The sequence below is a fragment of the Oratosquilla oratoria genome, chromosome 27 (assembly GCF_046742065.1).
Source record: "Oratosquilla oratoria isolate Oo_2021 chromosome 27, ASM4674206v1, whole genome shotgun sequence".
In the NCBI taxonomy this organism is placed as follows: domain Eukaryota; kingdom Metazoa; phylum Arthropoda; class Malacostraca; order Stomatopoda; family Squillidae; genus Oratosquilla; species Oratosquilla oratoria.
The window spans coordinates 51,271,960-51,344,048 of NC_134803.1; the positions used below are offsets into that span (position 1 = coordinate 51,271,960).

At 38.9% G+C, this 72,089-nt stretch overlaps 2 protein-coding genes across 6 annotated transcripts in view; one reads left to right on the forward strand and one right to left on the reverse strand.

The window, feature by feature from the left end:
• Positions 1-6,233, reverse strand: part of Uba5 (Ubiquitin-like activating enzyme 5) — a 7,348-nt gene extending 1,115 nt beyond the window's left edge. Inside the window, exons 1-6 of the mRNA XM_076210680.1 lie at positions 6,045-6,233; positions 4,071-4,206; positions 3,319-3,515; positions 1,038-1,224; positions 719-846; positions 225-439 (exon numbers count right to left, since the gene is read on the reverse strand). Of these exons, the coding sequence (XP_076066795.1) occupies positions 225-439; positions 719-846; positions 1,038-1,224; positions 3,319-3,515; positions 4,071-4,206; positions 6,045-6,184 (1,003 nt within the window). The 5' untranslated portion in view covers positions 6,185-6,233. The remainder of the gene's footprint in view (positions 1-224; positions 440-718; positions 847-1,037; positions 1,225-3,318; positions 3,516-4,070; positions 4,207-6,044) is intronic.
• Positions 6,234-10,742: 4,509 nt separating this feature from the next.
• Positions 10,743-37,893, forward strand: LOC143040057 (protein HID1). Of its 5 annotated transcripts, none has more exons than XM_076210681.1 (18): positions 10,745-11,077; positions 13,538-13,751; positions 14,109-14,266; positions 14,487-14,540; positions 16,042-16,210; positions 18,112-18,359; positions 18,908-19,105; positions 19,262-19,352; positions 20,341-20,556; positions 21,228-21,353; positions 21,749-21,853; positions 25,336-25,500; positions 26,894-27,127; positions 27,441-27,694; positions 28,284-28,388; positions 31,071-31,318; positions 31,886-32,044; positions 33,318-37,893. In XM_076210681.1, exons 1-18 carry the CDS (start codon positions 11,012-11,014, stop codon positions 33,379-33,381), a joined length of 2,874 nt encoding a protein of 957 aa, XP_076066796.1. In that variant the 5' UTR covers positions 10,745-11,011; the 3' UTR covers positions 33,382-37,893. The 5 variants fall into 5 exon arrangements, with proteins under 5 accessions (XP_076066798.1, XP_076066799.1, XP_076066796.1 ...); XM_076210682.1 differs by having other exon boundaries at positions 20,362-20,556; XM_076210683.1 differs by lacking the exon at positions 28,284-28,388 and having other exon boundaries at positions 10,743-11,077.
• Positions 37,894-72,089: the final 34,196 nt, after the last annotated feature.

Consider the following 72,089-nt stretch of genomic DNA (forward strand, 5'->3'; position numbering starts at 1 on the left):
ACTGCAAATAACAACACCCTAACCCGCTTGGCCAACAAGCACCCTGTTGATACATACATATCATACATATACCAAGGCTTTTTCCCCCTTACAAGGGAGGTAGCCAAAAAGAAAAAGGCATAAAACCATTCCCACCCATTCCATCCCTAAATACACTCCACCCTCCCTCTTATCTTTAGCACCTCCTGTCACATACATATCACAAAGAAAAAAGGCTAACTCACCCCATTCGTTGTTCTTGTGAACCACTTCCTCTTCTTGTACTTCTACTACTATTTCCTTAGGTTCCTTTGCCTTCCTTTCTTGGTACAGAGTCTGTTGCTTTCTGCACCAGAAGTCCTCACACTGAGGGTTGGGTTTTACTACCATCGTGGGGAAGTAGTCTACTAAGGCATTATACCCTAAATAATAGGACACCTTACCAAACTTTAGTAAGTACCTGTAAACAAAAATAATATTACACCATACCCAAGTTACAGGATAATATTGAGCCACTGTTGTACATTATTTTGTATTACACATGTTGATCTAGTTAGTCACAGATGGGTTCATGTGTGGATGTTTTTCCTTGATTGTGGGTGTGTTGGTGTTTTTTGTCAGTTTTTAATAATGGGTGTGGATAGGCCAGAGCATACACACACTACATTCAAAGAACAAAAAAAAGATAAAAAAAAATTTATCTAAATGTATAGAAGATATAATATCAGAAGAGCCTTACTTGAGTACATTTTGAACAAGCATGCCAGCTACCATGCCCATGGTAGTGGGTAAGGAAGCTGCACATACACCCTCTTTCTTCAAGGTCTTCTCATCAATCTGACTGGCAACAACAAGTGGTGGTGCACACTGTGTAAAAGAAAAAAATAATAAAACCTTTAACAAATCAACATACAACAAAGATTATCTGTATACATTTTCAAGTGATATAAACCAATCTATAACAGCATGATGATTAAATAAAAGTGAAATCTAGAATCAAGATTTATGATTTGGAATTCCACGTCTATATCTAGAAAATATTACCAACTGATACCTACGTCAAAACATGCAGTTTCTCCTGGGATCAAGAACTGGATGTGACCAGAAACTGCATTTTCTGCTACACCCGATTCAAACCAAGTTTGACCCAGTTCATTACATGCATGATTGACAGCCATCCGTGCTTCGTAGTTGTCGACACAACTTAATACGAGGTCTATCTTCCCATTTGTCAAGCTGCCATGCCTGTTTTAAATAAAAGTTAGTTACCTATCTATATACGAAGAGGGTCATTGCCAACCAAGGCATGCACCCAACCTCCACCCATCCCACATTCTTAAAAATCTTAGTTTAGGTTAGTTAAAATATATATCATACATCAGTTATACATGATGTATGGAAGACAGACACAGGGGTGAAGTAAACACAGAAAACAGTTGGAGTTTTATTCACAAATATTTCGTTCTTACCAGGACTTCTTCAGTCTTATGAAGAAGTCCTGGTAAGAATGAAATGTCAGTGAATAAAACTGATTTCTATATTTACCTCACCACCATGCCAGGCAGCCACTATATGATATATGAATGTACACAAGTCTATGCAAGATCCCTTAAACCTGCCAACCTCTCGCATCACACAAACACAGCCCACCAAATTCAATACATAAACAACTCCAGCCCTATTCACTCAAACATCTACAACAGTCTACCCCTGTGCTTTCTAATTAATCCATATAAAAGCACATACATACTCAAATAACAAAAACACTCCTTAATGAACTGCCAAATTCTATACTTCATAAAGCTCCCCCAAAGCTCAACCCAGCAGAGAAATAATTCCAAAGACTAGCAAGAATTACAATGACATGCTTACATTCAGGCCACCACTCCACACTAAAATAGCACCAATGCTTAAGCAGCACAGGCATAGACATCTATTGCCCCACATGCAACCACAACACTTAGGAAACCTAATTCACTTAATATTAGTGTCTCACACTTTCTCTCTCTAGACAACAACACAAAATATCTCCGAGTGACTTGGGTTAAACAGTGGCCATGACTCTCTTGCCAGAGAGAACTGAGGCAATCAATTAAGTAATCAATTGATCCTGGTCTCTCTTGCAGAAGACCCTTAACCTTCATGTATCTGCCAATGGCCTCTGATTGAATGGGATCAGATGATACTTGTTCCTTTACTCTGCAACCAGACTATTTTATTTATCTGTATCACATCCTTTTCATAAAAAGTTAACAGTCACATAAATGACTATGAACATGATTAAAATGTTGTCATATAATATAAAGTCCCAAATGACAGGTACCAGCAAGTAGTAATCTTCTGAGTTGAAAGTCAGAGAAAATTGGTTTCCTCCCACCTATCTTTGAAACCCATCAAAACCTTTCCGCCTACAGGTGCAGTCTTGAAGGGCTGGTACTCAATCCCCAGACTGGGTCCAGGATATCTCATTATCAGCTTCCATTGTATTCCCTCCACTTTTTCACACAAGGATTAATGACAACCCATGAACATAAGAATAGGGGAGACTGCTATAGGCCATATGGCCTACATTAGGCAGATCCATGTCCATTACCACCATAATCTTCACATAAAGCAAATAATAGTTTCAGTACTCACTACATAGACTAATAAGTCTATTCCATTCGTTAACCACTCTATAGGTAAACCATTTCTTGCCTATTTCCTTCTGTTCCCCACCTACTATGATCCAACGAAACAGAGACAGTCCCACACTAATACAACACAAACAAGACTCCAATGTCTCTTCTTAGAGATATCTATGGGAGGCCTCAGGGTCCACTGAGTTGCTCTGGGGGAGCAGTTTCCCAGTCACAACTGGAGGCGACAATTATTAATGTAAGACTATAAATTCCAAGGGTAATGGGCAGGGGACTGGAGATTGTTAGGGGACGACAGAGGATGAGATGGATGGATGGGGTGTAGGGGGCATTGAGCACAAGGGGAATGTCTGTTGAGCAAGGAAGAGAGGAGGCAGGAGATAGAGATGAGTGGAAAATGACTGTGTATGGATGATACTGTTATGCAAGGAAGGGAGGGATGGGAGATGGAGGATGCTTATGTGTGAATGATATTTTGATGCAGCCTGAAGGGATTTCTCCCAGTCTTCTCTTTTTCTGCAGTTGGTGGATGCAAGGATGACCCATCATCCATGAGGAGCTGAGACGGAAGGGGTGGAAAGGGTGGTGAAGGGGAGTGTAATAGGTGGGAATAGGTACATGCCTCTGATTCAGCTATTTCCCTTATAAGGGGGAAAAAAGCTCTTGGTATAAAGATAGATAAATAAATTCCAAGCCTTACTTTATTCTTCCCATGAAGTGTTCGAAATTCTCCAAGGTAGTGATGTTGTAGTTGTGGGTCTCGAAAGTGACATCAGGATTAATAAACTGCAGTGTGTTTGCGGCAGCCTCAACTTTACTCAATCCTGCTTGGTGAGGTTGGAAGAACAACCGATTCATGTTGGCCAATTCTACCTTGTCGTAATCGAAGAGTATGAGCTGAAAGCAACGTATTAATGACTAAAACTTATTCATTCTGTGAATGAAGAAAAATAAAATGCAAAGAAAATTATCAGGAACAACAGCTCTCATAACCTTAATCAAGCTCTTTTGCATCTGTGCTGTTGAAATTACTCATTAACAAACTTATGTCAAGATATGTTTCCTTCATTAAGCTGATAGAACAAAATAAAATGAATTAAAAATACAAATAGATAAATGAATTAATAAATTGTTGTATGGAGTATTGAGTATTCCTTCCACTTTCAGAATCTTTCATTACCAGTTAAAAACTGTATTAACAAACACATTACTCACAACAATAATAATCATACATCAAAGTACACATTAACAGTGTATGCACAAAACATGTAAACATCAATGATTTGGAAGAACAAAATATGAATTACTATACCAGTGATAGCCTATGCCTACAATTATTATTGCTATTGTTATTGCTATAATAATTAATAATAATAATAATAATAATAATAATATTATTATTATTATTACTATGATGATGATTATGCCTACAACTCTTTAGTCAAAACCCACCTTGCCAATTCCACACCTTGTAAGCATCTCTGCCGTGACACTACCAACTCCTCCTACTCCAACAACAGCTACCGTGTATGTTCTAATCTTCTCATAATCCTCCACAATTCCCATTCGTTTTAAGGCCATTAACCGACTGAAACAAAAACAAAAAAATTAGCACTGATGAATTTCAAAGTTATGACACCTTATCTTGACAATAAGTTACTATTTTGATCATTCACCCATACTTCATCTTAATAGTGTTATATAAAATATATATAATATAAAAATATATATAATAGTGCTATATAAAGAAGACCTGTCAGAAAATCAAACTCTAAGTTCGCATCAAGTGATAAAAATGCACACAGCACAAAAATAAAATTACTTTATGCAGGCACAAGAAATTACAACAATTAACATAATTCATCCCCTCATTTCATTTTCCTCAAACTGCGGTAAAATGAAGTCGGGAGACCGTACATGTGTGTGACCCAAGTTGACACACAGCATTCCAAGGAGCTATGGCCATTGTATGTCTCAGAGAACAATACTCTTGGTGAATTTTGTTGATATCAACACCAAGTCACACACGACTGTAGTCACCCACTTCATCTCACCATGAGCCATCGCTAGAAGTTCAGGTTACCACTGACAAAATACTAATGATTTAAAACAATAACTTGCGAATATAAAAATTACTGTCGTGGCATAAATATGACTCACATAAATAAAAAGAAAAATACATGAGGTGTACAGACATTTCTGATTTTATCCTATAATAATATGAAATTATGAAGCGGCCTTGCTGTGGATGTACTGTGTCTTGCGACACTGCTTCTGACCCAGGGCGGTGGGCAGGGTTCAGGGATGACCCGTCATCCAGGAGGTGCTCAGATGAGAGGAAGGGTGGGAGGGGTGTGGAGTGTATTTAGGGATGAAATGGGTGGGAGTGTTTTTATGCCTTTCCCTTTGTGGCTACCTCCCTTGGAAGGGGGAAAAAGCCTTGGTATATGTATGTATGTATACAGAGTGACTTTTAAAGATATTTGCCCAGATGCAGGAGTACTTTAGGGTTCTGTTCCAGTATTACACAGACACACTGTTTACTTTTTTTTTTCATTTGAACAAATCTATTTTTCTATGGAATGGATACATCTGGTTCAGTTAAGCTAGGTTATATTAGGTTAAGAGCTACTAGATAACAAAAGTTCCATATTAAATCTCTGTGTTTGCATGATTCAGGAATTTAGATCCTACAGATAATACTGTGATGGAGGTTTCCTGTCGGCATGCTCCGCCTTTGTGGTTATGTATGAATGATTATGATATTTTGACACACCCTGAAGGGATTTTTCCCTATCTTCTCTTTTTTCTGCATGAGGGGAAGAGAGAGGATCTATATTAAAAGAATCAGCCATGCTGTGGATGTACTGTGCCTTACTGCATTGTTTCTGACCCAGTGCAGTGAACAGGATGTAGGAATGACTCGTCATTCATAAGAAGCCAAAATGAGATAGAGGACAGGGAGTGGTATGTGTGGTATACAGATAGATAGATCCTGCCCTCACATAATTTCTTCCCCCCCGCCCTCCAGTGATAAAAATGGCCAAATTTGTTGCGACAAAAACATTACAATGTCAACGAAGAAAACCCCATTATCTCACCCAAATAAGTTCAGAAATTCAAACTTGTTTTGAAATATATTCTCAGTTTTCCTGATCATTTCCCCATTCAAATTTATGTAACTCACTACTTAATGAGGAACCATGGAGCTTTAGGGCTCTATTTTTCATAAAAAAAAATAAAAAGTTATACATGTCAATGATAATTAGAAAATAGATAATCCGAGTGTGAAATGTTACATAAACTGTAGCACGTTACTGTTTTGCTTCTTATAACCACCTAGAAAACAATAAATACTTAAAAAAAAAAACACTATAGCAGCAAAATATATTATCAAATATTTTTTTTACTTAACATATGTCTTACCTGTATGGGTTACTGTCCACTACTTCGGCTGACATTTGCTCAATTTTCTGTCTACCTTTCCCACAGGCATTTTTCTGTTTCTCATCTTCCAACTCCTTTTCAAGTTCACTAATTCTCTTTTTCAATTCATTGACAGACATCTCGTATCCCTTTCCCTTGACAGTTCCTTTCGAATGGTGTAGGTGTTGTGTTTAGCTGACGAAACTAACAACGTCATTTAATCGACATTAATTTTTTTTCCTATACATATACATGATATTAAGACAAATACCCATACAACAAAATATTAATATATAATGTTTAAGGATAGTAAATAGGCGGTAACGTGACAAACTGATCATACAATAATACACTTTTTATTGTCCACTTAGGTATGAACGATATAAAGGCCAGTCGATCGAAAGAACTTAGCATAGAAATACGGTCAAATGATCCAGAAATACAAAACTAAAACCAACAATGTTATTATTTCAGGGATCTCTCTAGCGCTCAGTACGGTATTTTTTCATTTAATGCCTAGTTATTCCTAGATTTTAGTGTGTTTCAATCACGTTTTTAGCCAGTTTTATTGTTATTGATTTCCGACAAGAAAAATAGATATTACGTTGCTGTATTATACAACCAAGGATTTGGCTCAGGACCTCTGCAGACCTGCAGACAGGACAAGCCTCTGGACGCCACTACTCGCACATCTGCACTACCACAAAAATCTGATCCACGCGTACTCTACCTTTCCTAATCCCACGCTACTCCTCAACCAATTACTCCTTCTGCTCCTCTTCTTAATCTCTCAGTTAAAACCCTCACATAAACATTCCCAACTACACTTTAAAAGCACTACAATTACATTTGCCCCCTTTTCCTTTGTAAAGTGGAACCATACAGGCACTCCTCCAGTCCTACGGCACTCTTCCCTCCCTTAGACACATATTAAACAACCTCACTAGCCATTCCACTATTACATTACCTCATGACACCCATCCAATCCAGGTGCTTCACCAACTCTCATAATTTTCAAAATTCCTTGTATCTCATCTTTTCGTTTTCCTCTTCCATTACTGTCATTTACTTAGCGCCTTCCACTGCCACAATCAACCAATCCCTATCCTCCTTCACATTCAATAGTTCTCTAAAATATTCTGCCCATCTTTCCCTTGCCACATCCACTCCCATTAACAAGCGTCAATTTGCGCCTTTTACGTTTCCTCTAAGAAGGCAGATTTGTGAAAAGGCTTTGGCAAATGATAAATATGTATTTTGGGCCTTTATGGATTTGGAGAAGGCTTGTGACAGGGTAGACAGGAAGGCACTGTGGGAGCTATTGTAGATGTGTGAGATTAGAGTAAAGATGATAAGGGTAATAAAGAATATCTTACGAAAGTAATAGAGCTTGTGTTAGAAATGGAAATGGAGAGAGTGGTTTGATGTAAAGCTGGGACTGTGTCATGTTGCTATGATTGTTCAATAGTTACATGTATGGGGAGGTAATGCGAGGGTAATGGGCAGGGGACTGGATAAGGTTAAAGATAATGGAGAGAACTGGGAAGTGAGCTAGTTGTTGTTTGCAGACGATACTGCGCTTGTGGCGGGGTCAGAGGGGGGATTGAAGTAGTTACTGACAGAGTTTGGCAATGTATGTGATAGAAGAAAGTTGAAGGCAAGTGTGGGTAAAAGTAAGGTGAAGAAGTGTACAAGGGGAAAGGGTGGCAGCAAGTTAGAAGTAAGTCTTAAAGAAGAGAGGCTGGAGGAAGTGGATAATTTTAAATATTTGGGTGTAGCATGTGGCAGGTAATGGAGAATTGCGTGTGGAGGTAAATTGTAGATTGAGAGAAGCAAGTAAATGTCTTGGGGAATTGAAAAGTGTCATGAGAAATGGGCACCTGGGAATGGATGCAAAGAGAAGATTATATGAAGGGGTGATTGTGCCGTTGACACTTTGGGGCAGAGACTCGGAATTTAAGAGAGACAGATAAGAGAAGTTTAAATGTGTTTGAAGTGAAATGTATAAGAGGTATGATAGGGATTACAAGGTTGGATGGATTGAGAAATGAGGGAGTGAAGAGGAGAACTGATGTGGAAAGGGAGCTGACAGATAAAAATGATCAAAGATTATTAGGATGGTTTGGACACATGGAAAAAAATAACAAAAGGGGTGTTGAAGGCAGAGGTGGAGACAGTGAGCTTGAGGACACGACCTAGGATGAGATGGATGCATGGATGGATGGATGGGGTGAAAGGAGTTTTGAGCGAGAGGAAGATGACTGACGAGCAGGGAAGGGAGAAGGCAGAGGATAGGTGTGAGTAGAGAATGGCTGTGTATGGAGGACATTTTGACGCAAAGGAAAATATTTCTCTTCGTCCTCTCTCTTTTCCTCATGGGAAGATCACCGTGGGGAGCATATTTGCTGTAGATATAAAAATACCCTTTATTTCTCCTTTTGTTTACTCTAGTGTGCATCACTAGAGTCAACAAAATGCGAAAGAAATGCCACTCGTTCAAATCGAACGACTTCCCTCACCGAATCGGGTGAATCGGGTCATCGTTTCCATTTACTCGTTCATTAGGCGTTTGTTTACATCCTTGCATTGTGCATTTGACGGTGTTTCGGAGTAGTGTGTAAATTATGTACACTGATCATATCAAGTGATACTTGGAACTCGTATGAATAGTGATATATGTATACACCACCCGCCACTCATACCAAAGGACAATTGGCTGTTCATTGACCAGCAGTTCATGACAGGCAACCGGTTCCAGCCTTGAGACTCGAGTTACGGAGTCTGGTAAAGAGCAAGGTCTAAATAAACAGGTCAGACCGTTTGAATTATTGTGCGCAGCTTCTGACGTCATTAGGCTGGGTCCGTTTTCTCTTTGTGAAACACTGAAGAAAACTGTGAAACGCCAAGGAAGACAGGAACTATAATATCTTATATATATATATATATATATATACATATTTATATATATATATATATATATATATATATATATTCATATATATATATAGACAGGAACTATAATATTTTATATATATTTATATATATATATTTTATATAATATTTGTCAGAATATAACTAATTGCGTGGAGCGGTGCGAGCGAAGGCAACAACATACCCGAACGACGCACCAGCTTCAACTGACAGCTATAGGACCCGCGAACCCCACTTTGACGTTCACGGGCCCGCTGCGCCAACTCCCTCGAAATTCGGTCGGAAGTGGTTAGACCTGTTATTCCTTAGATCTTGATAAAGAGCGTCACGAGTCGGAATGACTTGCAGTCGAACTCATGTAGTGTTCTGGTATGGGCGACCAAGGAAGAAATCAAACTCTTGATTTCACAGTAATCTTTATCTCTTAATCACCGAATCAGGTGTGAATATGGCGAGCCTGAAATCTGGGACTGGAGGTCCTCGATCGATGCTAGGAGGAAGAAGGTCTTGCAGCTGGAGGCGAGTTGTTGCTCTCCTGATCTCCGTTGGCAATAATCAGTCCTTATAAACCCCGTGGCGGGATCACGGACGGATCCCGTTGGAACGTCTAGACTTCTGATTGGCCGCCTTCCCTTTTGCTGTGGTCCGCGTGAGCTAGCTGTGAGCTTCGACGAGTGGATACGCTTCCACTCGCGTTGATGACGTCATCAATATGGGTTGGACCGGCCAGGGAAGCAGACATCTCCGGTGTGGCCGGCGTCCACGGTTGAGACAACGTCACCACAGAATAAACTTTCTGCAAGGGCAGGGCAAATTAGTACATTTCGAAATTTTAAGATTCATTTAGATAAGCACCTATACAATATGCTGTAATGCCTGTCATTTATCCTATTTTATTTATCTATTATCATTTATATCTATCTATTATTCTTTATCTGTTTGTTTCTTATTTATTATTATTTATCATGGGTTATTGTGATTTTTCTGTTTGTTTATTATTTGTATTATCTATCTACTTCTTTTACTTAATTCATCTTTTTTCGAATTCGACCTAGTTATGGACCAAAAGGTCTTCTGTCGACATACTTTTCCTTTATAATACAAAGATCAACAACCAAATTGATCTACAGTTAACAAAGTAAAAGGGGAAAGATTATACATATTGTTCTTGACATCATTAGAGAGAAGGAAAGATTATGTGATCGTGATGTTTAGATCAATGAAAGGAGTGAATAAGACGGTAATAATGATAATATAATAATAATCGTGATGATAGTAATACTAATGGGATTAATGGTAATATTGAATTGATATAGTTATAGTATCACTATTATTAGTAATGATGGTGATAGTAATTGTTTATAAAATGTGCTCGAACGTTAAATCCATTCTGTATTATAATAATGTGCATCCTTCTAAATATAAGATCAAATAAAATTATAATTTTATTTAAAAAAAATTATGTGCTGATTGAAGATTATTCCACTCATTGCTGGTAATAGGTTCTTTCTAGTTATTGACCAGGCGCATATGGGTGGTTGGCTTCACATATTTTTTTTAATTTTATTAATTTTGATCGTTCACTTTTGCATCTATTTTGTAATGGGGCATGCAATAGCTTCCGTTAAAAATGAAAACCAAGAGATGCGGTTTAATAGAAATAGATTTAAGGCACGATTAACGTACAAGAAAAGACAGAGGAAATAAAAAAAAGTATGATAGGGGAAAACCCTGATTCGGAGAGCGAAGGAAAGGAAGAGAGAGAATGGGAAAGGGAGAAGGAAAGAGAGATAATTTTGCTGCAGTTATTGGACTTGTCATTTTCAAGAAAATTGAGTAGTACCTTTCAATAGCTATCTTTTGTCATCTATTGAATTTTATGAACTAGAGAAAAGCGTTTTGAATTTTCCCTTATGTGGCAATTAAAGACGCATCTGATTGAGAGGCAGTGATCACCTTCACCACTAGATGACAGGAGCATAGTGTAAACACTTGCTGAAATCGTACAGCAGCTGATAGAGAACTGTCACGTCAAAATGGGTAACGCAGACACAAAACTACAGTTCCGTAAAGCTGTTGTACAACTTACAACTAAAACCAAGGCAAGTAAGGAAGGAAAAATAACGACAGTGTATATGACGTAGATATATGGTAGCATATGGTGATACAAGATAGGTTGCCTTGTCATATATTTTGTATTCGTGGAAAATGACGAAAGAATTGTAAACTTGCTGTGGGTATTTATCACTCAAAATAGTAATATATACGTGTTTGTGTGTATTATTATTAGTTCGAATAATTTGAGAAATATATTTAGGAAGAAATTGTCTAACCTTGAATGAAACTGCCCAACTTTTACCCAGTATTTGTAGTTTACCATGTCACTATCTCCACATATATAGAGAATGTATAAAAATTATATTCTAAAATATATCTTGCATATGTATGTATATGTATATATGAATATGTGTGTATATATATATGTGTGTATATATATATATATATATGTATATATATATATATATATATATATATATATATATATATATATATATATATATATATATATATATATATATTCATAGTTAATAGTAACTCACCTTTAGTAATGCTTATTAGATACCCTATGAAAGTAATTAGACTATACCAGTTTGAGTTTTGAGGTTGATCCTCTTCTCAATCAATTTTCACTTTTTAATATGCTGAGTAGGAAAATAAATTTAGGTTATAGAATGGTACAATTCCAGTATCATAAAAAAAAAATCACTTCTTTCTTATTCTTATTTGAAAGATATATTTTTTGTATGACATGGTTAGGATAATTTAAGGTAGGCTAGGTTAGGATAGGAGCTGTTAGCCATCATAAGATTCATGTTAAATATTCATACTTGTGTGATTCTGAAATCCAAAACCAATTTTAGGTTAAAGTATTTGTGGTAAATGATCTGCTTATAGTGATAAATTATTTATATCTGAAAGTGGTGGTCCTGAAAGACGAGCAGAAGAAAGATTTCTTTACTTGTTGTTTGGCATCAAAAGCCTTCAGCATCTTCACCTTCACTTGGAGGTAAAGCCCCAAAGGGTAGATAATGTCTCAGGGCTAGGGCCCAAGATCTTTATCATCTACCACTGTTTTTCATCCATCTTTTTATATTAAGAGAGTTGACAATTGGTGACTGTTTCCTTGCTCTTCCAACAGTGAGCTAGTGACTTAAATTTTATCATTGATTTGTTATTTGTAGTGTATCAGTGGATTTATCATAGCGTATTAGTCAAGTACTAGGTTTTAATATAAAGATTTTGTCATTTCAAATAAATCCAGCAGTTAGGTTATTATTTGGTAAAAGTTGGAGATTACACTTTAGTAGTAGACTTTATTAATAGGTGAGAATTTGCCTTCCTATCTATTGAGGAAAATAATGAAAAGATTAATTTTCCATTTATTAAACTGAAAATGAAACATACAATAACATATGAAAGGAGTTATGACTCAGATTTAAAAGTTCCTGAAGATGTTATATAATGCAAATAAGGATTTCTTTGTCACATATACATCTTGATATTATGAATATTTTATATTGATAGTATTACCATATTTAGAATGCAGAATGTTAAGGTTAGGGATGGTTAAGGTACAAAATATTGGGGTTAAGATAGGTTAGATTAAAGAATAGAACAAATCATGCCCAACAAATGTAGTAACAGTAGTGCTGTTATTTTGGACTTTATATATTAGCCTAGTGATTATTATTGTCTGTCTTAGACCTTTTTTAATCCTAATATTTGATAAGTAATTTCTTGTGAGAAAGATGTTGCTGGAATGACCATCCATGTATCCATGTTGGTTAGGGAGGTTGGCAGCTTTGTTTTGGTTCTGCATTGTCTCTCAGTGGCATTCTTAACAAAAAGATTCTTTCCTTATATAAATCCATGGAAAGAAAAGATTTATATAAGGAAAGAATTTGTCTAAAGAATACCACTGTAAGGGTCTTACGGTGGTATTCTTGAAACAAATTCTTTCCTTGTACATTATAAGTCTTTCCCTTCCAAGGATTTAGATAAGATTTATATAAGGAAATAATTTTTTTTTAAGAATGCCACTGTATATCTCAAGTACAGGGATGATCCTTCATCCCTGAGGTGCAGAGATGGAAGGAAGAGTTGAATGAGTTTTCTTTGTGTATAATCTGGGAAGCTCGCTGACCAAATGGGTTAGGGTGTCGTTACTTGCGGTGAAGGTCTAGGAGATAGGGGTTCAAACCCTGCCACCGGCAGAGTTGGACCAAGGATATGGTTCATTAAATTCTATGCGACATAGGCTTCTGTAAGGGGCACCATCCTAGCCTCCCAATATGGGAAAGTTTGTGACATTAAACTGAATCGCCATCATAATATGAGTAATATGTGCTTTGACTTGGGCCACCCTTTTACAAGAAGAAGGTCTTTGCTATAAATAGATAACATATCTTAAGAACAAATGTGGGAGTCTGTTTTTAGCAATACACATTTTACTGGACAATATCCGAGTATTCAGTTGATAAAATATTTTATTTTATCCACAGACTATCGATGCCACAGATGACATCTTTTGGGAACAGTTTTGGTGTGAACACGTAACAAGCATCCAGGATGTCTTCACACTCATTCCTGCCGCAGAAATACGAGCATTAAGGGAGGAGTCGCCCACAAATTTAGCAACACTGTGCTATAAGGCTGTAGAGAAGCTGGTGCATGCAGCAGATACAGGATGCTCAACTCAACAGGAACAACAGAGTGGTGTGTAAAGAAGAAAAGAATAGATGTTTTGGATGATGGAAGTATAGGAAGATGAATTGGGAAGAAAGAGATCCTCTTAACAAAACTTTGTTTATATGGGTTTACTTGATCCTTAGTAATGTATTACTATAGACTTGAAATAATCATTTTAAGGTGAAATGATCACATATATCAGAAATATTCAGGGAAGGATTATGAAAGCAAAAAGATTGATTTATTTGTCCTCTCAAAGACTAAGTAGAATGCCAAGTTTGAGAGTCACTGCTCCCAAAGATTTTTTTTATTAAAGTGCAGAACATACATTAATGACCATTGTTTTTATATTTACTTGAATATATGTATATTATTATGTTGCAGTTTTGAACTGTGTGCGTATACTCATGCGCATCATTCCGTACATATTTGAGGACCCTGATTGGAGAGGATTCTTCTGGTCAAGTTTACCTGCAGGTGGTGAAGATGGGGAGTGTGGAGAGTCTGTACCGTTAGCACATAGCCTTCTTCATGCCCTCTGTGTGCGTTAAGTATCCTTAATTCAGTTAAACTATTGTCTATCTATAAACCAAAAGCTTCTTCTCCCTTATTAGGGAAGTAGCTTAAATTACAACAATTGCTGAATATTTCTTTAATTTTTGTTTGTCTTTGCACAGTACATTGAGATAGTGTAATTAAAAAATGCTTTTTCATTACTCCTTGACAGTTGACTAATTTATGATCTTTTTGTTTTTCTTACAGGATTTACTCTTCTGTCCAGATTTTACAGTACCGCCTAGTAAGAAATCAGGGCCAGTAAGTGTAGAATCACATACCTTTATGTAAATCAAAGAGCCTTGCTTTCTCTCCCTGATAATGGGGTGGCTAATCCAACACCCACCCACTGTACATCCAACAAAACACATTCATTGCCCTTACCATTTTAGTACCTCATGGATGAAGGGTAATTTTTATCCACCACACTGCTCAGGGTAAAAGCAATGCAGTGAGACACAGTACCTCCACAGTAGGGCCTGACAACCAGAATTGGATTACCCAAACTGCTTCTACACACTGTACAGGGCAGAAACATGAAACATGAGAGAGGAAGAGAGATGGAGTTTGAATGTGTTTGAGATGAAATGTCTGAGAAGTATGATAGGGGTTACTAGGCTGGATAGAGTGAGAAATGAGGAGGTAAGGAGGAGAACAGGGGTGGAAAGGGAACTGGGAGATAGGGTTGATGAAAGAATATTAGGATGGTTTGGACACATGGAAAAAATAAGTGAAGAAAGATTAGTAAAAGAAGTGTAGATGGCAGAGGTGGAAGGAGTGAATATGAGGGGGCGTCCTAGGATGAGATGGATGGATGGGGTGAAAGGGGCATTACAAAAGAGAGGAATATCTGTGGAGGAAGGACAGTAGAGGACAGAAGATAGGGGTGAATGGAGAGGGGTTGTGTATAGATGATGCTGTGATACATGGAGGGGAGTGGGTGGGGGGACATAGATGTAGTCTTACACAAATGCAGTACAGTAGTTTGTCTTTCTAGAGAGATCTATGGGAGAGTCTGAAGACTTCAGGCAGCCAGTGTGAGGCTGTGGGTTTCCAGACTTTGAATGTAGAGGCAACAATTATTATTCTATGCGGGTTAGGGCATCGATACTTGTGGCGGAGATCGAGATGATGATGATTCGAGTCCTGCTTGGGGCGAGTTGAACCAAGGGCATGGTTCATTAAATTCCACACAACAAAGTCCACTGTAAGGGGCACCGTCCTAGCCTTCCAATAGGGGGGAGTTTGTGACGAACCAAATCACTACACTCACCTCATTCTACCATTCACTCTCCTTGCTTCTTCTCTCATACATTCTCCTCATACAGTTTTCCATATATATGGACACTTGGAATGGCTTAGAAGGTGATATAGCCCAAGCCTGAACAATACATGAATTCAAATGTACATACATATACCAAAGGCTTTTTTTCCCCCTTACACGGGGGGCAATTCAAATGTAGAGATGATAATTGGAAATCAAGTATATAGTTTAAGTTGGAACTGTACATGAAATTGAAACTAGGTATGATAAATTGGAGAATAGGAGACAGGACCTAATGCTCCTTGCCTGTATACTACATACATACATGCTACATACCAAAGGCTTTTTCCCCCTACATGGGGGGTAGCCAAAAAGAAAAATGCATAGAAACCACTCCCACCCATTCCATTTCCTATATATTCCACTTCCTTCCACCCTCCTCCCTCCCGCTCATCTTGGCACCTCCTGCTTTAAATATTTGTTTTTATTATATTTCAGGATAAACATGAAGACCTACAAAGTATTGACAGTTGTGAATACATCTGGGAAGCAGGTGTCGGCTTTGCACATGCCCCTCCGCACGTTCCATACCACGATCAATGCCGTACAGAGATCTTGAAGCTCATACTCACATGCTTCAGTCATACCATTTATATGCCCCCATCAGGTAGGTACTCTGTATCTAATAGGATAAGCAGAAACATTGTTCTTGGGTAGATGCATGCACAGTTGCCAGCTCTTGTAATTGGTACAGTACGGAACTAATAATCTTAACCCATACGAAGTGGTACTTTTTTTGTTATACTGGTTGCCGCCAGGCAGTTTTATTCATCTTCACGGCATCCCTTCAGTAGACAAGAGGTTGTGGCCCATTTTGATTAACTTTGTCCATGTTGGACGGTACTTTTTTCTCATGTTCTGGCCACTGCCCAACTATTTCATTCATCTCCATGGGTGTACTGGTGGCGTAATCGAAAGCATACTGGTCTTGCATTCACTTAGTTGTGGGTTCAAATCCCGCACTCCTCTCTGACTCCCAGCAGTGACTGTTACCTGCCCCAGCAGTCCATGTACTTAGGACTAAGGTGACAGCTTCAGCCACAGCTACATGCCCCTCGACATAGGCTATTTACCACCTTACCATGGAACCTGACAGTAGCAAAGGGGTGATGGTAGCAAGGCCTCATATGTAATCAGTATATATGTTTGTGCCATGTCTGGCTCACCTAATGCCTTATTCAGGCAATGTGCATTTAAAGCTGCTCAGATTTTTTTTTTTTTTTTTTTTTTTTTAATGCACACTCTAATAGTGCATTTGTCCTTCCACACAAGGGAAATTGGCACCCAGAACTCCCTTTCCTGCCCCCTTCTCTTTCTCCCTCCCTAATTCCCTCCCCCCTTCCCTCCTTCCTTCCTTCTTGTTACATACATACATATACCAAGACTTTTTCCCCCTTACAAGGGAGGTAGCCAAAAAGGAAAAGGCATAAAATCATTCCCACCCATTCCATCCCTGAATACACTCCACACCCCTCCACCCTTCCTCTCATCTTAGCACCTCTTGGATGACAAGTCATCCCTGCACCTTGTCCACTGCCTTGGGTCAGAAGCAGTGTCGCAAGACACAGCACATCCACAGCAAGGCCGCTTCATTAAATCGGCAACCCCCACTCTCCGTCCCCCCATGCATAAATTAGAAGATGGGGAGAAATCCCTTCGGGCTGCGTCAAAATTTGCTCACACATACTACCTCACCCCCCATCCCCCCACCCATTCCACCTCATGCATCACAACATCATCCATATACAACCATTCTCCATTCACCCCTGTCTTCTGTCCTCTCCTCAACAGACATTGCCCTCTTCCCCAAAGCCCCCTTGTTGTTACTCCTTCTTAATGTTTTGATAATTCTGAGGGTGTGGAAGATTTCTCATGATGAATAAAATCCCCTGGTAGCATCCAGAATGATAAAACATGGGCATCAGATTTTGAAATAAGAGGGTTAAACTATTGTTGTGCTTTTACTTTTAACTGTGTTTGCATGTAATGTAACTATAAGCTGTATATATTATAGGGCTTTGATAACTAGATAATAACTATATATATTGCTGTGATTAGCATCACTATATTCATCTTGGTAGCATACACAGGCATTGTTTTTGCCAAATGCATTAATTCAAATGAAGGATATAGACCAAGATTGTACTGATGAAACAGGCTCTTTATAGTCCAGTTTCAAATGCTTAGCCAAACATGTATAATCATCTGGAGGTTGAGAAAATAGAATTTATAAATGGGTTACCTCAGGCCATAATCTTTTAGGTTCATTTTCACGGTGTTGGGTCGAAAAGTTTGAAGGTTAAGAAAATAGAATTTATAAATAGGTTACCTCGGGTCATAATCTTTTGGGCTCATTTTCACGGTGTTGGGTCAAAAAGTCTCACATTGGCATGCTTTGTCATCATAACAAATTTTAATTTGAGGAGAGACGAGCATACAAGTTTATCATTATTTTCACGTCAGTGCCGTTACCATTTCCATGATTACCGAAACCATAACCACAACCAGGTGAGGGATCTGGGGCCCCCAACCGGTGGATCAGTGCATTCACGTCAGCGGGGAACCGCCACGCTCTTCCTCTTTTCACGTCTCTCCTGAATCTGGTGTGTGGCTATGATCCGGTGGGGCTCGGGGTGCCCTACAATCACCTCCTCTTCTCGGACTCCCGGGAGCCACTCGTGGATGTGGCACTACAGATTCTCATCACAACCCTTGATCATGATGTGTCCAATGCTGCCTGGCCTGAAGCTGAGGAGGTGGGGGAGTCCTGGGTTTAGTAGTTTCATTTAAATAATTCCGTAAATCCTTAATATATTAATATGACTAATTGAATATCATGATCCTGGTGCTCTGATGTGACTCACTGAATATGTCTTGTCTCATTTTTCTAGTGATCATAAGTTTATGGTACTATTTTGTACCTTTATTTTTTCCTGTTTTTTTAAGTAATGTTTATACTTTCTTGCTTAGAAAAGCTTTTAATGGAAGGTTGATTATTGACAACCCATATATAAGTCAAAGGCATTTTCACGATGTCCATATTTGCAGAGCATTTGGCTTTAATATATCAGACTAATATCTTCCATTTTTGTATCTTAACCTAAGTATCTGTAAAAGTTGTCCCTTCCTATCCTTCAATTTACATTTTATCATTTGACCATACACTACAACACAAGTTCAAATAATAGTTATGTAAATGAATTTGTAAGTTAATATTTTTAGTACAAATGATCTCAAATTCTTCAGTAATAAGTGTTTGTATATTTGTCCTTTCACCTGATTCTTTGATTTTATCTTTTTGCAGGCATCTGTTCCAGACAATCTCTTTATTAATTACCTGAGTCGCATTCATCGGGAGGAAGATTTCTCTTTTGTGCTGCAAGGCTTCACGAGACTTTTGAACAACCCTTTGCAACAGACGTACCTGCCACACTCCACCAAAAAAGTCGGCTTCCATCAAGAGCTTTTGGTCTTCTTCTGGAAGTTCTGTGACTTCAACAAGGTTAGTTTTCAAACCAGAATATAGTCATGTTCCTTTAGTTAGTTTAGTTTTACGAATCTGAAAGACTTGTCTTCAAATAGATTTTTTTATTTATTTTTTATTCTATTCAAGATGAAGTTGTATAGAAATATGATGCTGTCACTTCTTTTGTTTCAGAAATTTCTCTTTTATGTATTGAAGAGCAGTGATGTGCTAGACATCCTTGTGCCAATCTTGTACCACCTCAATGATGCCCGTGCAGACCAGTGTAAGTAGTGAGATAATTCTGTTACAACTCATATTCATTCATCACAATTTATATTAATCTCTTGGACTGTCTAGACCAGCGTTTCTCAACCAGGGTTCCGCAAAAGGTCATTGTAATAATGTAATATAGACATAATCCTATCTAACCTATTATTACGATGAAAATAGAATGAGAAAGGTATGGTATATGTTTTTTTGTTTTTTTTTGCGGGAGTTCCTTGAGACATGGAATTTATTTTAAAGGTTATGCAAGGGTAAAAGGTTGAGAAATAATGGTCTAGAGACAGAGCATTAGCCCGACAGGACTCTGGTTAGGGTGTTGATAGGTTCTGAGGAGAGGCAGCAAGGAGGTGATTATCTCTGATGCCCATCTCAAGACTATTATTTGTAAGTGTCATTGGTCCATATATGTGTATTACCTGTATTTGCTCTATGGTGATATTCCCTTGACAAACTCCTTATACAAAGCCAGTCATAAATGATTTATTTATTTATTAGTATTTATTAAATAAGTGTAATGAGAAATAGACATTTGGGAATGGATGTTAAGAGGAGATTGTGTGAAGGGGTGATTGTTCCGACAGCACTGCATGGGGCAGAAACATTGAACATAAGAAAGGAAGAGAGGAAGAGTTTAAATGTGTTTGAGATGAAATGCCTGAGAATTATGGTAGAGGTTACTAGTGAAAAATGAGGAGAGTGAGTGAGGAAAGTTAGTTGGGAGGTAGGGTTGATGAAAGACTAATGGGATGGTTTGGACACATGGGAAGAGTGAGTGAAGAAAGATTATACCCGTTGCACTGAGAACTGGCCGTTAGGGCGGAGCACTGGGAGTACCCCTGTGGTGCCACATCTAATTATTTCATAATTTTATTTTATTTTATAATTCTATTTTATGATTTTATAATGTTGCCACATATGATTATATTATAATTTTTGTCACACACCACCACTGAGGTAAAAATCAAAGCAATGTTTTCTATACAAAGGTTTCGTTTCTTCGAGTCTAGACATGGCATATGGAAAAGAGAGAGCGACGTTGCCGCTACATCTAATCTCTGGCCCCGCCCCCCTCACACTGCATTCAGAAAACATTGCATCCACACGCACGTTCTCGCCATGGATGCCCATGTGTGGCGACACCGGGAAATCTCCTAGCCCTGCCTTATCGGTCATTTCTTCTTGCGCTGACTATAGTGAAAGAGGTGTGGAAGGCAGAGGCGGAAGGAGGGAACATGAGGGGGCAACCAAGGATGAGATGGATGGATGGGGTAAAAGGGGCATTGGGAAAGAGGGGAATGTCTGTTGAGGAAGGAAGGGAGAAGACAGAAGATAGGGGTGAGTGGAGAAGGGTTGTGTATGATGATGCTGTGATGCTTGGGAGTGGGTAGAGGATGGGGAGGGGGGAGTATGTGTGAATGATATTTTGACACAGCCCAAAGGAATTTCTCCCTGTCTTCTTGTTTTCTGCTTGAGGGGATGGAGAGGGGGTTTACCAATTAAATGAAGCAGTCTTACCATGGATGTGCTGTGTCTTGCTGCATTGCCTCTGACCCAGGGCACTGGGTGAGAGATGCAGGGATAGGCCTGTCATTCATGAGGAGCCAAAAAAAGAGGGAGGGAGGGATGGTGAATGGGAGTCAAGTATGTGGGGATGAAATGGATGGGAGTGGATTTATGCTTTCAACTTTGTCTACCTCCCTTGTAAGAGGGAAAAATCCCTTGGTATATGTATGTATGTGTATTTGTTTGTATTCATTCATTTATTTTATGAATAGAATTAATAAAACTTGGATAAAAACTGTGTCTGCCTTTATACACCTTCAACTTTTCATTATATCATGGCTACTTAAACTCATTTCAATTTATCCCCCAGCTCGAGTTGGCCTCATGCACATTGGAGTCTTCATTCTGCTTCTGCTGAGCGGCGAGCGCAACTTTGGAGTGCGACTTAATAAGCCATATACTGCAGCAGTTCCAATCGATATTCCAGTCTTCACAGGTAAACAACTGAAATACCACAAAGTTTTAACTTTTTTCGGACAAGAGTACATTTCTTACCCTGAATAAAATTGTGTGGTGATAAAAATGAAACACAAATCAGGGATAATCGAGATCATCTTAACCTTTCCCTTGGGGTAAAGATGTCTTTTTGTGGGCCAGAAAAGCATTACTGTCATTCTGGTTTTATTCGATTAGGTTACTTTTTGGTTTGTGAGCATAGTAATGGGCAATAAAACTCAAAAGAAAAAATAAAGAAACTGGTATTGCTCAGGCCAAATCAGGGAAGCAAATATGCCCATTCAAAAACAAATTAAAAAAGCATTAATTTTCTTGAGATTTGCTAATTTGTGTTGATAAATCTGTTGGATAACCGAGGCTCTTCTTTTGACACAGGTACACATGCTGATTTGCTTATCATAATATTCCATAAAATTATCACCACTGGACATCAGCGATTGCAACCTTTGTTCGACTGTTTGCTCACCATCCTTGTCAATGGTGAGTATAATATATATATATATATTTTTTTTCTCATAATGAAGGTGAATGAGTGAAGAAAGACTAGTAAAGGAGGTATGGAAGGCAGATGTGGAGGGAGTGAACATAAGGGGACGTCCTAGGATGAGATGGATGGATGGGGTGAAGGGGGCTTTGGGGAAGAGGGGAATGTCGGTTGAGGAAGGACGGGAGAGGACAGAAGACAGAGGTGAATGGAGAATGGTTGTATATGGAAAATGTTGTGATGCATGAGGTGGATTGGACGGGGGAATAGGGGTGAGGTAGTGTGTGTGAGCAGAAATTTTGACACAGCCCGAAGGGATTTCTCCCCGTCCTCTCCTTTATATGGGGGGACGGAGAGGGGGGGTCGCCGATTAAATGAAGCGGCCTTGCTGTGGATGTGCTGTGTCCTGCGACACTGCTTCTGACCCAGGGCAGTGGACAGGGTGCAGGGATGACCCATCATCTAGGAGGTGCTAAGATGGGAGGGAGGGTGGAGGGGTGTGGAGTGTTTTCAGGGATGAAATGGGTGGGAATGTTTTTGTGCCTTGTCCTTTTTGGCTACCCCCCTGGTAAGGGGGAAAAAAGTCTTGGTATATGTATGTATGTATAATGAAGGTGGCGAAGTCAAAACACACACACACTTGATACTCGCTAAAACCCATTTAACCACTTCAGTATGATGACGCCTATGTACACAAGGATATCAGCATCTTGATTATATTTTCTTTTTGTAGTTGTACATGAATTACCCCTGGATTCTGTGAACTGGTTTGGTCACATTTTCTGTGTTTATTATTACTCAGAGTAAAAGAGCAGAAGTAATACAGCAGTGACTTTATATTTTATAATGTGAGTAGTGTGATGCATTGTTCATATTGCAGCCGATGCTGCACATACGAATTTGACTTGTACTGAAGTGGTTAACTTCCCATCTCAGTACCTCATAGAGGTGATATTACAGTGATAGATTTATTAACACACACTTCAACTCCTTACCACAGACCTTTTGTTGGAGACCCTCAGCCCATTGGTCAATCAGTGATAAGATTTTGCAGAGTTCATTCAATCAGTCCAGTGCTCCTGGTCTCTTTTGCAGAAGACTCACAGCCTCTGTGAAACCAACAACAGCCCCATGTACAGGACCATAAGTCACATATATACATACTTATCCCAAAGAGCTTTTTCCCCCTTACAAGGGAGGTAGCCAAAGTCAAAAGGCATAATTTCACTCCCACCCATTTCATCCCCACATACTCCACTCCCATTCACCACCCCTCCCTCCCTCTTTTCTTGGCTCCTCCTGGATGATGGGTCATCCCTGCATCTTACCTATCGCCATGGGTCACTAAGGGAAGAGATATGTTGTTGTCGGGGGATTCAGTGTAGGGCATTGTAGTACGAGGTGTTCTGTATAAGGGAGATAGCCAAAAAACAAAAGCATAAAAACCACTCCCACCCATGCCATCCCCATCACACTCCACTCCATTCTCTTCCCTCCCTCTTATCTTGGCACCTCCTGGATGACAGGTCATCCCTGCGTCTTGTCCACTGCCCTGGGTCAGAAGCAGTGTATCTATTGTGTGGTAATTGTATCTGGGGCATTTTGAATCTGTGTCCAGGCCTATCCTGTGTTGCCACTGTCTTAATGATGGATTGTGTTCTTAGAGTAGGCATGCCAGTATGGTTCTTGTTCAGCCTGTCTGTGGTTCAGCCTGGAAATAGACACTATATGCCCTAGATGCAAGCACCGTGCAGAAAGACAAACATGTTATCAAATATTGCCCTGGGATGCTCGCTGGTCTAGTGGGTTAGGATGTCGCTACTTGCAATGGAGATCAAGGTGTTGGCAGTTCAAACCCTGCCACTAGCGAGGAGAACTAAGGGCGTGATTTGTTAAGTTTCATGCTACAAAGTCCTCTGTAAGGGACACCATCCTAACCTCCTGACAGGGGAGTTTTGTGATATTAAACCAAATCATCACCAGTCAATACTGCCCAACACTTGCATAGTTCAGACAACAATATAAAGCATCTTCTTGTACTGATTTATGGACCAAACCAGGGGTCTTAGCTGGATATGCTGGGTCACAAGTCTCTTGCAAGAAAGTTGTTGCACTTTGAGCAGAAGATATTTTCTGCTGAGATTGACCACCCCATCCTTACCCAACCCCCATTACAGAGGACTTTGTATCGTGGAATTTAATGAATGATGCCAATAGTCCAACTTGCTCATGGCAGGGTCTGAAACTCCATCACCACAATCTCCATCACACATCATGACACTCCATAATGCTCCTAACCAGCTTGACCAGCGAGCATTTATATATATATATATATGAGAGAGAATGTGGGTGGGGAAGGGCAAACGAAGATGTGTTAGGAATAGAGTTTATTGCCCTAACGTTGCGACCAACTTGGTCTTCTTCAGAGGACTACAGCATTACAGACGGATCACAATTCTTATATTCGTAGTGAGAGGGAACCCGCCAAGGTATGAGCGTCATGTTTTCCCTTTGGCTAACGATTTAATTATAAGGACACCATAGCTATTGATGATTATTTGTTAAAAGGTGGAATAAATATAGCAAAAATATCTTCCAATAAAATAGGAAAAATATTTAAGAAACATAATAATATGCGTAATAAACTCAGTGTCATTTACCGTATTCCATGCAACGGTTGTCCATCATCTTACTTCGGTGAGTCAGGTCGAGGGTTCAATAAACGCTTGAATGAGCACAAAAACGATCTCAGGGCTCATAGAACATCTAACTCCCTGGTTCGTCACCTGGACAAATGTGGACATCTTCCTGATTGGAACAACGCAGAAATTCTACACGAGGGATTTGAGAAGAAAATGAGAAAAACTGTGGAAGCTGCACATATCGCCGCCAACAAGAACAACAACGACAGAGACGGATTTAAATGCCTCTCGAAAGCAGCAAGTGTCCTTATAATTAAATCGTTAGCCAAAGGGAAAACATGACGCTCATACCTTGGCGGGTTCCCTCTCACTACGAATATAAGAATTGTGATCCGTCTGTAATGCTGTAGTCCTCTGAAGAAGACCAAGTTGGTCGCAACGTTAGGGCAATAAACTCTATTCCTAACACATCTTCGTTTGCCCTTCCCCACCCACATTCTCTCTCATTTGTCTGAAATAATCTTAAATATATATATATATATATATATATATATTTTTTTTTTTTTTTGCGTATGTGTGTATATATGTACATATGTGTGTGCAGTGATTATTTTCACTAGCAAAATTTGTATAGTAGTATTTATGTGGTGTAAGATCCAAAAAGAAACATGCATTTTCTCGTTTGACAAATTGATTTGATTTGAATTTTTATGCAACATCTTTGTGGCCAAACTTTAATTTGAATTGTAAAGGAAAATTTTCTCATTTATTTGTAGTTATGTTGTTAAATGTCTTTTTTAAGAAACTAAAGTGTTATGTCTTCTTTTATCCCGCAGTGTCTCCCTATGTGAAAACCTTGTCCATGGTTGCGTCCACTAAGCTTCTTCACTTACTGGAAGCTTTTTCCACACCGTGGTTCCTCTTTTCTGCACCCCACCATCATCATTTGGTCTTTTTCCTTCTTGAAACCTTTAACAACATCATCCAGTACCAGTTTGATGGTTGGTATTAACTTGTATTTCTTATTATACAATGTGGCCATTCTGTGGTACTAGTTTTAGTTATATATGTGTGTGTATACTTGATTAATTCCGTTCTGTCTATACCTTGCTGTGAGTGTGCTATGTCTTGCTACATTGTTTCTGACCCAGGGTGATGGGTGAGATACAGGGATTACCCATCATCCAGGAGGAGCCAAGATGAGAGGGAGGGGTGGTGAATGGGGGTGAAATGGGTGGGAGTGGAATTATGCTTTTGTTTAATTTTATTTAATATAATTTAAACTATATTTAATTGATTAATTACATTGTTGCATAAAATTTACATAGTGGAAAACCCACCCCACAGCAGCTAGTAATAGTCCTTGGGCCCTCCCACAGATCTCTCTGGGAAGAAACATTGATCCGTTGTCTGTGTTCTGTTGGTGTGGGACTGTTTCTATTCATTAGCTGAAAGTAGCCGGCCAAAGGGAGAAGTCGCAGGTTGTAAGCTCTTCTCAGCTTGATGTGTAAAAAAGGTGCAAGAAATACAGTTAAAATTGGTAGAGAGAGATCTCATGGTGATATTCTATGAAAAAAAAAGAATCATTCCTTATATAAATCTTATATAAATCCTTGGAAGGGAAAGATTTATATAATGAAAGAATTTTTTTTCAGCATACCACCGTAAGATTCATACAGTGGTATTCTAAAAAATAAAAAAAATAAAAAATCTTTCCTTATATAAGTCTTTCCTTTCCAAGGATTTATATAAGGAAAGATTTTTTTAAGAATACCACTGTCAGTTCCCAGTCCAGGGACTGAAAGTCAGCCTCTCAGAGCTGCACCTCCTAAAAGAGGTGGGGGGTTGATGGGCTTCGAAAATTGGAGCCATTGTCCATCTTGCAGGACTACCACATGTAGATACCTGTCCTCTTCCTCTTCTTTTTTCTTCTCCCTTCCTCACCCCACTTCTTTATTTTTCTTCTTCTTCTCGTTTATTTTCTTTAAGCTCTTTATCCAGGAGGTGCCAAGATAAGAGGGTGGAGGGGAGTGGAGTATGATAGGGATGGAATGGGTGGGAGTGGTTTTTATGCCTTTGTTTTTTGGCTACCTCCCTTATAAGGGGGGGAAAAGCCTTTGGTATATGTGTGTATGTATTTTTCAAAATTCTGATCAAAATTTTGTTTCATAAAATCCATCCTTCTCTGCATTGTTCCATCCAGAATCAGCAGTGGTTTTGTGTATCTTGGTGATCATGATTTTGATTTATTAATGACTTGCTTTGAAAATATATTTATTTTCATGTTTTACATTTACTTTTTGTTTTCGCAGGCAACAGCAACCTTGATTCATTAACGACTTACTTTGAAAATATATTTATTTTCGTGTTTTACATTTACTTTTGTTTTCGCAGGCAACAGCAACCTCGTGTACACAATTATCCGGAAGCGAGCTGTGTTCCATGCTTTAGCAAACCTTCCAACAGACTACGGCACTATTAACAAGTCTCTGCACCGTCGTGGCAAGCGAGCACTCATTCGGCAGCCATCCTCTGAATCGTCTCGGGACTCGCGCATGATGGAAGGCTCCCACCCAGCTCAGCCAGCCATGCCCGGCACAAAGACAGCGACCCTTGCAGCGCTGCCAGGTATTGAGACAGAAGCTGGCAAAAGTTTTATGTAGAGGGATATGACAGAATTAAGGAACAAACCTGAGTATGTACTAGTTTTGTTTCAATATCAGCCATTGGAAAAGACTGCTGAAACTATAGATCCTCAGTAAAGCTGTGTAACTATTGTGTACTATTATTATTATTTATTTTTTCTTTTATTTATTTATTGTCTTTTCTTATATATTGCATGTACATGTATTTGTTTATCATCATTATTTATTTAAATTTTTTTTATATGTATTGCATGTATTTGTGTATCATTATAATACTATGAACACGTTTCTTGAAGGTTTGGAGAAGATGACCGAGAAGGAGTCAGCTCACCCAACAGTGCAGCAATTATCAGAACTCACGTCAGTTTCGGCCAACGGTGACTTGGTCTCGGCAACTACGCCTACGTCCCCAAATGCTCCTAGCCAGCTGCCCGTAGTGGCCCCAGGAAACCTCGAAGACAGCCCAACCCATTCCATTCTGCCAGCCACAAGTGTCCAGCCTCCAGCTCAGGACCAACAAGTCCCGATCGACAGTCCACAGACACCAGAAGTAAGGTGTCATCAGGTTGTGTTTTTTTTAGATTCCTGCATCAGTTCTTTACAACACTTATTAATATGACTTGGGGCTTCTACTAATGGACTTTTTTTGTAATCCATACTCAATAACCCTTAATTTTTCTCCTTATCTCTGCCTGCCTGTATTCTCTCATTCTCTCTTTCTTGTTCTCTCTCTCTCTCTCTTTGTTTTCTCTTTCTCTTTTGTTCTCTCTCTATCTTGTTCTCTCTCCCTCCCTCTGTGTTCTCTCTCTCTCTTTTTCTCACTCCCTTTCTTGTTGTCTCTCCCTCTCTTGTTCTTTCTCTCTCTCTCTCTCTCTCTCTCTTACTCTCAATCTTTGTTTCCTGTTGATTTCCTCATTTTGGCATCGCTTGTTTTTCTTCAAGCTATATAATGTTGTATAGTCATTGATCATAACTCATAACCCCCGTAGAGTATTTTGAGGTTTTTGTGTATTGTTACTACTAAAAACTTTCAATTTTTTTTTTCTTGACTAATGGATAACAAGTTGTAGTTCACCACTTTATGTTTAGAGAAATTAAAAGTTGTTATAGAATATCTCACTGTCCCACTTCTCTTCAAGAAAAATGTAGAAGAAGAAAGGAGAGGTGACGGGTGGGAGGAACCCGAAGGAGCAGAAGGAGAACCTGAAGAGACCAATGGAGGGACATCAAAATCAGTCAGCAGTGTAAGAACCCAATACTCAAGCTTTTAGACAGGTTTGGTGGCGATGTGATGGGGAATGGGGCTAATTGGGGGGTGTAAAGCCTCATTGACACTAGGCTGGTTTAGTAGCTGCTGGTGCTAGAAACTTGTAAACTACCCCTCTTCTTACCCAATGTCAGTGAAAAGGTGGCACATACATACATACATATACCAAAGGCTTTTTTCCCCCCTTACAAGGGAGGTAGCCAAAAAACAAATGCATAAAATACACTCCCACCCATTCCATCCCCATATACTACACTCCTATCCCCCCTCCCCCCACCCCACCCAGACAATGTGCCACCTCCACATCCCGCCCACTGCTCTGGGCCAGAAGCAGCACCATAAGACAAAGCACATTCACAGCAAGGCCAAGTGGATAGTTAATAAACTTGCCCAAAAACTATCCTAGTGTCACCACTTACTTGCTAGGTAATTTAACTTGCAGGTAGCACTAGCAAATACTAAACTAGCTACTATCAACGAGGCTTGAGGACAGGGGCATAATAACTAATTTGAAACTACAGTTAATTTACAATTAGTAATTGTATATCAGTGGGTGCTTGGTAATCATGTATTTGCATGTGAAGTTTTGTTGGTGATCGGGAATTTAATCACAAAATTTTTAAACTACTCATGTATATTGAAAAATTAGGATTTTTATTTTTGCTGTGTTTTGTAGCTTTCATGAAATACTCTTTTGTGTTATATAAGATTATGATTGAATCAGGAAGGAGAGAAACCAGACTTTGGTTACCTTCCTTGCAAGAAAGAAAAAGCCCTCGGTATATGTATGTACATACATATACCAAAGGCTTTTTCCCCCTTACAAGGGATGTAGCCAAAAAACAAAGGTATAAAATCCACTCCCACTCATTCCATCCCCACATACTCCACTCCCATCCAACCCCCCTCCCTCCCTCTTATCTTGGCTCTTCCTGGATGATGGGTTATCCCTGCATCTCATTCACTGCCCTGGGTCAGAAGCAGTGTCACTAGACACAGCACATCTGCTGCAAGGCTGCTTTATTAAATTGGAAATTGGCACCCCCCCCCCCTCTCCATCCCCTCATGGAGAAAAAGAGAAGATTGGGAGAAGTCCCTTTGGGCTGCAACAATTTATTTTTCACACATACTTCCTCACCCCCCATCCCCCACCCACTCCCTTTCATGCATCACAGTATCATCCATACACACCATTCTCCCATATCTTCTGTCTTCTCCCACCCTTCCTCAACAGACATTCCCCTCTTTCACAATGCTCCTTTTACCCCATCCATCCATCTCATATTTGGTCACCCCTTCATGTTCACTTCTTCCACCTCTGCCTTCCACACCTCTTTTACTAATCTTTCTTCACTTGTTCTTTCCATGTGTCCAAACCATCCCAATACTTTTTCATCAACCCTATCTCCCAACTCCTTTTCCATCCCCATTCTCCTCCTCACCTCCTCATTTCTCACTCTATCCAGCCTAGTAACCCCTATCATACTTCTCAGGCACCTCATCTCAAACACATTCAAACTCCTCTCTTCCTTTCTTGTGTTCCATGTTTTTGGCCCATACAGTGCTGTTTGCACAATCACTCCTTCATATAATCTCCTCTTAGCATCCATTCCCAAATGTCTAGTTCTCATTACACTTTTTTAATCCCACAAGGCATTTACTTGCTTCTCTCAATCTACATTCTACCCCCACCTCCACTCCTCCCTTTCCCGCCACATTCACACCCAAGTATCTAAAACTATCCACTTCCACCAGTCTCTCCCTTAATACTCAGTCCCAGTCTGCTGCCACTCGCTCCCCTTGTACATCTCATCACCTCACTTATACCCATATTTATCTTCAACTTTCTTCTTTCACACACCATCCCAAACTCTGTCACTAACTTCCTCATTTCCTCCTCTGTTCCTGCCACAAGCGCAGTGTCGTCAGCAAACAACAACTGGCTTATCTGCCACTTTTCTCCATTTTCTTTAAGTATCACCAATCCCTGACCATTACCCTTACATTTACCTCTCATACCACCCCATCTATGTATAAATTGAACAGCCAAAGAAATATAACACATCCCTGGCAAAATCCCACCTTTACCTCAAACCACGCACTCTCTCCATTTCTGATTCTAACACAAGCTCTGCTACTCTATTAAAATCTCTTGATTGCTCTTAACAGTTTTTCTCCTATCCCATATATCTGCAATACCTCCCACAGTGCCTTCCTGTCTACCCTGTCATAAGCCTTTTCCAAATCCATAAAGGCCCAAAATACATCCTTTCCTTTTCCTAAAGCTTTCTCACATATGTGTCTTACCACAAAAATCTGATCTACACATCCCTTACCTGTCCTAAACCCACACTGTTCCTCACCAATTACTCCCTCTGTTCCTCTCGTCATCCTCTCAATCAAGACCCGCCCATAAGCCTTCCCAGCTACACTTGTTAAGTGTAGTTGTATGTATGTAATAATGTTAAAACTCAAAAAAAGTTTTTCATTTGGAGATGTACATCACAGGATTTATTCTGCCTGACAACAGCCCCTAAGAACCCATTGAATAGAATAGTATGTATAGAAAATAAGGGTTTGTGTATTATAAGCAGTAGCCAAGCACATTAGTTGTAACATGTGGTATCCCAGTTTATTTATTAAGTGGTGTAATTTGCAGCCAACTGGGCGATCAAGTCCCTCACCATCTGTCAAGTCTGTCCAGTCCGACTCTTCAGGCCCCAGCATGATGTCATCTGTTGGACGGTGTGATTCCGTGGCCTCGAATGCAACTCTCCCAAATCTCAGTCAACACTGGACTCCCTCCTCTTCGTGGGTTCTCTCCTGGAAAACCAAACTCCCGTTGCAAACTATCATGAGGCTTCTTCAGGTTCTTGTGCCGCAAGTGGAGAAAATCTGTATTGACAAGTTAGTGAAAAGATATGATTTTATGTTGTGATGTGTATTACAGATGTATGGACTTTAGGTAATTCTGTTGAAGGCAGTCTATTTTTACATAAGAAGTAGAGCATGCATGAGGGATGGGAATATTAGAGAGAATGCAATGGTTTGATTGGAGCCACTGAATAATCCTGAATGGGTGGGAGTGGTTTCTATGCCTTTTTCTTTTTGGCTACCCCCCATGTAGGGGGAAAAAACCTTTGGTATATGTATGTATGTATGTGATGGTTAGGCTGACATTTTACTTCATGGAGAGAGATGCTGTAGATAAGAGAAAAAATGTATATAGTTGTATTTCAAGTATATAAAAAAGTTTACATCTCAGTACAATAAACTGAGTTTGTATTTTCAGTGAGACATACATACATATACCAAAGGCTTTTCCCCCCTTTACAAGGGATGTAGCAAAAAAACAAAGGCATAAAATCCACTCCAACCCATTCCATCCCCACATACTGGATGGGAGTGGATTTTATTCAGACATACACTGGAAAAATATCTGACAAGGACCTTTTTCTGATCTATTTTTTTCAGAGGTTTGACTGATGAGAGTGAGATCCTCAGATTCCTCCAACATGGAACCCTAGTGGGTCTTCTCCCTGTTCCTCACCCCATCCTCATCCGCAAGTACCAAGCGAATGCAGGAACCACCATGTGGTTCCGCACCTACATGTGGGGAATCATTTACCTCAGGTATGTATTGGGAAATACGTATAAACACTGTATTTGCTCTCATCAACTCTCTAGACACATCTCCACCATCAACTCTGCCATACAATTTTTTCCTGGAACTCTGCACTTCCCAGCCACTCCATCTATTGGTTAATTTTCTATCCTAGCATTAAGGTCTCCCAATACCACTACATTGACATTTCTCCCTAAACCCTCTATGCACTCGTTTAAATCTATCCAAAAAGCCTCACTTTCCTCTACACTCTTCTCACTACCAGGCCCATATGCACTTACAAAAACCCACATCTCCCTTCCAAGTTTCACCTTTATCCACATTAACCTTGAAGAAACCTACTTCCATTCCACCACACGCTTACCTATTTCTTCACTTACTAGTATAGCCACCCCATCTCTCCCTCATCCTCTCTTCATTCCTGAGATCCTTCCAACTACACTCCGAAACTCAAACTTGCCCCTCCCTTTCAACTTGGTTTCACTCAATGCCAACACATCTATCTTTCTCCTCACAAGTATACTGTTTATCTTCCCTTTTACTCTCATCTGTACCACATCCATGCACATTAGAATACTGATTGGAAAACTCCCAGAGGCCCTCTTATGCCTCTTTGTTTTTAGGAATGTCCTCTTTGGGGTTCTGCAAATTGCAAAAATGAATATTCAGAGAAGTTGTACAGAACAGTAACAAGAGGGGGGGACAGCATAACAGAGGGACAGTTCCAGTATAATAAAATATATTATATATATATAGACATACACATACACTCAGGTTATCTGTTACACAGGCACTTGGTTCTCAACAGCAATTGTGCTACAGAAACCTACACAGTACAACTAAACCTATGGGAAAAATTAAATTTGTCCTTGAATTTTGCCTAAGGATATCCAGCATTACTCCAGTCTACATAAGCTGTTATTAAATGAATGATGTAGGGAAAGCTAGATTAAGAGCAGCTAGAGAAATAGATATACAAGTTCAAAATTGTCTTTAAGTTTTTAAGCCTTTCTCCTTGAATTCTCTAGTGCAGCGTTTCTCAGCCTTTTACCTTTGCGTAACCTTTAAGATAAATTGCATGTCTCAAGGAACACCTGCACAAAAAAAAAAAAATACATATACCATATCTTTCTCATTTTATTTTCATCGTAATAACAGGTTAGATAGGATGATGTCTATATTACATTATTACAATAACCTTTTGCACAACCTTAGGGTTCTGCAGAACCCTGGTTGAGAAACACTGCTCTGGTGTAAGTAATGTGTTCCTTCTTATTTCAGAAATGTCGATCCTCCAATATGGTACGATACTGACGTGAAACTCTTCGAGATTCAACGTGTCTAATCTCCACATCTGAACCTCGCCTCCACAGCTGTCCACTTTTGGGCAATCTCGCTACTCCACTCCTCTATTCTTCTCTCTCATTCCACTCTATCTATCATCTTCTCATTTAACTTTCTATTATAAACACTCCAAACATCTTCATGGATCCATTTGTTTTTGTAATTCATTATTTATTACATTTATTTAAATTTATTCAAGCTCCATTGTGTTCTTCAGTTATTACACTAGCATAAGTCTTTTGCTATCCATAGTCATCAAAAAAGTTTCAAGATTTAGGTTTGTAAACAAACATAAAACATCAGGCAGAGTTCCTATAGAATACACTTGTTTTTATGAATGAATACAACTGTTTCAGTGGATCATGTAGTTCTACTTTTTCTATTAATCATACTTAGGCTAGTTCTTGGTACCATTTAGCTAATTTGGTCTGCCCTCATCACCATAGTCATTCTCTGAAATATATCTTTCTCATTATTTATCTTATCCTTATTTATGTTTTATTGATCATAATGAATCAAGGCTAGGTTCCTTTTTATAAGAAGTTCATTATGGTACGATAATGTGCAATTTTGTATCACAGATACTTCGCATCTCATTCACCTTACAGGTAAATGTAATGGAACTTCATGTGTATAGATAGGTGCAGTTTTTTATATTTACCTATCACTATAGGTAGTGATGTTTTTTAGACATAGTAGCGTGTTTGGTTGTCCTGTATTAGCGAGAGAATTTATGTTTGCTACTGCTTTTATAATCGAGTTTATCTTTGTAGATATATTAGAGAAGAAATCTGTATGACTGTTAGATCACTCAGAGCTTTATTATTAAGATTAATTGATGCACACATCTTCATTAGTACCAATGATGCCAAGCTATCCAACTTTATTCTTTAGTTCCCTTTCAACATCCCATGTAAATTTTATATTGGGTTGTCTTTTCCATTGACAGTGCTTTAGACTTCTCTAGTGTTTTTTAAATTATTTGCATATCTCAGCTTTAAGTTTTTTGTGTTTTGCCCATGTCAGTGCAATATATTATAATTATTTTGATATATATATATATATATATATGTGTGTGTGTATATATCTGTCTATCTCTATCTATCTCTGGGACAAATAGCGACCTGCACATTGTGGTTGTGTTCTTAAATGGAACTGAAGTTGTCACCTTTCCCCTTGGACTATTGACGCAGGTAACCAACACTGCTGGAAATTGGAGAAAAATACAACACTCAAAGTTCTGACTGGGAAGATGCAAGGCACAATCAAAAGTGTGCTGGTATTGAATCTTCCTAGTTGTGGGTTCAAGTTGCAGATTTCTCCGATTCCTGGCAGTGACTATTACCTGCCCCAACAGTGATGGCTCTTGCTGCAGTGATGCAACTCCTGGCATGTGCCCCTCGCCTTCAGCTCCACCTTATAAAGAGACCAATGATCGATACCTGCAAGTGCTAGTCCAAAAATATAGAATTAGGAAGAAGTCATCTTTGCTGCTCATCTTCAAAATCGATCAAAAAATGTCGCCTCCAACTCGAGGTGTTAACCCGAGAGACTGACACTCAGACTTCAGACTCAGCCCAAGATCTTGATCAACTTTGACTATTTTCTATCACTTCACGTGAGGAGAGCAGACAACCAGCTATTGCTCCCCTCTTCTCATTAGTTGACACCGTACAATTATTCTTTTTCATCTTACCTTTATGCATTGGCACTACACATACCTTTCTCCAGTCCTCTCTCACCATCGATTATTTCCAAATATTGATGCTGCCACTTTTTACTTTTTATCATGACAATGATCTTTTGTGATTAGACAACAAAGCTGTCTCAGTAGCTCTCTAGTGAGTTTGAATTTTCAGTAGCAGTTTAGTACATGTACAGTTGACAAGATTTCAAAGGGGTCCACATCATTATGTGGACACAAGTATTTGTCATATAAAGCACATTTCATGACATTGAGGACCAGGATGGAATCTTGACAATTGTATATATTTATATGTATATAATGGAGACCCTCTCCCCTGTATAAGGGAGTTGGTGACAATTGTACTTGAATAAAGAAATAGCTACACTGTCTGATTTTACAGATAGTACTAATAAGTTTGCAGTATGATTCAAAGAGAATATAGCTTCAGAAATTACCTTTTAATAATAATAATACATACATATACCAAAGGCTTTTTCCCCCTTACAAGGGAGGTAGCCAAAAAGAAAAAGGCATAAAAACCATTCCCACCCATTCCATCCCTAATACACCCCACTCCCTTCCACCCTCCCTCTTATCTAATAATGATAATAATAAGTTTATTTGGCAATGAAGTGCAGATAATGAAAAGAACACATAGCTCGAAATAACAATTACAATTGCCGAGGATAACAAAAAAAAGCATGTAAGCTTATTTCCATTGTGGTTTACACAAATTACAAGAGCACGGGTAGTCCTTGTGCTTCACATCTAAGTAACTTGAGTTCAGATCTCTGGGATCGATAAAAAAAATAAGTCCTGGTAGTAATGTATCATACATAACCACAACATATCCTTGCAACCTTTTAGATTTGCCTTTACACACACACACACTCGAATTTAAGACCAAACTAGACACTGTGAGATACAAAGGCATAGCTCCCCTTCCTGTAAAATACAACTTGGTAAATACACACACACACACAAACACACCACTGCTGAATATCCTTATCCACCCTCTTGTAATTTGTTGTCATCATCCATCCGTCCATGTAATGAAAAGATACTTTTATGTTCATCAATCTGTATTTCATCTTTACAGTCTTACTGATATATTTGATGGATGACAAATTTCCAGTGACCAACACTCCCAGTTTATTCTTCTGTTTTGATTTTGTAGTTGTGTGAATTCCCTGTAAATAATTCATTGATGATCTTTTATAGCAATTTGGATATTGTTTTCATTTTTTTTTTTTTTTTCACACTTGGCTCCAATCATATACATTATATAGATATTTTTTTGTAACAACTTGCCATGTTCTTACTTTTATTCTGTTATCATCTTTATACATACATACATACATTTACCAAGGACTTTTTCCTCCCTTTCAAGGAAGGTAGCCAAAATGATATGGTTTAACATCACAAACTCCCCCCTATCAGAAGACTAGGACGGTGCCCCTCACAGAGGACTTTGTAGTGTGGAATTTAATAAACCATGCCCTTGGTTCAACTTTGTCAGTGGAAAGGGTTCGAACCGCCATCCCCTCAACCTTTGCCGCATGCAATGACGCCCTAACCCGCTCAGCCAGCGAGCTTCCAAGATAAAAAGGCATAATTCCACTCCCACCCTTTTCATTCCCACACACTCCACTCCCATTCACCACCCCTCCCTCCCTCCCTCCTTCTTTGTATCTTTGTATCATCTGCAAACATATTAGTGTAGCTGGTCGTTCCTTCCATCATGTTGTTTACATAGATCAAGAACGTTACTGGTGCCAGGTGAGGAGAGACGGGTTAGAATTGTGTGCTGGACACCACTTCTGGGAAAGAGTAGGTTAGTTAATGCTCTTCATGTAAGGAATGGTGACTGCAGTCTTTGTCTTATACTCTTCCTGTGCCATATTGAAATAGTCCAAAAAAATTAGCTGTCCGATGCATGTTTGAGTCGTACCATTACTAAGTCGCAAACATGGAAAAAACTTTGCCCCTCACCTCATTTTCTAGAAAATACACCAAAATGCCAAGACCACATCAGTCATTATCTCTTACCAGTGTGTTTAATGACAAGAACAAAGTTGATTTGTTTTGAGAGAACTTGTGGATTTTTTATTAAGGTGTGTGTATGTACGTGTGTGTGTGTGTGTATGATGTCTGTATTTGTAGATCTATAATACAAAGTACTAAAAAGCAACTTATGAATATTTTTTTATAAAAATGTATACTGAAAGCTTGGTGTAGCTTTGTTTGTATTATTGTCAGGTTTAGAGGGTTTAAAGACCCATAGAATTGAGTCTTGTTGGACATCAATAAGGTTGAATGATTGATTGATTGATTGATTGACCCAATCATGTACAGAGGAACTTGAAACTCTTGTAGTGGTGGACACTGTTTTTATATAGGAGTACTTGTGCACTTATCTCATTCATGTTGATTACATTTTAAGCCCCAAATGTAAAATTGTGCAACTAACGTTATCATATAGAGTTAGCATTTATCAGCACTGCGGTGATCTGTGATGTGCCCAATGCACTTAGTTAGGTCTTACCATACTTTTAAGGTATCAATGAGAAACAGTCAGTACATGCAGTAGGATAAAAATGTCATTGGTTGGCAAGCATTATCCGTCACTGAGTTCTCCTACGGAGTATGGATGGACGTAGAATCAGTGGACAGTATTTCTGTACTGAAAAGTTGTGACTTGTATGGAGGTGCTTTGTGTATAGAAGTTATGGGGTATATTAAAGTTGCAAAGTATATGATAGAAGAATTTTATCTAGTATGTCATCATGAAGCACCACATATCTAATACTATTTATATAACCTTAATCCTGATATTTTATTTGACCTTGATGTTTTGAAATGTGTTAAAAGAAATGTTCCTTGAAAATTACTCAATGTAGGTCATGTTTACATGGAACAAATCAGTGTGGAAGACTCAGATATCTGAAGTCCAGTACATGCATACATATACCAATGGCTTTTTCCCTCCTGCAAGGGAGGTAGTCAAAGGCATAAAACCACTCCCACCAATTTCATCCCCACATACTCCACTCCCATTCACCACCCCTCCCTCCCTCTTTTCTTTGCTCCTTCTGGATGATGGGTCATCCTTGCATCTTGCCCACTAGCCCGGGTCAGAAGCAATGTAGCAAGACACAGAACATCCACAGCAAGGCCGCTTCATTTAATCAATAACCCCCCACCCCTGTCCCATCATGCAGAAAAAGAGAAGACTGGGAGAAATCCCTTAGGGCTGTATCAAAATATTCACAAATACTCCCTCACTCCCTGCCCTAGTCCAGTACATGAAATTAATAATTTTGTTCACCTAGGGAACATTCTTTAGGTTTAATGAAATTGCACGGCAGTGGTGAAATAAAGTTCTTCAAGACTGAAGATATTATAAAAGAATTAATCATCAATGTTGTCCCAGGTGTCTTTTAGGAGATCCATGATTGCTAAGTATCTGGTAACAGCCATTCAATGATAGAAATAATAATAATAATTTTATTTGGCATTGAATCAATATACATGAAGTGCAGATAATGAAAAGAACATATAGTTCGAAATAACAATTACAATTGCCGAGGATAACACTAAAGTCACTTAGAGAAGAGATATTGCATTGTTGTGTGGAAATTATCGGTGTGACGCATTGAAGTATGAAATGCTCTGTACCTTCTATGTGTTGGTTGCATCTAAGTCAGTGATTCTTCACCCATGGTACCTGTACCCCCAAGGGATACAAAACCTTGAACATGGGAATACAAGACATGATAGCCAGTGCATAGTTACTGTATATTTACCATGAGAAAGCAAAGCAAGGTTTGTATCAACAATCCTTTTCATGTTTCCATTGTATTGGTAATGGATGGGAGTATGAGAATTTTTTCTGAAATATGAAGGGGGACAGGCACTGAAAAAGGTTAAGATCTAAGGCAATTTGAATCTGGCTAGACCTGTTCTGAGTTGATGTTTCATTGCTGGATGGTGATATGAACCCAACCATACTAGTGTGGATTACAACAGTCAAGTCATAACCCATACCAAAGTTGTATGAAAGAATTATTGTACCCATGATGTTGTATGGTTAAGGAACTTTGAATATAATGGAGATGGAGAGGAAGAGAATGAATGTTTTTGGAGTGACATGTTTGAGAAACATATCGAGTGTGCCATGAATGAATAGAATATTGTGGAAGGAAGGTGAGGAGGAGACCAGTTGTCGGCCGTCAGCTGTTCCTGTATGAAAAGGTGGAGGAAATATAGTGGAAGTTGAATGAGATCTTGGATCTGGTACCAGGTACCAGCCTCTCGGGGTTGCACCTTCACGTGGAAGTGAAAAAGTTTACGGGCTTAAACAGGGGCATGATAATCTTGCATGAGAGATCTAAGCTCTCAACCGGAAGGACAATAGCTGTCGATCACGAGTCTTGCACGTGATTCAAGGCCAGGGGGGAATCACATGTCCTTGGTTTTTCTCTGCTCCCACTTGAGGACCTGACGGGAAGGAGTGCCTCTTCTTCCCCGTAAGGATTAAGTGGGCAAATACGGATGTGGATTCTTCCTACGTCATAGCGCTACGTCTGCAGGGCCATGTGTATCATTTATATATATATATATACCGTATATAAATATATATATATATATATATGTATATATATATGCATATATAATTATATGTATATATATATATATATATATCTATTTCTTTCTTTGTTTTTTTGTTTTGTTTTTTTTTTACTTTCTTTCCATCCCATAGTGGATGCAGAAACCCGAATGGGTTTAGTTCCACTGAATTAATTTTTTTTTTAAGAAAACGAAAGAAAATTTTCAAGATAAGAATTTCGGGTCAGATTCGATAAGCTTCACCATCAATATATGTCGTAATACTATTTTTTTTTTTTTTTTCCGTGCGCAGGCGCGGATCCAGGAATGTTATTTGGGGGGGGGGGGCACGAACCGATAACCGATACTTGAAACACGCCGATAATTTAACCCCAAGAATAATGCTGTTGGCTTAGAGATTGGTCCAGAAACCTAAGTCTGTTTTGCTCGTAATTGTATGTAATATCATATATAATTCACAAATATAATTCAGATCATAAATTCGCACCAAAAAGTGTGTATCCAAGGAGAATCAAACTCGAGATGAGCGACAAAATTATATTATTATTAATGAAAATAATATGACATTGGATCGAGCTCGCGGCTGCCTTCACAAATGAATCAAATGTTTGACGAAAACGAAATACCCATCGCATACAAGTACTGACTGATTATGAACGTGTACCATACTCGGGGCGTTGCCCCCCCCCCCCCTTTGTATCCGCGCCTGCCCGTGCGCTAACTTCTATCACGGTGCGCATCCGTCATCTTATCAGGAAAAAGTCGCCTTCCTGTCTTTCACTGAGCAACTAATGTGGAAATCCCTCTTGTGAAAGAGAGGACTTTAATCTGTCAGGTTGGTATTATTTCAATATATTCACAATGATTTTGCATGTGAATACACACATATATATTCTAATAAGAAACACAGGTAACTTGTGTTCAATCATGCAAGAGTAACTACTGGGAAAGAGGAACTAAAGCGCGACCGGAGTCTCGCCTTATTTCCTTCCCGCATCCCGAGTGTATCCATATATATATATATATATATATATGTATATACACTATATATATATGTATATATATATATATGTGTGTATATATATATATATATATATAATATATGTGTGTGTGTGTGTGTATTTACCTAGTGGTATTTTACGGGAAGGGGAGCTATGCTCGTGGGGTCCCGTCTTCATATCTCATTTTATCTAAACTATTTTTAAATTCATGTATTGTTTTTGCACACACCACTTTCTCATCTAACTTGTTCCAACTGTCTATTACTCTGTGAGGAAAGCTGTTCTTTTTCAAATCTCTTCTATAGCTGTCTTTTTTTATTTTCTTTCCGTGTCCTCTTGTATTTCTGTCATCCCATTTTATCAGATTCTCTCTATCAGTAATTTCTATGCCTTTCATGATTCTGTAAATAGCTATCAAATCTCCTCTCTCTCTTCTTTGCTCTAGTGTCTGTAGTTTAAGTTTTTGTAGTCTCTCTTCATATGATAGTTTTGAGAGTGTTGGTGCCAGTTTTGTGATTGCTCTTTGTATTCTTTCAAGTTTTTTTATACATTTTTTTGTACTTGGTGACCATATCGTTGCTGCATATTCTAATCTTGGTCTTATCAGGGTGATTAGGATTTTCCTCACCATTTCTTCATCCAGGTATGTAAATGCCACTTTGATTGTTCTTATTAAATTATAAGTTTCTCCAAAAATCTTATTTATATGTTTCTCAGGTGACATATTATTCATAACAATGACTCCCAGGTCCTTCTCATTTTCTACTTTTTTTATTCCTTCTTCTCCCAAATTATATGATCCTGTTATTCTATTTTTGCTTTTTCCAAATTCCATTATACTACACTTTTTTGTATTGAACTCCATCTCCCACTTCCTACTCCATTCTTGTACTTTATTTAGATCCCTCTGTAGTGATTCACAATCTTCTTCAGTTTTCACTCTTTTCAGTAGTTTTGCATCATCTGCAAAGAAGCTCATATAGCTTTCAATTCCTTCATCCATATCATTAATATATATAGCAAACATTATTGGTGCGGGACACCGCTTATTACTTCATTCCATTTTGAGTGCTGATCTCTTATCACTACTCTCATTTTTCTTTCTTGCAAAAAGTCTTCCATCCAATTCTAATTTCTTAAGCAACTTCTTATGTGGTACTTTGTCAAAAGCTTTTTTTAGGTCTAGAAATGCACAATCAGCCCATCCATCTCTTTCTTGTATTATATCTATTAGCCTTGAATAGAAACATATTAAATTGGTGACGCATGACCGTCCTTGTCTGAATCCAAATTGCCTTGGATTTAGTACGTTGTTTTTTTCCAAGTATTTTACCCATCTACTTTTGATAATTCTTTCACAAATTTTTGCTATTGTACTTGTTAGAGAGACTGGTCTATAGTTGGTAGGTTCTTCTTTATTTCCTCCTTTATATATAGGTACTATATTTGCTTTTTTCCAATCTTCTGGAACTTTTCCTTCTTTTAAGGAACTGCTTATTATGCTATGTATTTTGTCTGCCAGTTCATTCCTGCATTCTTTCAGAATCCAGTTTGCTATTTCATCTGGCCCATGCGATTTTCTGACATCAAAGTTACCCAAGTGTGTCAATATTTCATTCTTTGTTACTTCTATTTCTTCCATAGGGGGGACTTTTTCTTTCCACTCAATCTCTTCAGGTTGTATATTTTCCCTTGTAAACACTGATTTAAAATGTTTGTTCATAATTTCTGCCATTTCCATTTCCTCAGTGTATTCAACTCCTCCTTGTCTCAATTTCTCCAAGTCTTGTTTGTTTTTCAGTTTATTGTTTACAAATCTGTAGAATAGTTTTGGTTGATCTTTACACTTTTCTATAACATCTTTTTCATATTTTCTTTTTTTCTCTCTGCACTTTTGTACATATTCATTTCTATAACCAGTATATATTTTCCATTTTTCAGGTCTTCTGTCTTTTTTCCATCTGGTCCAGGCTTTGTCTCTTTTGTCTTTTAACTCCCTACAACTTTTGTTGTACCAGCATTTTACATATTCTTTTTCTTGTTTTTGTCTTGGGACATACTTTTCCACTCCTTTTTTGTAAATTTTTGTCAAAATATTCCATTTCTCTTCCACTGATGTTTCTTCTTTGTATATTTCTTCCCAGTTTTCTTGTTGGAAGAATTCTCTTATTTTATCAAAGTCTTTCAAATAATCATTCAGCTCATTCAATCCTGTTATTAATCCATCTATATTTGTGTAAGACACTCTTAGTTTTCTGCCACTTCCATTGTGTTCTCTGTCTGTTCTCGTTTTTTGTCTTAGCTTCCAGTCTTTTCTGCTTTTCTTCCTCTCTTTCCTCTTTATTCATTTCTCTTTTTATCCATATCTTTTTGTGTTGTTCACTTGTTGCTAGTTTCCCTGTTTTGGATAAGATATTCTCTGCCGTTGTTTGTGACTTGAATTTAATCTTAATTGGTCTGGTCTTGTCTGTGCTATACTTTCCGAGTCTAAATTTCTCTTCGATTTGTTTCATAATTCCTGGTTCATCTTCCTGAACTGATTCTAGTAATTGCTTACTTTTATTTTCCTCTTTGATTCTTGTGGTTCTATCTGTGTTGTGTTTCTCTTCCATCTTTAGCTATTGTTTCTCTGTTTTCTTTACTATTCTTCTTCAATTCTTCATTCTCCCCCTTTACCTCTCTTAACTGTCTTTTTAGTTCTTCTATTTCATCAGTTAAGTTTTTCCAATCTTTCACCCTTTTTAAAATGGTGTTCATACTTCCCCCCTGCACACACAAACAGTCACTTCTCTTTGCGTTGGTATCCACAATCTGCACTTTTCTTCAGAGCGTTCTTCAAGCCGTCCGTTCGTTGAAAGTGTGTGTGTGTGTGTATGTATGTATATATATTGTAAGTGTATTTGTGCAGGAGTTTTTCTCTAATGCATCATTAAAAGTGATGGCTAGTTGTGCATTAATTATTTTCTTAAAGGTATTTTCCATATACCTTATTATGGATTTGTGTTCCATAGAATATATGACTACATACTGCCAAGTCATAAATTTCCTTTCTAAGGAACACAAATCCATAATAAGGTATATGGAAAATACCTTTAGAAAATAACTTGTGTACAACTAGCCATCACTTTTAATTATATATATGTATATATATATATATATATATATATATATATATATATATATATATATATATATACATACATACATACATAATCTGCCTGTTAGCACCAGCATCATCCCAATATGTCGACCTATTTGAATGGAATATTTAATCCGTTAAGTACACCAATACCCTCTCCATCACATTGAAAGAGGGACTGCAATTCAGTTTTCAAAACAAGTGGGACCAAAGGTTTCGATTTTTTTCCAGATAGGATTTGCTTGTCGGATCGAAACATCAAAGATCCAGATTGCCTTTGAACTAAAGAGAATTTGGTTTCTGTCAGAGGTCGGAATAGGTATAGGGGTTGTCACAGTGGGCTTCACCAGCGACGACCGTTGAGAGTTCGTTTGAATAAAAAACGACTTCGGTTACTATATACTATCTTCCAAATTTCCAAATATCAAATTATCTTCCCGTCATATACAGCAAAGCTGAATGATGAACTTAGAGACTTTAAACCTATACGAATGTTAGACATACTGTTGAAATACCTGTCAAACTATTGTAGTGTCTTGTTACTTAATTGTAAGATTTTGCGTTAGAGACCATAAGTTTGTGTATAAACCGGTGATTAAACCACAAGAAAACCATATTTTTTGACATTTAATATTTATTTGTTTCAACACAAATGAAGAATGAAAACACGATGTAACACATGATATTATATGAACACCACATAATGAAAAACACTTGAAAAGGGGGAATTTATTTCAAATTGTTGAAAACAAACACATTAAAACCACATCGCATGCGGAGAATAGGCTTAAGATTTTCAACTTACACAGTAAGGCTTGAAAATCAGAAATTACGTAAGACCAAGGCTAAAAAATTGACAGGTATGGAAGTCTAGAAGTTTATTAAGCTAAGTCATATTCTAGTTATTGAAATAGAAGTTAGAAGAAGGATCTGGAAGGAAAAATAGCCGCATAACCCCTTCAGGGATGCTACGGTGGATAATGCTTCCATTCTTACCAAGGTGGGAGGTGAGGATGCCGCCATGGAAGCTGATTAACAAAAACAAAAGCCAGGGTACAGATTTATAGGCAACGCACAGGTGCTGGCCGTTTAGTAGCAAGCATGAAACAAATGAGAATCTTTTACTCAAATACAGGTCCATTAAGACATCTCGAAGGAGCGTCACATGACAGAACCCCCCTGTCCATTAACAGACTTACACAACCCAGAACTAGTGAACCTTATTCTCCAGTTGCCAATGTTGACAACTTATGCTGTTGACATACAAAATAATAATAATGATAACACTTATGATGATATTAATAATAATGATAACAACAACAATAATAACAATAGTAATAAGTATTATCATTATTATTATTATTGTTATTATTATTATTATCATTATTATTATTATTAATATTATTATTATTATCATTATCATTATCATTATTATTATTATTATTATTATTATTATTATTATTATTATTATTATTATTACTATTATTATAAAATAAACGAATTAACAAGATCAGTCATTCTGTGGTTGAATTACTGGGCAATGACCGACCTCACTGCTTGACTTCACTGAGGTGGCGGAGTTCCTCCAGTCAGTGGAAAAAAAAGGATAATCCTAGTAAGAGCACACTGCAGTCCACTGTCAATCAAATACCTTCTCTAACTTCTTCCATGTATCGCAAGCAAGCATCTGCCACGTCACTCCTGCTAACTTCTCTATCCTGTCACTTTGTGTCTAGTCTATGTCTTACACGCTTCCCACCCCATGGCGTCCAGTCAGTAACACGTGTTCCATCTTCCAGTCTCCCACCTTGACTTGTTTCCACCACCTTCGTCATTTCCTGAATCTCACACATGTAGATCATGGCTGGGACTAGGCACTGGTTGTAAAATTTGCGTTTCAGAGATATAGGTAGTCTCTCATCTTCCTATATTTACCAAACATTTTCCATTAAGTGTGAGACAGGTACAAAAGAGCAATCAAATATGGAAGTTTTTATGGCATTCGTTGATTATAACCTTTTAGTTGTCATGAAAATTAATCAATTCGCCTGGTAACAGAAATAATTAAAGGAAATTAAAAGAATGAAGGAACCTGTAGGACATGGAAGTCACCTTATAGACATTTCGCTGATCCAAAATGTCGACGACAAGTATAGCAGTCCAAAACCACAATAATATTATTAGAATAATATATTAGACCCGGATACATCTAAGTAGACCGAACAGTGAAAGCTGCCTTAAATATTGCAACAACCACCAGTGTGCACGTCATTAACAAAAAATTAAGAAACATGGAAAAAGTAATATTCTCGACAAATATTGGTGATCGAACACAACTTTCTCCTTCACCTTTGAAACAGATCCGTGAATCCGTCGAGAAATGACGTCACGTCGACGTGTCGTCGTGCTGCCTCTGTGACCTTTGAGCGGGAAAACGCCAGACGCCTTCAACTTCACATCCAAGTTTCCAACCTCCCACCCACCTCACCTCTCTCGCCGTCCATATTTCTTAACTAGCAAATACGTAAAACTAATACACACGCTTATTTATTTATTTATTTATTTCTTGATTCATTTACGTAAACAATTATTTCGATTTTGTCTTCTAAGTTCGGTTCAACTTATTCTAGGTGGTAAAGGACGTTCCAAAATCATATTAACAATGTAAACTTAGTAAGTCACTAAGAGGCATGAGAGTGGGAGAGAGTGAACACTAAATACTCACTCTATCCATACAACTTTACCCTGAATCAATGAGTGGCGTGATTAATTTGTTACCAAGACTGATATTTGCAACTTGCGATGTAAATAATAACTTCAAACCCTTTTCAGCATTTATATATATATATATATATATATATATATATATATAGATATATATATATATAAAATATATATATATATATATATATATATATATATATATAAATATATAAATATATATATATATATATTCAGCCTCAGGTTTGACAGATCGATTATACAACTACAGTTGCTTGTAAGCGTTTAGTCTCACGCAGTGTTGCTATCGACAACATGGACAATGGCGTCACAAAACCACCAATCACCACGAAATAATGACCGATAACATAGGTACGAATCATGCAAATAGAGAAAAAAGAAAGAAGATAACGCTCAAATGCCTCACCAATTGTGCATGATAACACACGAACACAACGACGGGATTCAAACCCAGCCTGACTTGATTACTGAAGGCGGTTGATGATTTACACCCGCTGTATTTTATCGGCGGTTTGGTGGGAGGCTGTAGGACACGTTATATGAGTCAGTTTTGGCGGACAATATATATACATACATATATGTATATATATATATATATGTGTGTGTGTGTGTGTGTGTGTGTGTGTGTGTGTGTGTGTGTGTATACACATACACACACAGGAGGAGCCATGAATAGAGGAAGGGAGGGGTGCTGAATGGAAGTCGAGTGGGTGGGGATGAAATGAATATGAGTGGTTTGTGTCTTTTGACTTTGGCTACAAAGGATTACAAAGGATTACAAAGGCGGAGCATGCCGACAGGAGACCTTTTGATCCATATCTAGGTCGGATGCGAAAAAAAAATCATATTAATAATAAAACAATAAATAAAAACTATAATAATGTAAATAACAAATAAAATACATAAATAAATGCATAGGTATAGTTAAATAATAAACAAACAGGTAAATAGTAAATAATAAATTGACATATAACTAATAATAAATGAAAATCAGACAGACAAATGATAACAAAACAAAAACAAATAATATAAGACAAATTATAATCATTACAGCATCTTACTTAGGTATTTATCTAACTGATTCTTAAAGCTTCGAACTGAACTACATTGCACTACCTGTGCAGGAAGTTTATTCCATTCATTTACTACACGGTTGGCAAAGTTGTTTCTACCTACTTCTAAATTTGGTCACTTTTGATGTTGTCAATTCCCTTTAAAATCTTAAAGACCTGTATCAAGTCACCTCTGAGTCTACGCTTTTTTAGGGAAAACAGATTCATGTGTTTTAGTCGATTTTCGTATGATTTATTTTTGATATTTGGAATCAGTTTTGTGGCTCGCCGTTGTACTTTTTCCAGTCTGTCAATGTCTTTAATGAGATCCGGTGACCATACAGAAACAGCATATTCCAAATGTGAACGAACTAACGATTTATATAGCTTGTTAATGAGTGATGGACTTTTGAAATCAAAAGATCGCGTAATCAGTCCCAGAATCTTATTTGCTTTCTCAGAGGCTGAAATACACTGCTTGGATGATTTGAGGTCGTTACTGAGTAATTACGCCGAGATCTTTTTCACTATCCACTTTTGTTAATGAATTACCAAATAACTTGTAATCGTACTTACTGTTATTTTTACCTATGTGCATTACCTTGCATTTACTTGTGTTAAATTTCATTAGCCACTTTTCAGACCATTGCTGTAATTGATCTAAATCTTCTTGAATATCTAATTGGTTTGAGTGATCATTTGCCACTCCGCACAGTTTTGTATCATCAGCAAATTTGGAAACAGTAGATTTTAGTCCATGGTCTATATCATTTATATATACTATGAATAGAAGTGGCCCAAGAACGGAACCCTGAGGAACTCCACTTGCAACACTTTTCCATCCAGAAGTTTTTCCATTTAAAACAACTCTCTGTTTTCGATCATTCAACCAATTACTAGTCCAACCTAATAGGCTACCACTTATTCCATGCAAAGCTAATTTAGTAAGTAGTCTTTCGTGTGGGACGGTATCAAAAGCTTTTGCAAAGTCTTGATATATTAAATCTATATTGTTTCTTTTGTCATAATTCGAGATAACTGTGTTGTAGAATTCGAGTAAGTTAGTCACGCAAGAACGTTTCCGTCTGAAACCATGCTGGCTATCATTTATCAAACGGTTACTTTCTAAATGATGTTCGATAGCATCTCTGATGATAGTTTCCATTATTTTTCCTACGATTGAAGTCAAACTTATAGGCCTATAGTTATTTGGTTTCTTTTTGTCACCTTTTTTGAATATGGGAGTAACGTTAGCTAGCTTCCATTCTCTTGGGACATCTCCGGATATGATGGATTTCTTGAAAATAATTTCTAATGGAACAACAATCTCATTTTTCATTTCCTTTAAGATTCTTGGATGCCAACCGTCAGGGCCTGGTGTTTTATTAACTTTGAGTTTGTCTATACACCTTTTAATTTTTTCTTTTGTTATATTTACCGTAGTGAGTAAGTTTACCCCAGACTTTTCACAGGTTTCAGTTTGGAATTCACTTTGGGGTGTTTCGTTTACGAATACCGAGCTAAAATAATTGTTTAAGATATTACACATTCCTTCATTTGAATATTCAAGTTGACCGTCAGCAGATATTAGTGGACCAATGTGATTCCTAACAACCTTTTTATCTCTAATGTAACTATAGAATTCTTTGGGATTCTCTTTGGATTTATCAGCGATGTTCATTTCGTATTGTCGTTTTCTTTTCCTTATTGTCTTTTTTAAATCTCTCTGTATTGATACATAATTTTCATAGTCATTAGATGCACCCGAGCACTTATATTTCTTATAAGCCTGTCTCTTTTTAGCAATACTTTTTTCAGTTTCTTTGTCGAGCCACTTTGGGCGAGCCTGGTTTGGGGGACGTCTGTCCTTAAAAGGAATGTAAGTTTGAATCATCTTAGTGAGCGTATTTTGAAATATTTCCCACATCTGATCTACAGGTCTTTCGTTTAATTTTGCCTCCCAATCTGTAAGCTGAAGCTCCTGACGTAGTCCTATGAACTGAGCTTTACTGAAATCGGGTATTTTAGAAACACAAGTATCTATTCTAAAATTGTTTATGAGTTTGAATCTAACTAAGTTGTGATCGCTATTTGCAACAGATTCACCGACTTCTACATCAGTTACCATGCTTTCGCGGCTAGTGATCAAAAGATCGAGTAAGTTTCCATATCTTGTGGGCTCTTTTACATGCTGAATTAAGTAATTGTCACTAAGAAAATCAATCAAGCGATTACCTATATGGCCATGTTCAAGGGTCATCCAATCAATGTCAGTAAAATTGAAATCACCCATTATCAATAAATCCCGGTTGCAGAAACTAGACAGTTCTTGAAATAACAGTTGGTCGTCTGCTAATGATAATGTCTTTGGCCTATATATTACACCTATATTCATTTTTTGTCCATTTGTTTGGGTTAACTCAACCCACAAACTATCATATGCATCCTGTTTCACTTTCTCTAAAACACAAGCATGAGCATTGTTTTTAACGTACAATAGAACACCCCCACCTTTCTTGTGGTTTCTATCCTGATGAAAGTGTTTAAATCCCGCAATATTAAATTCAGCTTCGAACTCTGTACCATTTAACCATGTCTCAGTTATTCCTATCATATCGGGATTTTCGCTTTTGACATACGCCTGTATTTCTTGAAATTTGTTCCTAATACTACGAGCATTAAAGTACATGATATTTTTTCCTCCACTATAATTACATCCCATCGTGATCTTTTGTCTTCCACTGACATTACATCCTACCTTGATATTTTGGCCTTCATTGACATTCTGTCCGGTATCCCTTCCTAAAATTATATTTTGTCCTTCACTGACAATATATCCTACCGTGATATTTTCTCCTCCATTACATTACACGTGTACATACACACAAAAACACACACACACACACACACACACATATATATATATATATATATATATATATATATATATATATATATATATATAAAGCGAGTTGAATGTTCAAACACATCGGAGGAAATAAAGTTGTTTGAAGATACGTATGCTGCGATCAATAAATAAGATCCTCTTCAGAGTGGTTATATAAAGTGTTAGTGGACTTATGAATACTAGGAGGGATATATAAAGGGTACTTGAGGAGGAAAGTATGCTAATGCATGGTCCGTTTGAGCCAAAATCGCGATGACCCCGAGGTCACATTGACACCAGGTCAAATATTTGCGCGACAGGTGGTACATTCAGGTCTAGGCGGAAAAACTGTACAATATTGTTGACGGCCAAACTGGTAATGGCGTCGGGAAAAACACTGTCCTTTTGATGTATTAAAATTAAGAAGTTATTTGATCAGGGAGGTCTCAACGTTTTTTTTATTGCTGTATCATTTTACTATTATTATTATTATTATTATTATTATTATTATTATTATTATTATTATTATTATTATTATTATTATTATTATTATTATTATTATTATTATTATCATTATTGTAGTAGCTATAGTGTGGTTTGTAAATGATAATAGCCTTATCCCAGTCCATATGGTGATTAAATTCAGCAGTATGGAGGAATACTGTTGAATTTTCCTGGGCATTCTAAATTGAGTTTTCCCTGATCATAGTGTGGTCCCTTCCCGTTTGGCCCCAATACATTTTAGTCTCTTTACCCACACGGTAAAAATATCTACACCATACAAATTTCATTTTGGTATGATATCTACATAATAATTCACCTTTTCCAAGTGCATCAAACAGATTTTTTTTATTTTTTAATTATAACCTATATATTACAAAGAAAGTTGGTAATGGAAATGGATATAATGGAAATGTATTCACCTTTAGTTATTTTATTTATAATTCGTTTTGGTATAATATCGACATAATAATTCACCTTTAGTTTTGTCAGGATGAAACAAGGTGTTTTTATTTGTTAATTATAATATAGATATACAACATAAAAAAGGGTAATTGAAACGATAGAGTATTGGGATGGTTTGGACACATGGAAAGAATGAGTGAAGAAAGACTAGTAAAATAGGTGTGGAAGGCAGAGGTGGAAGGAGTGAACATGAAGGGTCGACCTAGGATGAGATGGATGGATGGGGTAAAAGGGGTTTTGGGGAAGAGGGGAATGTCTGTTGAGGAAGGACGGGAGAGGACAGAAGACAGGGGTGAATGGAGAATGGTTGAATATGGATGATGCTGTGATGCGTGAGGTGGAATGGGCAGGGGATGAGGGGTGAGGGAGTATGTGGGAAAAATAATTTGATGCAGCCCGAAGGGATTTCTCCCCGTCTTCTCCTTTTATGCATGAGGGGAACGGAGAGGGGGGGTCGCCGATTTAATGAAGCGGCCTTGCTGTGGATGTGCTGTGCTTTGTGACACCGCTTCTGACCCAGGGCAGTGGACGAGATGCAGAGATGACCCGTCATCCTGGAGATGCCAAGATAAGAGAGAGGGAAGAGGGTGGAGGGGTGGAGTGTGATAGGGATGGAATGGGTGGGAGTGGTTTTTACGCCTTTGTTTTTTGGCTACCTCCCTTGTAAGGGGGAAAGAGGCCTTTGGTATATGAATATTCTAGCCAAAAAACAAAACAAAAAACAAGTATATCTGCTAAAAAAAAAATACTAGAGGTAAGGAGCTTCTGTTCTCATCATCCGCCAACAGAAGTAGTCTGGATGCGATTAAAATTTTCTTTGATTGATGCCTCTCATTATTTTTCAAGATACGAATCTTCGCTTTAATCCAGGATCTTTCAAACTAACTTGTAGTTAACATACCAAAATAGTTTTTGTCATGTAGATAACAAGCCAAAGTAGCACTGAATTTTATGGACGTCTGGGCTGCTAATATTTTTAAACCTATGGTGGACATTTTTTTTTTTTTAATGCTGTTAGGACCGTAGTTATATATTATTTTGGTGTCGTCAGGGAGAAGAGAATCGAAGGCGTGCACAGGGGCATTGTGTGGAATATTTATTTATTTATCTATTTAATTATTTTTACAAATAATTTGATTCTAGGGAGACAATATGTAGAAAATAAATTTAGCTTGACTGAAAGCTTTAGTTATTAACTTTAAGGTGGGCATCCTAAATTTTGTAGTAGATATGTCATGGTGTTAGTTTCTAAGTAATGGGGGCTACAAATTCTCAGCGCTCTTAGTAAAGACCCGAAGCTACACTGAGTTTGATGTGCTCTGGGTTGTAGCGGAAAAAATGTAGATAGCCCAGAAGCCTCAAGTCGAGAAGCTAGATATAAGCTGTTCACGTCATTTCTCGCTCACAACAAAACTACTGATAAAACAATGACGAAATAACCCAAACTTTGAGAAATTATATCAACCCTGGTGCAACGTGTGTCGACAGCCTGTGACAACAAGAATTTGAAATGTCTACGTTTTAGCTTAATGGCGTTGGCGGGAAAGGAGAATTCGTGTGGCAAGACCGTGAATTTCCGAATAATAATTTTCTCCGCACTTGCGAAATCAATATACAATCAGGAGTGTTCGTCGATTCCAAGATCAGGGAATACTATTATGAATAAAAACTTACAGGAAAATGCAATCAAAATAAATGTCAAGGGTGATCACAAAAATATCTATATACGGACTTATTATAGAAAAATCTAAGTGTCTAGTGTCTTGGACCACCAATGTCGACAAAAATTAATTTTCTTAGCTTGCAATTGGACTACTTTCTACACGATGGCGGCGAATCCAGCAAGGTGCAAAGTGTGCACTTTCACCAAAACAATAGGGGAGAGACAAAATCGGCTCACGTAAATCTAAGAGAAAGTCTATGAGACAATAGATATAATTTATTCAAAATAAAGTACAACAGTGTCTTCTTTGGTGTGTTAGATTGTAAGATTTTCTGTATACATATGTGTTTGTTGGATTTTTTCATCTTGGCAATAATAGTCATTTATTTTACATGCAATCCAACATGCCAAATATATACAACACAAAAACATATTTCTAATACTAACCTACATGAATAACAGTTCAAATGAAAAACATCTAAGGCCCAGCAAATAAAAAAAAAAGACAAATGCCAAGGAAAAGAAATATTTGCACCGTTGATTAGTCAATTAAACTGAGAAGGGCTGAACAGCATTCGATTTAAAATAAATTGTATTTGTAGATGCAACGCAGTTATGTTGCCTGGGTGCACAAAGGTTGACCATGAGAAGCAAAGGTTACATTTCAGGCAAGTTCATGTCTTTCTGCCAGTTACGACAGGAATTCTCCATCGAGGGTGAATTGATATCCCAAATTCAATCTGTTGGCATATTTGTTTATCTACAAGTTACAATTCCAAAATCTACATGATCAACAAAACATTACTTATTAAAGATAACAGAACCATAGATGTATATATATATATTTTTTCCTTTTCAGCCATATTTGTAAAATGTGTGATGGGAGTTAGATTCCTGATATGTATAATGTTAAATGGTATTGCAGCGAATCAAAATGCTAAGAAACCACTGCAACGTTAACTATATCAACATAATTTCTGGCTAACGCTTTGATGTTTCATTCAGTCCCCTGGCGATTTCATTCAGCAGAGGGTAAGGCTCCGTGTTGAGTGAATTGATAAGAATATACGTGATATCAGTAAAGTCGAGTATATTTACATACTTAGTTTAACATTCCATCGTTTTTTTTAATTCAGTCTATTATGAATTGTACGAGTGGTGACTGTGTAGAACACCTTCCCAATGAACATCGAATTGCCTATCTGTTGTAGACCGGAAACTAGTATAGATTCTTTAATCACCTTTCTCATGGTTTTCCCAGCAAGACAGGTGTCCTTGCATTTTCACGCCAGGAGGAATGGCTACTATCTTCACAAACTACAAAATCGCGTACCTAGTGTAATAATTTAGAATTCTCTACAAATGTAGTCTTCTGCTGGTTTGACGTATAAGGATCCTTGCACGAGAAATGCCTCTCGCTGCATTCTAAACTCGGGACATGCCTTATCCGTGGGAGATTCCGACGAAGTGTTGTGTAACGACATTGAAGGACCGTTTCGCCGCTGGAGGGCTCTTGAAGAGCGGGTGGGGCTGGGTTGGGCATACCAGGGTACGCTATCATTTTGAACATCCAACTTTTGTCATTATTATATGCTTTAGCAAACATATATTTGGTTGATTAAATATAATCCAGCAAATAGAATCATGTTTCTGTCTTTGCCACGTTTATTTCGTGGATAAATCACAGTTCATAGATAAGTTCACTGACACAAACAAATCGTATAGTCACTCTTCCTTTCATAAGAGAAAATGTAATTTTCCGGGGCTGGTAGATTGTGATTTTTGTCGGTTATCATGTCAAAAGCAAACGTAATTCTTTAATACTTAGATTTATTAAAGGAATAGGACTTAGAAAGCATCAATTGGGAATAAAACTATTCAAATTTTATCCTTCCGAGACGGAGAGGCGAAAGGCAGCATTAACTATGACGTCACCGTCAGTGTACAGCTGATTGTCTGTGGTTGTGATGCGCGTGAAAATGTGACAGTTGTATTGTGTTAGTATGGCCTATTTAGTTCCCAGATTTTACTGTTTAGGATAAGAAACAAAAGGTAAGTTTTATGTCTTTGTTTACAAGTACATTGCACTCCATAAAACCCCCAAATATATATTTTAGGGCGGCATAAACCTTGACGTTTCCTGACAGCTCCACTCAATTTGACCTCAGTTGTCATTTCAAAACCAAAACCAAAAAGTTTGGATTTCGATATACATTTCCACAATTTTAGGTCGATATTGTATGATGCGGTTTTGTAGATTTGCATTATAAGGAACTAGAATCGTAAAGAAAACATTGAAGCGTTACCAGTATATCATATTTCCAAAGGAAAGCGTGAAAGCAGATTCAGGAGTTGGGACGAGATGTTGGGGTGAGGTAAAAGTGTAGTAGAAATGAACCAATTATTCTTTTAGTCATGATATGCCTTCTGTAAGGTATTATCATCTATATCAAAGTTTTGAAGTTATCCATGGCTCATTCCATATTTTCAGTAGAGTTAATGAAGGAGTTTCCAAACTCCAAAGGTTTCAAGTTGTCAACGTGTTAATCCCACAAAGAAAATCTCTGTTTTATACTGTCTGTACCTTAGGGACTTTGTGATACATTCACAGACCAGGTTCATGCAGTATTCTTTTACAGTTAGAGACAAATCTCTCTGAAGAAGAATGTAGATTACGTGTAACTTCTCTCCCACTTTTCAGCAACCATTCTTCATTCTCTTCTTTACCATATCTATGACTCCACCTCTTTGGCATGATAGTGTTCCCAAGGATATATGCATCGCTTAATTGCAATGTAATATGGTACTCACATAGGACAGCTGGTACTGAAATGGTAACTTCCACGTGCACGACCTTTCGCTGTATATATATATGGTTCTAACTTCTGCAAGAATGTCATTATATGGAGTTGCAAGTGTATACATTTCAGTGAGCTTTTCATTGTGATTTTATGATTATAGTTGTCCACCACTCCTTCGCTGTCACTTTCACTTTTAATCAGGCTATTGCTCACAACAGCAGCACAGGATTGTCCAAAAGGACGGAAGTGCTTTTAAACTACAGGGCATTGCTAAATTATTCTCCTCATATCCATAAAACCCCCTTTGTAGCAATGGGGTTATTTTTATTTATTATTATTATTATTTTTTTTTTTGTGGGGAGAGGCTACTGCCGAACCTTGTATTGATTTCTATAGCACCCTCTCAAGATGACCATTTCTATATTATCAGTTTTGATTCTGTTCCAGTAACATGCAAATGCATTATTATTATTATCTCTCTCTCTCTCTCTCTCTCTCTCTCTCTCTCTCTCTCTCTCTCTCTCTCTCTCTCTCTCTCCCCCTCCCCTATGAAATGGTTAGATCAGGTTAGTTTAGGAGCTATTGGATATTGTAAGTTTCATGTTAAACATTCATGCTTGCATATTTCTGGAATTTTATTGCAATTTTCTTCTTATTCTTGCTGTTTCTAAGTCATTGCGATGATTTCATGACACACCTTTTGCAATATGTGACACTTTCCCTTTCATTCTGGCTACCATTGAGCCAATCTGTTGGTCTCCACGGCACTCGCAGAAGCGGCAGAGATGTTATAGCCATTCTTGAATTACGTTTTCTGTATTGGGTGGTACTTCTCTTTTCATACCAGTTGTTTTTTTCATCCCTACAGCACCCCATCAGTAGCAAATGGGCTATAGGAGATCTTGAACAACTTTTACCTTAAGTATTTACCTTAAGTAAGGTTCGTTAGGTACCCAGTGATGGTAATTAGAACCTATACTTAGGTATGATGTCCTCTTCATTAGTTCAGAATATTGCCATTTATCACAGATGGGGTGATATTAGTCGGGTGTAGATATCATTGCCTGAGATTGATTGATATGCTCATCATATACATATTTATGTGATTTAACTGAAACCTTCAGCAAGAATTATATATATATATATATATATATATATATATATACATATATATATATATATATATATAATAAATAAATTAATTATTTATATCCTAAAACTGGAATAGACAAATGTGTTTTGATTTGTATTTAGCTTTAGAGCCATAGTACCTCACTCTGGATGAGACTAAAGAAGCAAGATCATGGGGCATCAGTGGCACCACCCAGCATGAATGCTGCTATAGTCTGCAGTGCATTCCAAGGACTCCATTCAGGGTGTGGCATACGTTGTGTCAGATCAACCTTAGTATGTCAGTGTCCCCCTCCCTCACTCTCTCTCTTTCTCAATTTTATTTTCCATTTATGTGCTATTGGATTTTTTTCTTTCATTGTATGTTCTGTATATAGTAAATGAAGCTGTGTAGTATAATGAGTATCAATTTTTAGGATTATAACAATAATTACCTACCCCATCCCATCTGTTTCACATGTGACATCTTGACATGGTAACATGGGGGAAAGGTGCTGCCTCGTGAAATTTATTCAGATCATTGTTATAATCCTAAAAAGTGATACTCATTGTACTGTTTAGCTTCCTTTACTATATACAGAATAAAGAAAATGAAATAAGATTTAGATGGGAAATAAGAGAGAGAGAGAGAGGTGTATGTATTAAGGTTGATTTGGCAGAATGGCTAGTAGTAAATGATGACGTACTCCATGGAGTGGACAGACTATAGGTGTTTACCCTCACATTTGCTGATAAATCATTTCCACCAAGGATTATTTTACCCTAAGAATGGGATGGACCATATTTTCACATTTGCTTTAGGTTGTAGGTATAGGGTAATCTGGTTCATAGTACAGTGCACAGGATGGAAGAAACTTGCATGCTGATAATATAGATTTGTAATTCTTTTTTTTATTGTAATGATTTAGGTTTCATGAGAATATGTATATATTTAATTGGCTTTTGAACATCAGTTTTATTTACAGTAATTGTTTATTTATTCTACCAATAGAATAAGTTGGCAATTGAGCTGGCTGCAGGAAATTGTAATAAAGATAGTGAAAGTGGTAAACTTTCATAGTATGTAGATAATGGTATTGTACGTAACCATACAATATGCTATATTGAAACTTGACACCAACAAATAAAATGAGTTTGGCAATTGAGCTGACTGCAGGAAATTGGATTAATGATAGTGAAAGTGGTAAACTTTCATAGTATGTAGATAATGGTATTATATGTAACCTTACAATATGCTATATTGAAACTTGACACCAGCAAAGATGAGGAGGGTAGGCAACTTCAGAAGCAGTTGAGCAAGTTTGTGACTCATCACAATGCTGCAGAGTGTCTTTGCTTTAAATCTTCTCTCTTTATGTTGTCCCATATTGTCAAAGTACAGTTATAAACTCGTATATCATTGTAGCACATAGATTTTATACTGGTTAATGTCAAAATACCGGGTCTTTTATTTTGCTTTGAGACAGACCCGTAATTGGAACAGTGATCACTTCATTGAGATACCCTTCAGTGGTCCAGAGTCTACCCTTCTGTAAAATTAAAGTGTCTTGCATTATGTTCACTTGCTTTCATTGTACATTGGGCAGAGGTGATAGCCTTGGCTGCAGCAAAGCACATCACAGCATAAGCTCCTCACCCAACAGTTGAAGAAATCCGAGATGAAGGTGACCCAAAAGAAGATCTGGAAAGTATAATATTCCCTTTGCAACTGAGGAGGTGGCATGGAGGTGAATAAGAAACCCATGGCCATGCTGCTAGGATGTGTCACATATATTCGCAATATCTTCACAGATTGCATATCACTGACAGTACACAGATAAATGCAACATATTTGAAGTGGAGGTAATCTAGCTGGAGTCCATGAGGGTGATGCATTTCCTGTTACTCAGGTGTTATGATATTGATGATGGGCATATTTTTAATAACAACAGCAACAGCCATCTCTAATTGAAACAGCCTCAGGAACCACAACTAAGCTCCTAAGCAAAGAATTTACTTTTATTGTAATTGAATTTATACTGATTTTTATAGTGCATTTATTTCTTGTCATAGGTAACTGTAGCTACTACTCAGTATGTAGAACGAAGGGGGAAGACAAGGCAGATCAGCTTCCTGTGTTTGTGTGTGTTTTGGTACTTTATTTGAGCTTCATGATTTATTGCCTGATAACAACGTAGGCTGGGGTTTGATTCACAGTGGCAGCTTGTGATGGTGACTTGTCAAGGCTTTCTGAACAGAAAAGGCCTCTAGCACACACCTTATATCCTAAGCTTAGCCATGCTTATAGTGTTCTGTCTCTTATTTATCTATCACATCTAGTTTTAGATTTGTTTATACTTGGAATTTTGAGTTAAGAGAGATATTCCTGTGACACACTGAAGAAGTATTATCTGATTTCTCATCTGATGATGTGAAAGCTAAATATTCAGCACCTTTGTAAGTTGTATGTTCATCTGCTTGTAAATTTGTAGAAAATATGCACCTTGAGACATATTCAAGGTGCACAGTACAGATAATTGGGTGCAGTCGTCTCATAGTGCTTCATGATGTACTTGTTGAAAGCAAATTACTCTATTTAACCAGTGGAAGCCATATAATCAGCAACAGTAGTCCCACTTGCATGATGTTTGGTGTTTATGTGATTTGTATGGCTTGAAGTTGTAGCAGTAAATAGCAAGAAGTTGAAGATAGTGTGGCAGGAGTGTTAAGTTTTGACAATTATACATTTTGCCATCTTGATTAAAGTTGGTAGATGAATATCATGTCCATCTTACAAAATGGGAATTTGTCTTTAGGCGTGTTTAATACGACAGCTACATAACCAATTATAAACTATTATAACAATATCCAGCCATTTTCTGAGACAGCAACCTTTGCCACCCTTGTAAGGCTTCAGCAGACTACATCCATTTTGCTTTGCTTTTACATGTAAATATTTTTTCCCACTTGGTGTGAATCAGAACAATAATAGATTACATCACTGTATCACACTGGTTAAGTTTATTTTGTGATTCCAGCTTGTTAGAACGTAAGAGTGGTTAAGTGCGTAATGCAGGCCAATAGCACTTAGAGCTCTGTTTACCGTGTCAGCGTGGGAGTTAATCCTCAAAGTGGTGTTCTCAGTTACACTCAGTTTTCTAAGTTGTCAGTCATTACCAGGGTCGTCTATCAGAATTTCATCTTATGTACTCCAGACATTTGGAAACTTGGACATTTTATTGTAGGTTAATGGGAAAATTTGTTTTGTTGCAAGCACTTATAGCTGTAAGGTTATGGTACTATTCATACAAAATTGCAAGTACTGTAAATGTCATGTTTTGCCGTATGTTGTGAATTTACGTCAACAAGAGTAAAATGCAGGTCATTGGTGACATAATCATGGTACATCAGTAAAGGAGGGCAGAGCTTTGACAGAGGGAATTGTCATTAGCAGTGCAGAGCTGATGTGATATCAACATCCTCATAATTCTAACAGTTTGAGTTTTAGTGTCAGGCTGTTCCTTGCTCACAGCTAAAACCATTTAGGTTTGTACTGCTTGGTGATATGTCTCTCCTTCCATAGGAAGTTCTCAAGCTCTGGTGGGTATGTATACACAGTTCAAAAGGAAGTATTAAAGGAATAGGTAAAAGACATAATATACCAAAGGCTTTTTCCCCCTTACATGGGAGGTAGCCAAAAAATAAAGGCATAGAAACCACTCCCACCCATTCCATCCCCTACATAATCCACTCCCTTCTACTCTCTTATATCAATATAGTATATGTAACAGTGAGCATAGGCCTAACGGGAGCCATCACTAATTAGGGCAACTTATATCTGTGATAGTTTGTTGCCAATAACCAGCCTTGGAGGTAAATAACACTGAAGAGTTTTAGTCATTGTAAAAAAGGGATTGAAGGAGGGTAACAGAAAGGACGGATAAATGAAATTAAAAGTGATTTGTATTCATTTCTTTTAGTGGAGGCAAGTCTACAGTTATCGAAGAATTATTTGTAACTGTGGTCCATAGGGGTGCCATTAAGGTTCCAGGAGTATTGACTGCATAATCAAATGCTGTCAATACCTCAAATAGGGTTTGAGCATCTTGGATGTGGCCATTAGCTTATCATAGAAATATAGATACATACATATATACTTATATACTTACATGCATACATACATATATACTTACATGCATGCATACATACATATATACTTACATGTACACATTCATACATATATACTTACATGTACACATACATACATATATACTTACATGCACACATACATACATATATACTTGCATGCATACATACATACATATATACATGCATACATACATTCATACATACATACATACATACATACATACATACATACCAAAAGGCCTTTTCCTCTCTATATGAGGATGACTGAGTCGAATCACCCAACCTACACCATATTAAGAGATAAATTGGAGTGAATTAGAACCTTGAATACACTTCATTTCAGTTTATTTTGTTATTTGTTCATATCCAAACAATATCTTATTTGGAACTTTTCTTTGTGTGATTGACCCCTTCTATTGGGTATGTGATTAACCATTTTGATGTACATAAAGAAACGAGTAGATGTATGTACAGGATGTACATGGTACCCAACTTAATTGTTACTTTATCTCTGTTCTGGGAAAGCTAGGGTGTTATCACACTGGGCAGTTTTCCCTCCAACCTCCGATTAATCGGCGGTACCGCCAACCTCCAGCATTTTTTCCGCTGGAGTATAATGCTGACAAACTTTTTTTTTTTTTTTTTTCCAATTTATGTAGAATGTCATTTCATGCTGGAGGAAAAATAACCCAGTGAGATACGCCTTAGTTTGCATTTGGACCTTAAGGGGAGGACGTTGGAGAGTATCGTCTCCCAATTGTCCGTCTCCAGAACTCATCAGCACCTTCGGGTGCAGCCCCGGGTGCCTGGCATTTGGTTCCCCGAGCCAGGGCCAAGAAAGTGGCTGGTAAATTTTGCTCTCTCTCTCCGCCACTTGTTGACAGCAGGAGGGAACTGAACTGACGACTCCTGACTTCTCTTCCTCCTCCTCCTCCTCCTCCTCCTCTTCCTCTTCCTCCTCCTCTTGCTCCTCTTCTTTGTTCTTGTCTTCATCCTCATCCTACTGATATTTCTCCTCCTCTACCCTCCTCTTCCTCTTCCTCCTCTCACTCCTCCTTCCCCTTCCTTCACCTCTTCACCTTCCTCCTCCTCTTCCCCTTCCTCCTCCTCTTCCCCCCTCCGCCTCCACTTCCCCCTCCTCTCTCCCACTCCATATCCTCCTCCTCCCCACCTACTCCCCATATCCTCAACCTCGGGCCTGTGATTCGTCTTACCTTCACGGCACTTAGCCATGTGCAGCACCCCCGCCCCTTTCCCCCTCCCCCTCCCCCACCGCCCCTCCTCCACTTAGTTTCGCTTACCCCCACCCCATCCCTCCCCTCTCCCCCCCGCCCTACAGCCAGTACCACTTTAACCACCCTCCCCCCTCCCCCTTGCTCAGCTATTGCACTCTTTTATAATTATAACCTAAAGTGCTCAGTCATCTGTATGTATGATATACTTCCGAAACTTAGGGGCGTGACCAGGGGGTGGGGGGTACCTCCTCCCCTCTTGAAATCTGCGTAGTCACCCACCCCTACCCCTCAATTGCCCCCCACCATCATCCCATAGTTCCCCCCACCCCCACCCAGCCACACACACACATCGTCTACTCCCCTCCTTCCGTCTCTGCCCCCTCTTTCATTTGATCGTTATTGGCTTGGCACACGTTCCCCGCTTCTTGTTTATTTTAGCCCCCTTCTCCCCTTCCCCCCTCTCTCTCTTTACGCTTTTGGTACCGCCAGACGAGTTTATTCAGTTGAAGGAAGCCCCTCCCCATCAGCAGTGAAAGAAGACGACAGTCGTTGGCGAGTGGACACGGCCTGGAAGAAACAAGAAATTTTATATTTTTGCAATTTATTTCGTCGTCGTCGTCGTCGTCCTGTTCACGGTTGCCAGTGGCTGTTGTTTATGAAATCCAATCTGTCTGCCCATTCTTGAGACGCTTCCTTGTTTTCCCCTGGCGACTCAAAATAATTGTTATCTGTTCTCCCTCCTCTCCTCTCCCTTACCGCAAATTGTGTACACACACGCCTCGCTTACATAATTCTATCCAGAATCTATGTATACACTTCTCGCGCGCAGGGGGCGGAGCTTACGAGTGACGTCAAGTCGCTCTCGCCAAGTACGTCGTAGGTTTAGGTTTTCATTGTACATTTGGTAAAAAAAATCTGGGATGGTAATCTGTCGCCATTTCTCCACTGTAGAGTATGTTTGTTGAATTATTTTTCCATGGAAATCTTTTTCAATAACAAATAATCGGAGACAGGATAGCTTGATTTACTTTGACTTTACGCCCCATTTTTTGTCATTCTTTGTAGGGTTAGACGAACCAAACCATACTTTATCGAATTTAACCTAACCTAATCTAGAATAAGGTCTATTGAAGAGAATAATTGTTGACTTATTTTCGTCTTCTTGAGTGGATTCGAGCAGTTAGGTGTAACGATAAAATTGGCTCGCCTATTATTATGCATATCAATTTTATAATTTTGAAAAAAATGAATAACACTTATTATTTGGTTTCCAAAATATTTTATGGCAAATATACTTATATTTGTATATATATATATATATATATATATATATATATATATATATATATATATATATATATATATATATATATATATATATATATATACAGTATATGAAAAGTGAAACTGACATTCGGAAGTAAATGACCAGTGGTGTATAAATTCGAAAATCAGTAACGTCACTGTTAGTAGTTTTCGTCGATTTATCATTTAAAAAAACTTTCTTATATACAAAATGAGATGAAACTACCATTGGAAAAATTTTCAGTGACGTATATTTTATTAATTTTTAAACTAGGTAACTATTTTCAATTGAAAACTGCTTTCTTATGAATATAAATAAAACAAGTCCACCGGCGCCCACTAGGCATTTGTCCACCTGGGTGACCATGTCTTTATATATATATATACATATATATATATATATATATATATATATATATATATATATATGTATGTATATATACCTACACACACAGCTACTAATTTCTGTTAACGGACAAACTTCGGGATATAATGGGTCAGTCCGGTATTTCCGTCGGATATAACTGATCCTCGGTTATAATGGATCTTCGGATATAACGACAGACCCCTGTCCCCATATCGTCCGTTATATCGAGGGTTTACTGTGTGTGTGTGTGTATGTGTAATATATATATACATATAATTTTTTACTTTCTCTTTTTTATATTTTTTCTTTTCTTTTTTCTTTGTTTTATTGTTTTCATATTTTCTGTGTTTTTTTCTTTTCCTTAGTTTGTATTTTACTCTATTTTCTACTACGCAATTCAAAGACCGGCGAAAGGAAAAAATGAAGGAATAAATAGATGATAATAAATAGAATGAGAAATAAATAAATAAAAGACAAAAACAGAATGTCCGCAGAGGTCCATTTCGGAAAGTAAAGTCAGTCACTCTCTCTCTCTCTCTCTCTCTCTCTTTCTCTCTTTCTCTCTCCCCTACGGTCCAGAGTCACACAGCATATACCTAAGCTGGAAAAAGCTGCCACGCTTGTCACCTTGTGGTGGTCATGTGCAGGAAAAGGACAACGCTCGTGGGGTTCCGTCTCTTAGTCTCCATCGATCAAACGTAGACATAAATTTGTTTGATATTTATGTTCGCGCGCGCCTGTGTGTTTACACACGTGTGTGTGTACGCGTATGTACGCGCGTGTGTGTGTGTGTGTGTGTGTGCGCGTGCGCCCGCGCGCGCGCCACGAAAACTTATGAGTTCGTCCACTCCTCCCGCGCCTCCTCCTCCTCCTCCTCCCCCTCCTCCTCCTCCTCCTCCTCCTCCTCCTCCTCCTCCTCCTTCTCTCCTCCTCTTGTGCAGAAACAAGCAAGAGTTGCTCCTTCTCCCTCCTCTTCCTCCTCCCCACATTCTCCTTCTCTTCCTCCATTCTCGTCCCTCTCTCCTCATCCTCATACTCTTCATCTTTCCTTCCTCCCTCTCTCCTCACCCTCCTCCTCCTCCTCCTCCACCTCCCCTCTCCTCCATCTCCCTTTCCACCTCTTACTTCTTTCATTTTCCTCCTCCTCCCCTCTTCCTTTATCCTCCTCCTCCTCCTCTTCTTCCTCCTCCTCTTCTCGAGTCGAGGATCACTTGATGGTCTCGCATCGCCGAGTCTTATATAATCTTCCTCCTCCTCCTCCTCCTCCTCTACTTCTTTTCCTTTCCTCTTCTTCCTTCTGTCCTCCTGTTCCTCCTCGTTTTACCTTTTCCTCCTTCTCTTCGTCTTTCCCTTTCCTCCTTCTTCCGTCTTCTTCGTCTTTCCTCTTCCTCCTCGTCTTTCCTCTTCCTCCTCCTCCTCCTTTTCTCCTCCATATCGCCTTTCCTCTTCCTCTTCTCCTCGCCTTCCTTCTTCCTTTCGCCTCTCCTCTTCCCCCTCCTTCCCCCTAGTCTCCCCTCTTCCTCCTCCCCCTTCCTCTCCTCCTCCTCACCGTTTCACCATTTCGTTTTCTTCTTCCTCTCCTCCCCTTTCCTCCTTTTCTTCCTCCTCGTCTGTCTTCTTTTTCTTTCTCCTTCCTCCTCTATCTCCTCCTCTTCCTTCTTTCTCTCCTTATCTCCTCGTCTTCTCCCCTCCTCCTCCTCCTTTTCTTCTCTTCTTTATCCCCTTATCTCCTCTTCTTTCTCTTCTCTTCTTTTTCTCTTCCTCGTCCTCTTCTTTCCTTTTCCCAATATCCTCGTTTTCTCCCCCCCTTCAACACCTCTTCCTCCTCTTCTTTTTCTCCTTCCTCCCTTATCTCCTCCTCTGCCCTTCACCCCATATCTCCTCGTCTCCTCCTCCTCCTCCTTCCCCTTCCACTACCCCCCTTCTCTCCCCCTCTTCTCCCCTTTAGCCCCCCTTCTCACCCTCCGTCCCCTTTTTCCCCCTCCGCTCCACCTCCTCTTCCCCTCCGCCCTCTTCACCTCTTCCCCTCTTCCCCTTCCCCTCTTCTCCTCCCTCTTCTCCTCCCTCTTCTCCTCCCTTCTCTCCCCCTCTTCTTCCCCTCCGCCCTCTTCACTTCTTCCCCTTCCCCTCTTCTCCTCCCTCTTCTCCCTCCTCTCCCCCTCTTCTTCCCCTCCGCCCTCTTCACCTCTTCCCCTTCTCCTCTTCTCCCTCTTCTCCTCCCTCCTCTCCCCCTCTTCTTCCCCTCCGCCCTCTTCACCTCTTCCCCTCTTCTCCCCCCCCCTTCCCCCTTCCCCCCGGGTGTGTGTGCGAGGAGGAGGTAAGTCCAGCCATGCAGATCCATTGACCTGTTTGTTGCAACAAAGAAACATTGCTCGAAGCCGCCGCCGCCGCCGACGAGGGACCATTAGCTCACTGACGTCACCGTCACGTGACATTTCATCGCGTCACATCACAGCGTCACGTCCGCGTCACGCCGTGAGCCCCCCGGGGGTGGGGGGGAGGGGATGGATTCGGTACTTGGGGGCGTCGTCGCCATCGCCGTCGTCGTCGTCGTCGTCACGGCTTTCCAATGCCGGACTATCGGACCACGACCGGGCTTTTAAACCGGACGTTCTCGCCCGCCCGCACGCCCACCTTGCCCACCCGCACGCCCACCCCGCCTCCAGCCTCTTTCCAGTCCAGTACCTGCTCTCGGTGTACGTCGCTTTCTTGCGTCACTGGAAACGAAGATGATCATGCCGGAGCCGCTTCCAGACTGTTCTGCATCTGGCTTTCACACACGCGCGCGCGCGCGCACGCTCATTGTCGTCGGCTAATGTACTCAGCTCTCGCGCAGAGGGTCCGAAGTTGAGTCAAGTTTATGCTTTGTAAGCTTCAGTAACGCTGCAGGCCGTTACTGTCCCCATTGGACAAGGGGATTTTTCTGTGTGTGTGTGTGTGTGTGTGTCTGTATCTGTATGTATGTATGTATGTATGTATAAGGTAATCATTGCTCATGGTTCTGTGTACAAACCCTTGTGCTCTCATCCGGGAAAGTAATATTTATCGATCACGTATCCGGCACAATATCCAAGAAGATGGTAAATCTCTCTCTCTCTCTCTCACACACACACACACACACACAAGGAGATAAAGTCCAAGTTGGAAACATACGTAAATTTATAGCCAGGTATGATCAATTGGAGAGTAAGAAACAGGACCCCACAAGGGCTCTTTTCTTGTATCCTGGAATTAAGTAAACACACACACACACACACTGTACTCGATGGCGCGGTTGGTAGAGTTCCCGGATGCCACTACGGAGGTCCGGGTCCGAATCCCCCCCAGGGCTGAAATAATTTCAGTATCGCTGCGCTGCGAGTCGTTACTCCAACTCTCGTTGGCGGGGAGTTGGGTGTGTGTGCGTGTAAGGTCACAGCATTACCCATAGGTCGGTCATATACGAGCCCTGAGGTCTCTTCCGGGTGGAAATAGCTGTCGATCACGAGTCAAACACGTGATCCAAGACCGTGGTGAAACACACACGATAGAGAGGGGTCAAGTGATTACCCTGTGTTAGTATGTCAAGGGGAAACATTTCGGAGACAAAGAAGAAAACAAAGTGAAGAATATATTAACGTGGAGGTCGGGGCACAAGCAGCTGATTCATGAATACAGCTGTGGAGAATACAAGTGTGGAATACATTGGGAGCGGAAGTAGTGGAGGTCAAGACTAGAGCATGGGTGAGATAAGATGTGACAAAGGATCACAAAGGAGGAGTATTCCGACAGGAGACCTTTTGGTCCATGACTAGGAACGAAGGTAAGAGGGACACACAGACATCGCTGATGCCGTAACAGTGCGAAGGGGAGACGGGACTCTGAGCATTCAGAAGGTTTGGATGTTTTGCGCAAACACGTGTACAGGAGGTGAGTGCATGTAAGTAAATGCGCGCGCGCACACACACACACACACACACACACACACACACACACACACACACACACACACACACACACACACACGGTGTCTTCAAAGAATCCTGGGCCTAACATGGCAAGACAAAGTACCATACACGCACACATATGCCAACACGCACACATATGTACACGCACGCACATGTACACGCATACACGCACATATGTGCACACGCGCGCGCGTTCTGAAGGTTGCATTCAGCACGACAGTAAGAAGTGAAGCCAGGAAGAAGATAAAAAAAAATGATCGAGAATAATGTGTGAGGTTAAAAGGGTACCATTATAATATAGAAGGTTTTTGCTCTTTCTCCCCCTCCCTCTCTCTCTCTCTCTCTCTCTCTTTCTCTCTAGGAGAGTTCTCTTGATTTATATTCGTTTTGTGTTCATTCTGGCTGATGTCTGGCGATTTTATTCATACGTGGGGAACTACAATATTAAAGGTTTAAAGCCAACAACAGCAGCATAAACAACAACAACAACAACATCGCTGATGCGTAGCAAAGACAAAACGCTTTTTCTCAAGGAAACGCTTGTTGGCAGGTCAGGTGGCTGTGCTTGCGTCACACGGGGCTGTGGGGGGGGCTGCACAGGTGGCTTTGTAAAGGTTTCTGTAACCGGCGACTCGTCGTGAGAAGTGATTAACCGCGCTAATGACCGTTCGACCGTTCTGTGGCGGTCGTCGTGTCTCGATGCGCCTGGGAAATGTATCGTTAAGAATTATAATAACTTTAATTGGGCAGATCTTCGTTTGTAGATCACGCGGAACTACCTCGGCTGGGTTTAGTAGTGGTCTGCAGAGTCAAGGGCCTTCTCTAAATCCACGAAATCTGAATATAAAGGTTTATAATTCTGTCGTTTTCTTGAGCAGTTGATTCATAGCGTATTGAATCACGGGAATACGAACAAAACTGCTTGTAATGATAATAGCAATAATAATAAAATTGTAATAATGTTATAATAAAAATGTAATAATTATATGTAATTGTAATGTAATGATAATAATGTAATAATAATATAATGATAATTATGTGATAATGTAGTAATGATAATAATGATAATGTAATAATAATAATATGATAATAAAATAATAATAATGATAATAATATAATAATAATAATAATATAATAATAATAATAATGTAATAACAACAACAACGATAATAGTGATGATAGAGAGCTCTGTTCTCTTCGTTAATCACGCGTAGACTTGTTTCGGGATTGGCCTATGTCGCCTCTTTACAACGGACAGGAAATAAAACAAAAAATCGCGTCTCTTCCAGGACGACATGACGTCACTGGCGTAAGTCCCGCCCCTCTTCTGCTCGGAGACGACGTTTTTGTGCCTTTGGATTTTGGGTCAACAGCTATGGCTGGGTTGGGGTACATGTATCAGTGCATGAACAAATGCTTAAAGGTCATGCACGTAGGGAGGAACAACTACCTCGAAATGTCAGAACGTGGATCGAACGCACAAGTGGTTGGAAGCCATTTCCACAACTGCGTAGTCGCGTGAGTGGAATGGACTTCTAGCCGAGTCGGTGATGTGAAACGCCTTTGAATTTTGATCGTGTCCGGTTGGGGTAATGAACCAAGCGATATGTAGTGCCCGTCAATTTTATTTTATTTTAATCTATTTTATTTTATTCTATTTTTATTTCGTTTATTTACTAATATTTATTATTTTTTCTGTTTTCACTTGATCTCGTTGTTGTGGACATAGCTTCTTTTGGCCTCTTTTTTCCTTTGCCATTGTCATCCATTCTCAGAATGGATGAGTCAGTCTTGAGTGGATGAATGAATGGATGGATGGACGAGTTAGCCTGTGGGAACATTGGGGAGGCAATGGATGAATGAATGCATGGAGAGGAAACGGAAGGATGAATGGATGAAAGTCGCCGAACCTGAATGGCTGGCATCGATAGGTGGGGGAGTGAGGAGGAGGAGGAGGAGAAGGAGGGTAGGAGGAGTAGGAAGAGAAAGAAGGTGAAGAGGAGGAGGAAGAGAAGATTAATAAGAAGGGTAATTGGAAGAGAAGGGGGAAGAAGAGGAGGAGGAGGAGGAAGAAGAAGAGGAGGAGGAGGAGGGGGAGGAGAGTAAGAAGAAGAGGAGGAAGACTACTAAGAATCCTACTCGTTGTTTTGTGCGTGCGTGCGTGCGTGCGTTCAGCCGCGCGCCACCCATCCCGTATGTAAGTTGGCTCAGACTACCTCAGTAGACGTCTGACCGCCGAAGGGTCAGGTAAACCAGCAGCAGCAGCAGCAGCAGCTTCAGCAGCTTCAGCCACGGCACCAACTGACTACACAACATCTTATCTGTCTTACATCCCGCTGTCGTCGTCACAACATCTCGTTCTTCTCTTTTCACAGGTGCGTTCTGGGAGCCCTGTTGTTCCTCCCGAAGGAGGAAGGCGAGGGAACTCCTGAAGAAGGGAGGAGAGGTTCCTTGTGGTTATGATAAGTGGAAACGATTTTTTTTTTCTTTTTTTAAAGGAAGCATTATCAGCATTATGCATTAACAGCATGATTGTTCGAGGGTTGAGTGTTGTCAGAATGATAGTTAAGGGTTGAGCATTCTCAGCATAGTGATGAGGATTACCAGCATTGTCAGCATGGTGTATTCATAGTTCAGCATTGTCAGGATGATAGTTTGAGAGGTGAATGTTGTCAGGATGATATTTTGAGAGCTTATCATTGTCAGCATGATAATTTGAGAGTTGAACATTGTTTACTATATTGTTTATGACTGTCAGCATGGTAGTTTATTAGAAGTGAACCTAAGCAGCATAATAGGGGTTACCAAGATGATACTTGTAGACTAAGCATTAGGGGGGATCCTTTGATGTGTGTGTGTGTGGACATTTCCAACGTAATAGATTGGCATTACTAGTATGACGATGTATTGTTACTAGTTTGGCACTCGACACTTGTTGTTGTTGCCACCACGTGGGATGCCACACACGATCGCCGTGTCCATTGGTATACTCCCCCCTCCCCCCTCAGGTGAATAAAATCGCCTGGAGACACCCAGAATCTACGCTCAAGTCGTAGAACGTGCCTCAGGGCTGAAGTCCTTTTTATGATAATCCTTTGTTATGAATATAATAGTGATGGTTACAGGAATCGAACGTCTCTTCTGAGCTGTTATTGTAGTTTTGGTCCTTAGAGGCTCCTCATGCTCTGCATCGCCCGCAGTCGACGATGGAGCATAGCGGAGCATGATCAGCATGGGGGCAGAGCGTTGCCAACTTGACCTACGTTGACCCCGTAATAGGTGAGCATGGTCAGCGTGGTGGTTGAGCATTGAGCGCCGGGCGGGGTCGAGCATTGTTCTCGTCATGCTTAAGGAGCATGAGCGTGGATCTCTTTAGCTGTGTGAAATTATTCTTTTTCTCTCAATCTTTTTATTTATTTTATTTATTTATTTGTTTATTTATTATTTTTCTATTTATGGCTGTGGTGCCCCAAAGGGGTGTGGGGCCATATTTCCTTATAAGGATATCAACGTTGGGCCAAAATATTGTGTAACGATCCGCCTTATGTAGTGCTGGTTGTATGTATACATATATGGCCATGTGCATGCAAGTTCACATGCACGTATGTATGTATGTATATGTATATATATATATATATATATATATATATATATATAATATAGTAATCGTTATTTTGAGTTACCTGCAACCCCACATGAGCCTACAACGATCCTCAGGCCTTCCCGTAGATATCACAGGAAAGGAAGGGTGTTGTTAGTGTGGGGCGGTTTCTTTGTCATCCGTTCGGAAGAGGAGGAGGTGGGAGGGAGCGGTCATCGATAGACATCTCGCTGTGTGTAAAAATAATAATAGTAATGATGATGATAGTGATGTTAATAATAATAATAATAAAGGTAATAATAAGAGACGAAGAATAACCACAATAATGTTGACTGATAATAGTAATAATAATAATGATAAAAAAGAGCAGAAATTTATTAAAAAAATATTCTGCCTTGTGTGTGTGTGGAAGGGGAGCAAATGCCAGT

Bases quoted from the DNA above. Each gene is read 5' to 3' on its own strand.
- LOC143040057 (XM_076210681.1), top strand. From the start codon at position 11,012: ATGGGTAACGCAGACACAAAACTACAGTTCCGTAAAGCTGTTGTACAA. The intron at 20,557-21,227 runs GTGTGGAAGGCA...TTTATCCCCCAG, and splicing joins CGCTGACTATAGTGAAAGAG to CTCGAGTTGGCCTCATGCAC. The intron at 32,045-33,317 runs GTATGTATTGGG...TTCTTATTTCAG, and splicing joins TGGGGAATCATTTACCTCAG to AAATGTCGATCCTCCAATAT.